At 39.7% G+C, this 72,089-nt stretch overlaps 5 protein-coding genes across 6 annotated transcripts; 4 read left to right on the top strand and 1 right to left on the bottom strand.

Annotated features, from left to right (window-relative positions):
• Nucleotides 1–31,875: 31,875 nt before the first annotated feature.
• On the top strand, nucleotides 31,876–33,968 carry tmsb2 (thymosin beta 2). The gene is made up of 3 exons (XM_068325844.1): nucleotides 31,876–32,005; nucleotides 33,064–33,168; nucleotides 33,394–33,968. Exons 1-3 carry the CDS (start codon nucleotides 31,894–31,896, stop codon nucleotides 33,429–33,431), a joined length of 255 nt encoding a protein of 84 aa, XP_068181945.1. The 5' UTR covers nucleotides 31,876–31,893; the 3' UTR covers nucleotides 33,432–33,968.
• A 3,986-nt stretch (nucleotides 33,969–37,954) lies between these two features.
• LOC137602402 (protein Wnt-8a-like) lies at nucleotides 37,955–39,481 on the top strand. Its single transcript, XM_068325095.1, has 5 exons — nucleotides 37,955–37,969; nucleotides 38,081–38,219; nucleotides 38,481–38,606; nucleotides 38,685–38,827; nucleotides 38,915–39,481. Exons 1-5 carry the CDS (start codon nucleotides 37,955–37,957, stop codon nucleotides 39,479–39,481), a joined length of 990 nt encoding a protein of 329 aa, XP_068181196.1.
• A 485-nt stretch (nucleotides 39,482–39,966) lies between these two features.
• LOC137602808 (protein Wnt-8a-like) lies at nucleotides 39,967–41,746 on the top strand. The gene is made up of 6 exons (XM_068325856.1): nucleotides 39,967–40,093; nucleotides 40,177–40,210; nucleotides 40,299–40,428; nucleotides 40,686–40,811; nucleotides 40,968–41,134; nucleotides 41,189–41,746. Exons 1-6 carry the CDS (start codon nucleotides 40,035–40,037, stop codon nucleotides 41,744–41,746), a joined length of 1,074 nt encoding a protein of 357 aa, XP_068181957.1. The 5' UTR covers nucleotides 39,967–40,034.
• Nucleotides 41,747–53,510: 11,764 nt separating this feature from the next.
• Nucleotides 53,511–54,509, bottom strand: syce3 (synaptonemal complex central element protein 3). Its single transcript, XM_068326247.1, has 3 exons — nucleotides 54,461–54,509; nucleotides 54,042–54,147; nucleotides 53,511–53,904 (listed from the first exon to the last, which is right to left on the bottom strand). Exons 2-3 carry the CDS (start codon nucleotides 54,145–54,147, stop codon nucleotides 53,726–53,728), a joined length of 285 nt encoding a protein of 94 aa, XP_068182348.1. The 5' UTR covers nucleotides 54,461–54,509; the 3' UTR covers nucleotides 53,511–53,725.
• Nucleotides 54,510–55,240: 731 nt separating this feature from the next.
• Nucleotides 55,241–57,500, top strand: foxi3b (forkhead box I3b). 2 transcript variants are annotated; one of them, XM_068325914.1, is made up of 3 exons: nucleotides 55,241–55,414; nucleotides 55,485–56,034; nucleotides 56,253–57,500. In XM_068325914.1, exons 2-3 carry the CDS (start codon nucleotides 55,521–55,523, stop codon nucleotides 56,828–56,830), a joined length of 1,092 nt encoding a protein of 363 aa, XP_068182015.1. In that variant the 5' UTR covers nucleotides 55,241–55,414; nucleotides 55,485–55,520; the 3' UTR covers nucleotides 56,831–57,500. The 2 variants fall into 2 exon arrangements, with proteins under 2 accessions (XP_068182015.1, XP_068182014.1); XM_068325913.1 differs by having other exon boundaries at nucleotides 55,241–56,034.
• The last annotated feature ends 14,589 nt before the right edge of the window (nucleotides 57,501–72,089 follow it).

The raw sequence follows: 72,089 nt of genomic DNA, 5'->3' as shown, positions 1-72,089 counted from the left end.
ACAGTGAATCAACTAAACAAATCTGTATAAGAGACACTAACGTCACATCACACTTCATAATTGAATTGACTTCAAAAGATGATTGACTAGTCTGTGTTTATTGTAAAAGGTGTGGGGTTAGATCAGGTTTAGGTTGTATTGAAATTATTTTTTTTAAAAGCAAAGCACATTAAGCTGTCATGTGTTGTGCTGTCACCACAAGAGGACTCAAATGTGAATAAAAATAATGAATGGGTCATCATTTTCCACTAAAAGGTCTTTGCTAAACCCATGGTGTTGATGACATACCATTAACCTGTCTCACTCATTACAGTGATCTATCACCAATCTCCAGGCTCTGCCCTTCCTGGGATTAATAATGGTATGGATAATAGCCAGAATAAAAGACCAAACGGGTCTTATATGCACTCTATACACAATACCCCAGTGACTGATTTGTTTCATTTCAAAAATGACTATTGTACATGTTTAAAAGAAGTTATTAAGTATTGTACCCAGAATGTGTTTAGCTGTAAGTCATTGTGAATCTGTTAAAGTGTTAAACCCCGTAATGGGCTTTAAAATATTGAATTATGATTGAAACATTGTCTCTCTGGATTATTTCTCCTCATTGTTGTGCATTTTAATAGTTATTCTGAGGCTAATGATTTGGCAATATTCCAAGAGTATCAATGTTGTTGTAATATTTAGACAAATTTACAGCTATTTCATAAAAAAGGACTGTTCTGTAATGGTTTCAGTTTGTAAGTTACTGATTTACCAGTGCATCTGTTTTTCTTTCAACAACATACAGTAGCCAACACGCTTACTGCATTAAGCATTCAAGTTCGTTATTCACCCTGGAAATTTGGCCTTGATACTAGTAATGAGAATTTCTTCCTGTCCCTCACCATGCTTTTCATTCCCTCTGCTTCCACTGCTAAAAGACTCTCCCTCAGTATCTCTCTACTCATCTTACATCTCAAATAGCTTAGCGCTCATAAAAAGGGGGGAAAAGGATTGCATATTAATTTTAGATCATTCATCAACCAGACTAATTACAAACAAAACAACTTGGCAGATTTACTTTTTCCGGGCGACATCTTTTTCATTCACTTCTTTTCTTGAAGACGAGATGATTGTAATCATCTTGTCTTCAGTCGTTTATCCAAAGTATGGGTTGTGATTGTGGCTTGAGTCTACCCCAGCTCAATACAGGCAGGAAGTGGGGTACACCCCGGATGACTGGGACAGACAACCAATCACACTCACACTCACTCACTATGGACAGTGAGCAGTGCCCAATTCACATCAGTTGCAGGTTTTTTGTGGTGAGAGGAAGTCATAGAATTGGGAGAGAGCACTTTGAGAGTGTTACCCTGACAATTGTAACAGCATCTTATCTCATATAGCCTTTCAAACCCATCCCAACAACAGATTTTACAACACTTAAAGTCGGTTCAGATGTTTACCCCCTGGCTGCCTTCAACATGGACCTTTTGGGGTCAATGCATTGCCATTTGCTGTATTAACAACCATCCACCTATAAATACATTTTCAAGCCGCATCAGCACATTGTGTCCCAAAACTTTAATACAAACATGTTCTCACAGCCACACAAAGTCCACTCAGAAAGCCCCACATGGAGTGCAACCCGGGACCACCTTGCTGTGGGGTAACAGCACCACCCAAAGCACCACCATGCTGCCCTCATGATTCCCAATTAACCAAAAATAGAGGTTAATATAACTTTTGTAATGTACACAGTGACGTGGGGTGAGGTTCATGGCTGGCGAGGCACTGACTTCATCATAATCAGATGAAGACTTTTCCAAACATATGAACCTAAAATGTAGCTTATTCACCATTTAATAAGCAACAGTGAGTGGGTTACTTTTAAAGTCTCAGAGCAGAATTATTGTAACACACAAGTAAGCACATTTGATCAAAAACGTATTATGTTGTTATCTACACATTTTTTATATGTTACGTTTACTTATAAATGAAGTCCATGCGCAGCTCCCTCTGAACAAAAGCATAGAAAAATTTTTTGAGTTGAGATATGTACGTAATCCTCCTTTTTTATAGTAAGGCAAGGCGAGCGGAAAACAAAAGATTGGCTGCACTTGACTCGTTGACTATACTGTATATTTTAGTTTGCTTTCACTTCTTCTATGGCCGAGCAAGAACAATCCTCGGCCGAATCCCTGGGACCAGCGCCCTCTACCATGAGGCATGAGAACTGCGTGCCTCACTTTGTGCCTTTTCCCAGCGGTTTCAGAACCGCTCAACTCAAGAAAGATGTTACACACATGCATTTGTTGACAAAAAACATTGAAAATTATATACATTAGCTAAATTATGGGAATTTAGTTTAAAGCGCAAACGTGTTTGAACATTTTAACAGCGACATATCGAGAGATAGCATTACGGTCTCACTGTAGAGCATGCCAGCACAGCTAGCCGAGCGTTGTGTAATCCAGGGTGAGTTCGGCTGGCTGGTGCCTCACCGCAGGTCTCTTCTCAGAATTTCAGTGGTAAATGTGAAAATTCAGCGATTTTGAGAAAAAATAATATAAAATTGGTGCCTTTAAACAGAAAATAATTATATAATACACATCACTGGATAAAAAATAACCATTTATTTCTTCCATTTTCCATTTCTTTCTTTCATGATGGCAGGCGAGGCATGACCTCACCTGCCTCTCCTGACCTCTCCACTGTATTTGCAATAACACTACGTCATTTTATTGACTATTTTCTATTATGAAAACAAAGAACAAATTGGTCCTCTGCAATGAACTGCCGACTTTTCCAGGATCTACCCCGGCTCTCGGCCGTAGTCAGCTGAGATAAGCTCCAGCATAAATTGTGACATATAGTAGAGGCAGATAAGTAGCTGATGACAAGACAATTATAAATCATCCCTTCTTCAAGAAGATGAATGAATGAATGCATGAATCAATCAATCAATCAATCAATCAATGTATAAATGAAGGAAACTTTGTTTCCTGCATTGTGATTTCTCTTTTTCAAACTTCTGTCAATCTTAGGATTCACCAGAATATTATGTTTGAAAAGTGATCACCGTCATAACCAGTGTTTATGTTCACACCATAGCACCATCAGTTGTGCATCAGTTAAGCAGCATCAGTTGAGGTAATTTGTTCAAATAGGTCAAGTTGACACAGGTCACAGAGGTTTTCATAGTCATCCACCTCTGCTTCTATCAAAGGCAGTTTTGTCTCTGCCACTTCCCAGCATTGAGAATAATTATTCAGAAGACATCTCAGTGAGGTAAAGATTCCCTGGTGCTTCATGGAAGGGCAGTCCATCTAGACTGACACCATCCCTGGCCTTGGACTAGTTTTCTGCTTGACCATGGGTGGAAAGGGGAGAACATCTGATGCATATTTCATCAAGATATTGGGAATAATGCTTGCCTCACATTGAGCATGGGGAGCAGGAGAGGTTGACAGTATTGGGAAACAAAGCTTTTCCTCTCAATGTTGCACTGAACATATAGTATCAGCCAGTATATTTCCTCTTTCAGCTGAGGCAGACCAAGTCAACATTACAACATAATAGTCAAGAGTATTGGTGACCAGAGTTCTACTGCATAAATGTTAGAATCTGTGTAAAAATATGTGGATGAAACAGAAATGTCAGATTTCCATCACTTGATATTTGACTCTTGTGGGATACGGTTGTCTTTGAGGCACTTCATGTTTCGAAGGGCATTTATTGGTGTGACCATTATTGAACAGTTAGTGACAAAGTGAAACGCCACAGCAACACAGGAGCTCACATTTGGATTTTAAAAATAGAAAAGCAGAGCCAATATCTTGGGAGCTATTTATCAGATTTGCAGCAAAAAGACTGTAGTCCAAACTGCGGAAAATACAAATCTAAAAAGAACATGGATGGATTCACACCACACTGCATCTCCCAGTTGGAGTAACTTGAGGTTAATCCAGGCAACTATGACTGACGTTATTTAGATTATAAACATGTCAGCACAATAGCTGTTGTTTCTATTAACTAACTTTGATTAGACTTATTGTGTAATAAAATGAACATAAGACAATTATATCACTAAATGCAATTATATCTACGACAATTAATAATCAGGCAAAATTATATGATTATGATAGCCCCAGGCAGACATTATCATCATTATTCCTTTTAGAAAAATCTCTACGAATTATACAGCTGTATAGTCAACAGTAAATGTGTCATGCAGGTGTGTAAAGTATGTGTATCATATGTACTAGAAGCACATAATCAACCAGTCCATCTACTTGATCTTTGTTGAATTTAAAATTGCAATCCATCCATCCACCCATCCATCCATCTAAATAAAATAACTATACATTAATATTTCCAATAATAATACCTTCTTTTGTGGAAACAATAATGTAGTTGATATATTGAGAGAAAGAGTAGTACGTGTACAGCATGCTGCAGGTGAAGGATACTGACGTTAAAAACCTGGACAACTGTTACTTAAAATGGATCATGGGTCTAGTTCTGAAAAGTTAAGGACTCAACCCCTGATGGAAAAGTTGTTTAAAAATCCAACAAACTCTACTGAATATACCGAGGCCCCCAGAGTCACGTCTGGTCACCCTCAGTCAGGTCTCAGATATCGATGCTGCCAGGAGGTAAACACAGCCCTCCAAAGTCCCTTTAATAATGCATATGGTGGTATCAGATGCTCAGTGGAGGCTTTTTCACACTCTATGGTTTGTGGCCACAATTCCGTTTTATTTCTCGCTTAAGTGGCATTTGTATTTATTTCGTAAAGCAGTCTTCCATAAGTGACGTTTCTTTGTGGGGTAAGGGGTGGGGGCGTGGGGGGCTACATCTCTGAGCCACTGAACAGCAGAAAGCTTCTGTTCTGGTTCATATGCTGCATCCTCTGCTCCTCAGTGGGATTATGATCACTCTGAGAGATGTCAACAGGAGTTAATGAATATCCCCTTTCACAAAGCCTGGGTAATCCTGCCAACAAAATGCCCCCCTCATTGATAAGATCTGCCATAATACCAGGAAGGAGACCGTTGGCATTCAGCGCTCAACCGCAGAGGGATTTTTCATGCTTTAATGCCTAAACCGCATTCCTTTATTTCTTTATTTTGCAACACTGAAATTGGGTGCAGTTGTTACTGGGGGATTTGCTGCTGGTGGTGACAAAGAAACAGTCGACCTCCTGCTTCTGATAGAACACTTTTTGTCTCATTTTAATTCCACCACCTCCTATTTCCAAACATTTTTCTGAAAATCTCATCTCATGCAAACTGCGAACAAGTAATTGTCTGATTTCCTCCACACAGTCATTTTTTGTAGTAGGAAAATGAGTTATATATATTTATGTGATGCAAAATCTGAACTAACTGCATTCATTTCATCAACATTTTTAGTGACCAGAATTATACGATAAATCTGCATGTATATACAAGTGTTACGGTCATTTTAGTATTAACAGTGAATGTGGTTTGTGTGTTGTGTTTCACGTTATTTGCATAAAGGAACAGATAACTAAAAAAACAACCAAATAACGCATATGAAATTTATAAAATGTTCAAGGTAATCCAAAGATTCAAAAAAATCAAATGATATAAGCAGTACTGGTGCAATCACCAAAATACATTTTAATTTGAAGTTGGAACAGAGGTTTGGATAAAAGCCTGATATTTCAGAGATGGTGTGACATCTTAGCAAAGATGGAGATGTAAAAAAAAGAGGGGGGATGAACCCTCCATCCCCCGCAACAATATGCATATGAAAAGTTAATATGGCCAAAGTCTAGAAGTCTACCAATTCACAAATCCACAAATTGCCAGTTTAGAGATGAGTGGCTCTGTGAAATGTTGCCTTGTTCCTTTGCACCTTAAATTTTAAATGACTTATAGAAAAGGATAGAATATATTTTCATAAATGCCAGAGAAAGTAGATACAGTAGTCTGTTGGACAGGTGATGGAGCGATTCGTAATTTAGTATTGCATGCGCGTACTCAGTCACTGTTAACATTCTTCCTCCATTTGCACAAAAGCTGTAGCTGCGTCAGTAAAGTGGTCTTTGCCCAATGAGGTGTGGAGCAGCAAATGGCAAATCTTTGTTGGAACTACAATCTGTAACAGACATGAACATGTTTCATCAGCGCTTTCCCTTTGGCGGCATTAGACGTACAAGTACAAGATGATTCAGTCAAGCCATGACAGCCATACATATTACACTTTATATATCCAACACAGGAGATTGAACACACACTAAAAGACCATCCTGTTGGGCTCAGTGTTTACACTAATAGGTCATTAAGCAGAAGGTTCTGACCCACTCTCTGTCCACTTCATCACATGGATGTGAATCTGTTTAACATAAGCAGCAGCAAATGATATTGATCGAATCCGAAATTCGTCCTTTGTGTCAGTGTCACTTTGTCAATTAAATCACCCTCCAAGTAGACACTAATGTTCATGATACAGAATCAATTGTGGTCATTGACATTCTGTAACGATACTCCATAGGTTAACAGGGTGCGTTCATTTGGACTCTGGATGAATACTTTATGGCTCCTTAGACACATACTGGGGAAATGAAAAAGCAATTAATTCTTCTGGACACACTGCCCTAGCCTGGTTAAAACTCCTATCTCCTGTGCCAAAACACAATTACATGTATTTAAGAAGCAAACACCACAACATGCAGGTAGACAATTATATGTCTTCTTATTAAATTACAGATGATGTTGAATCACAGTAGGAATGTGTGAAAAACCCTTTGTTTTTGAGATCTGCAATAGATCTTTTTCTTATCCAATTGGCTTTTAATGGCTTTTCTAATTTTCATCATGTCTAACTTGATTAACGCCCCTGATTCGAGGATGTGTTTCACTGAACATGATTTAAATTCCACTGTTTTGACTGGGAAAGATGCATGGCCATTTAGTGTTTTCAGCACATAATCAGTAATCTGTAGTTAATGTAATCAATATTAGGGAAACAAATACTCCCCATGCGGTGCCTGTGGGTTCCCTGAGCATTAACAAGGTTAGATGAACAACAGAAAGCTTAACTGTTTCTGCACTGGATATATTTATGCAAATTCTCAGTCTGTATTGGTGCTGAGAAGACTTCACTATTATATAATCCTCTTTATTTTTTATCAGATTTGTCCACTATTTCCTCTGTTTGGAGTCCCGTGTGTTTTCTCCTTCTCCTAAATAAGACTGTTATTTAAAAAGTGTTTATCACTGCTCCGTGCTTCGTGTCATCACTGATGCCGCAGTGGGAGTGATCTGAGTTGAACATTGTCTAATCTGGCGTAGGCTGGTTTCCATCTGTCAGTAATAGCAAGAGATCAGAGAGGAATTTAAAGTTTCTCCCTCGCCTCTCACATCATGCGCTAACTCACTGGCAGTTGGGTACTAAACATCCCTGCGCAAATTGTTTACTCAATCGTAGTTTCAACCTCTGCAGCCTTGCTTTTAAGATGCTGCAGTAATTTAGTCTGCTTTGCGAAGAACATGTTTCCTCTCCACCTGTCCCACTTGCCTTGTTAAACTTGTTTGCCTCTGTTACCACAATTGGAGTGTGGTGAGATGAAAATAAGTTATGAGGATTTGTAGATGAATTCCCTGTTGATGAGGACTCATTTGGAATATTTTTTTTATTGATATCTAAGTTTTGTCTGTTAACTAATAACAGATTTATAATTAAAACGAAATCATGAATTGTTAAATGGAGTACAGCAAATGTGAATTGGACTGATAACATAGCTCAGTGGGTTTTACCAAGGTGTGGAAAGTGCTTAGCAAGATACACACCTTCAAAATTTCTCTGTAAATCCAGCCCTGACTGACAAACTCTGTTGTAACTGTCTCCTTCTTGTGTTCCTCATGTAACTAGAAGTGTTGCCTTTCACAGTGCTCAGGCAGCTAAGAGCTGGTGAGGCAATCTGAGGAAAAGGTATGTTATTCCCTTATCTGTCAGCACGGGCCAGAGACATCTTCCTAACACGAGGCCAACTGACTGCAACAACTCTTTATCTCCCTCAGCCCCACAGTCACAGAGATCGAGACAACCGATGCAGCCACAGCCCCAGGCAGAAACCAAACCATGTCTGACAGCAAATGGTCATGCTGTTAGATTTCAATACATCCGGTTTCCATCCTCAGGACAATTCTTCTATTCATTTACTTTACATCTATATGGGAGTTTTGTGCTTTCTTGTAAGATTAAGTGATGACAGTGGGTTATAAAATCTACAGGCATATGGATGCTTGGAGGTTAATTGAAGTCAGTGGACTGTGGAGCAACATAAATCCATTCTACCCACATCAGTGTTTCGGAGATGTTATTTACACCAGTCATTTAATATTACTAATATCCACTAAAATGTGGATTAAATACATGAAGGCTCTCTGAAATACCACAAACACTAAACTATGCTTTAAATTATGTTTAAGAAGCTGATTCAAGTCACGAAGGTGCTTCCCTAAGACTACAGTTTATACAGTGAAATAAAGCCATTGTATGAGCAAAGGGTTGACAGGGAGGATGTGACAACTGGACTTCAGGTAATTCAGATTAATAATTTGGTGATTGCAAACTATTGCAGGAGCCATTAAAAAAAAAAATCAGAAATGGCATGTGCATGGAAAAATAAGGTCTGGAAACAGATTTTCCCCTCTTACGCAGCAAATCCTAGAACAAATTTTTAAAAAACCCCAACATAAACATAAAAATGGTTTGCGATCAGTTGAAGATTATAAAACATTATTGTTTCAAATTTACAAGGGAGACTGCACAGTTTATAAATATGCTTCAGAAATTAAATTAACTCTGAAGACTAGTCATGAGTTGTTGCATTAAAATGCAAAGAAACATTTAGAAAAGGTGTTTGTGAAATTTCCTGGAAATGTATTCATTGATACATCGTAAGCCAGGGAAATCTGTAACATACTCAGAATCAATTTAGCCAGCAGGCTTTTAGGCTTCTAAGAAGCATTACATTACATTTTGGAGAAATATTACATTATTCAAATTACCAATACTGATTACCAGTTCTACATTCTGGGAATTTTGAACAAACATTTAAAACACAAAGATAAAGTTAAAAAGAATAAAGAGAATTTTTTTAACCTTTAATTTAAGCTAAAGATGAAGCCCACAATCAAACAAACTCAGCTTTTCCCAGTCTGACTGTTTCTTATCACCCACAGGCTTTTTTGACAGGGTATTTTGAGGGAAACACTTCATTCCCACACATGGGGCTCCTCACACACCTCACACCTTGTTGATGAAATTTTCACTTCTTTCGGAAAGAAATGTTGTACTGAGCAGGAAGTGTTCCAGGAATTTGTGCATGGATATGTAATTACAAATTGAGCATCTTTCAGTGTGCATTTTGCCTGAACCAAGGCTTCTGTCTATTGGCTTGTGCATTTGTATTTTTCGTCAGCAGGATTACATATACGATAGAATCCTTTACAAGGGCCAATAAAAACCTAGGAAATTTTGTAACAGATCCAGATGTAAAGAATAGGAATCCAACAATTTTTACAGCTTTCTTCAGAATTATAAGATGAGCAATATTCAGCATTCGTAATTCCCAAATTCTATGAGTTGTTGTGAATTGATGGAGAATGGGGGACAAGAGCTAGACAGGGAAGTTTATTACTCTGAGTACTATTCTTGTTTTTAGATGCATATGAATGTGCAACGAACTGCCCCCATACCTTCAGAATAACATGCATCAACCCATACACATCAGACAAATAGTAGAAACAGGAATAAAACCGAATCTGGAAGTATAATAAAGAAAAGCTGCACAAATGTATAATGATTCTGTGTGTGTGTGTGTGTGTGTGTGTGTGTGTGTGTGTGTGTGTGTGTGTGTGTGTGTGTGTGTGTGTGTGTGTGTGTGTGTGTGTGTGTGTGTGTGTGTGTGTAAGTTAGTGTTTTCTCTTATGCACATATGCACATTTTTCTTTCCATTACTTTCATAAGCAAACATTGTGCTTGTATAACTCAAATCTACAAACTACAAGTGGAGGCATCAGCAGCGAACACAAACCACAGATGGAAGAATATGAAGGAAAAAAAGCTTTCAGGATACTACTAACAGAACAGACATAATGTTTTAATACATTAGGCGTACTCCATCACATCTCAGCATGTGTTGTGTTTGTTACTCAGACTTTTGTTGAAGAACAGACGAATGCAAATAAACTTTAAGTGAAGCCAAGGGTCAAGTTATTCAAACAATATACTTTTTTTTTTTCCCCACAAAAATAGATTGAGGCCAGACAGCTTTACCTGGGTTTTGAACTCACAGTTCAAAAAGAGGAAGAAGAAAAAAACAAACCTTGGTTTTGTTGTTAAATGGGGGTATTTCAAGGAGCTCTTTGTTTCAATTTAATTTCTTCTATAAAGGTCAACGTTGTGCTTACTTTTAATGTGTATTTCTGAAGTAGCAATAAGGAGATGAATTGATTTAATCTGCCTGGAAAGCGCAAAAGAAAGTTGATATGGATAAATTGTGAATAAACATAATAGGTATTTACTGTATGTTTTCTTTGTAAACTAGGACTACCAAGATGTACTTTGAAGAGAAGCTCATTCAATGCTCGAAGAAAATCCAGTGTCATAAAAACAAGGAAAAAAGCACTTTTTGTTAAGTTATATACAGTATATAATAACTGATGAGTGACCGCTTCTGATATTGAAGTGAAATCAATAATTAATCAATAATCAATGAAATTATTTTTACTGTTACCGGATATATTCCAAAAGTATAGAGCATATTTCAGGCTATTGTGATTAATGGGCGGTCCAGAGCTATTGGCATTTCTAATAATTTGATACCAAACCCACCAATGAAGACTGCTCTGTGGTCTTTTTCATCTGTGTCAGAAGGATGGCTGCATTTATCTCTATTCTCCTCTGCTTCACACAAGAACTCTGGGTTACTCATCAGCAACAGGAGCTCAAGCTTGTATCCTCTTTTCCTCTGCAAGTCATTTTGCTTCAACACCAATCTGCACTTCCTCTCCACCTTTTCTCTCTTGTTCCGTGTCACTTTTCCATCACTCCATCTCACCTCCTATCCCCCCCGTCTGTGTGAAGCTGTTCCAATGTGTGATCAAAGCACAGAGAGCTTGAGTTCTTTCCTCCCTCTGTCAGGAGCAGAGACATTGAAACAAAGACTACAAAGTACTCTGCTAAAAAAAAAAAAGTAATGTACATATAGACCCAACCTATGGCAGTGGGAGGAAAAATGGGTGCAGCAGATCTTTTAGAGAGCAGTAACAGCATGCTGCCACTTGTTGGATCTTAGTGAATCTCGGCATAAAAGGATGCAGCTTCTAATTATCTCCTATTCTCACCAAATCCAGCTGACACACCAAGAAGGCTTTGACTGACAGAGGAATCAACTGTCTGCTCTGTGGTGGAGAATGCAAATTTAAAATCTGTCACAGCCAAAATAAGAGGCAATACTTGGGTATGAAGATGTGTGACTATGTTTTGGCTAGAATTCATGAAATCTAGGGAGAGAGCAATCATCATCGTCCTTGGATTTGTCCTTGGATTTGCCATCAATGACTGTCTTCTCTGTATTATAGATTTTACAGATGGTCATGAAGTGAAAGAGTGAATTTTATCTTAGTTTCCAGAGGTGGTGATAACACAGTCCGTAGTAAAGGTTCCAGTGGGCTCAGATAACAGACAGGCAACAGCTCTCATTTTGGTATAACTTGTTCCAATTTAGCTCCCAGCAGTGATGGAGGCTGATGAGACCCATCTGTTCTGTGTGGATGCACTCAGATGTAACAACCGATAATACGGCAGGCACTAAAGAAAAATGTGTAACTTCAATTTCAAAAAAGTCATCTGTTATGTTAAGAGATCTATGTCAGGAGCACCGAGACACCACCAAGCAGCAGATTACTAATGATCAAGCAGAATTCACATTGGCATGATTTCTCTTTCTAGTTTTTTTTCTTCCACACTCAGGCATTGTTGCGGATCGAGGGACTGCGACTGTGTGGCTCATTACGCCCCATTAGGGCTTTTGGCTGAATCAGTGTGGAGGCAGCTCTGGGCCGTATAATGAGCACGGTTGAAATCACAGAGGACAGGCTGGAGCTAACAGCCTCATAGAGCAGGTGCCACACAAACACCAACCACATCTCTGCATCTTTATAGAGACTGCAGCACTACATGCAAACGCCTCCTATACAGTTATGCATATACAGCCTCTGGACACACAAAGTCATGCACAGGTGAAAAAACTGTAGTGTGGTGCCAGAGCACAAATTGATACAAATGTGGGTGGAAGTATAAAATCAAAAAGAACACCTTCTAACGGGAATGAATAGAGTCAGACTCAATATGATGATGAGACTGATGCTATCTGGAGCATCCTAGACTGTCTTCTCAAGAACAACTACAGCACTACAGAAATCTCACTTAGCCCACTAAACTCTTGTGTCATATGACCATCACAGTCTGCTATACAGGAGACACCAGTTCATCTGTCCTGATTTCTGTGTGTCTTTGTGATGCACACGCACATTGGTACGAGATTGTTTTTAGGCGTACTCTGATGTTTCTGTCATTTAGGTGATACTGATGCGCCTATCAAGCCTCCAGTTTATTTTTGTGTCACTCAGAAATGGTTTCTTTCTGTCACTCTCACTCTGGTTATCACCCCCTGCTCGCAGCAGTAAACAGCTTTTGTTTTGGGAGCATATAGATTTTAGTAGAGTGACAGCAGCTTATAGTTCTTCGGCACATTTTCACCCATTCAAAACTGAAGATTTAGCTCCATTAACCTTCTGAAAATTTGAATGCTATCAGCAAATTGCTTCCCTGCTGTGGCCTAATCTCCTGTTTTGCTCATAATTGTTTTTTATCTCGGCCATATCTGTTTGAACAGCTAGTTGGAAGCATTTACAGCTGTGGTTTGTACAGTGGTTGTTTGAATGAAACACTGCAGTAACAGTGTTTGAACTACACATATAATTGACTGTGGAACATGGAATTGAGCATTCACAAAACTTCTTCACAAACAGCGATCGTCCAATCACAGTTAAGAGTAGTTATAAAAGCACAGTAGGTCTGTCCGGCTGTAGCTGTGTTGAATGTTGGAATAGTGAACATGTCGGTGTAGGCAGAGGGATAGCGCTTTATTTTTATACCTACAAATAAATAGACCAAAAAAGTATTAAAAAAAACTGTACATTTTTGTGATAACAGTAATTTGGTTCAATTACTTAATTACCAGTAATACTATTAACAATGTGTGAAACACCATGATTGATGTGCTTATTTAAAGAATTTATATAAGATGTGTCATCTATATTTATATGTCACAGGCGAGAAGCAAGAAGCTTTTTTTTGCATAATGTTTTCAATTCTTCACTGCATAATGTGGATATACATGTGTGAAATTATAACGTTTGCTGTGTAGCAACAGTAGTTCAGGGTGAGTGGTGTATGGCCACGCAATCTATTAATTTTATTCCCACACGAAGCAATTTAGATTTAAAAAAATATATTTCTATTTAGTTTAAGTTACATTTTGCATAAATATTTTAGTTTTAGGTCACAAACCGCCACTAGCACACGCCTTCAAGCAGATAAGTATGGTGCACATGGAATCCAAGATATTTCATGACAGTGGACACTACATCCGCCTGGTAGCAGCAGCCTCCACAGCCCATCGCCCTGAAGCACCCTCACTGTGGCAGGAAACTGATCATCCATTGCAATACCTCCCTCTCCTTTTATTGGCTGTAGGCTAACAGACTGGGGCAGAGACTGAGGCCCTTTGTGGAGCAGCTTAGGCTGAGATATGTTCAATAGCTCAGCCTTATAAGAGCTACAGATGACCCACAATATGCTAGAAAAGCTCATAGGGGACAAAAACCGTCCAGATATTAGACTCCATCACCAGAGTGTTCAAGTGAGGGAAATGGAGGGGCAGAGAGCATTTAACAATGCTTTCTCAACTAGACTCCTGCGTCTTCTTAAAAAGTCGATGGCCACTTGTGACAAAAGAATAGGAGACTTGATGACATGAAGGGGATTTGACTAAAGTGGGCGGGGAAATGAGGGACAAGAAGACCTTAGAGCAATTGAGATTTTGAATGGTACTTCTTGAAAGACAAGGACAAGCATATGCTGTGCTAACACATACAGTACGTTACGTGTGCACTACATGAAAGTCGTTGTTAGCATGAGTGGATTACACTCCTTAGAATCACAAAAGTTACATAACACTTTCACTTTGTTGTAATGTCTTCTAATATCAACATTATTCAATAACACTTTCTATCGCCAATAAACAAATTGTTCAGCTGTAGTTCTCAATGTTTACTGGTTGGTCAAATGTATGCATACAATTTGGAATAATTTAAAAGGTTTTTCTCACTCACTATGGCGCCGAGGATCCACAGTAGTAATGTTCAAACCAAAACTTAGTATATTGTATATTAGTATCTTGTCCATTTAATATGCTACGACCCTGTCAGTCTTGACATCAATATGAAGTCTTTCCCTTTAAGTTCCATTTTCATACATCTTATGCAGTCAAATTGTCAGATTAAATACGCCGATGGGGTGGTGAAGGTTGGAACCCCGTTGTGAGAAGGTCATCTCACCGTCCACAGAGCCCTGCAACCTCCCCTGGAACTAGTCATGTCCTCATCAGTATGCTTGAGACTGTGGCTGCTATTTATAACACGATTAACACCGGCAACATGCTGCTCAAACAAATTTAATGTGTTTTTTTTGCTGGAAAAATATGTTTTTTTACAATTAAAATAAAATTGGTGAAAGGAGTATACACTGATTTGTGTATTGTGGTTTAAAAAAAAAAGAGAGAAAAAATTAGACATTAAATTAATACATTCATATGAATTAATAATTAAGAAAACAATGATTCATCATACACACAAGTACATATTCTCACAGGCATTTTATAACATGTAATGATATAATGTAATGTCATGTAATGATATAACTACCCATGTCCTTCTTATCCTCTAGTTTCACCACTCTTCTTGCATCAGGAGGAAAATTGCATCTTCAGCCAAATGCATCTTCAAGCATTTACATTAATTAAAGTGAAATTTCAAGTTTTAGTCTCCGTATGTTCATTAATTTCCATCCAAAACGTAACTAATGAGAACTATTGGTAGCTATATACGCTACATCTTAAAACTCATGTTCAGCTACTGAATTTCGTATAGTAGAGTAAATGGAGTATAACACTTGGTATGGATTTATTGCTATTGTTGGTTGGTTGGTTGGTTGATCTGTAGGATTGTGCAACACTGCAGGATGGATTGAAACTCAGCAGAGGCATGAGTCATTGACCATGATGCGGCTCTTAAAAAAGGAGTGGATGCAAGAATTTTTCTTTATTTTATTTGCTTCTCCTTCTTGAGCTTATAGCACAGAAGAAATTTCCATGAATCTTTGCTGAGGGGTGGGGCAGGGGGTTAACAAACTAAAGTGCATGTGGGATTATTTGGCCTTGTTAAGGTGTGTGCTCTACTTAGCGTCTATTTAATTCCCAGAAGCAAACGTTTTTATTAAATGACTGATTTTGATGCCACTATGTTGAATGTTAGCTCGTACCTCATCTACATTTTATGGTTCAGTGTTTGAGCTACTCGCTCTGACAATCCATCACTGAAAGTAATTATGTCTGCTTTGAATCCACAGAGATGCTTCCACAGTGATGTTGCGTCGCTGGAGGTGTTTGGAGGACACCTCTCTCACACACAGTGAGAGTGGAGACATGCAGACACCTGGTGAATGGAAAGTCTGATTCCATACGTCAGAGGACTGCTTCATTACACCACGTCATTATGCATTTTCAGAGACGATACATCAGGTAGTCCATTAAGAGCTGCTCTGATTTACTTCATCATGCTTCCAGTGTTAAAATTTGATGAATTTATTTTGCCTTCACCGTCTTTATACCAATAAGAAGTTTGCTGTTGCCTCCTTACTCCTGACTGTTACCTTGTGTGTATGTATATGTGTGTGTATTTGTGTGTGTGTGTGTGTGCATGCGTGCGTGCATGCGTGCGTGCGTGCGTGCGTGTGTGTGTTAAATGCACAATTTGGTTTGGCTGTAATTCTATGTCAGTGTAGCACACAGAAAAAAAGACCAGAGAAGATGCGTGCGCTCATCCAAAATGTTTTCACTTCACATGAGCATGATTGTAATTTCAAGCCTCTGTGGGAACCATCGTGTGGTGCATTGACTGAGGAGAGATAACTGGCCGAGGCCAACATACGTATCCCTGTTCTGTTCTATCTGCCCTTCCAGCTCACAGCATCCGCCGCGTTTATGTGTGTGTCTGTGTGTGTGCTATGTTTGCAGTGATCAAAGAAAACAAAACGAAGGCACATATATTTATATATACTGTATAAAGAAGAGCTTATTGCTGGGGATATTTTATGCATTGCGCATTAGGACAGTGTTATATCTTTCCCCTCTTGTGGGTACCTGGTGTCACATCTTCATCGGCTATACATACAGATATGAGCCATCCCCACAGATGAGCCTGTTAAGCCATCTGCCCTCACTCCCACAGATAAACCCCTAAAGCTTGAATGACAGGCTGAAAAAAAGAAAACACACACACACACACACACACACACACACACACACACACACACACAAAAACAACGTCTTTATTATTTCTTTTCTCACTATCTGTTTATCTATGGCTCGTTTTGCTTTGGCTCCATTGGGTTACTTTTAAGTCCTGCATGAGCACAGATGTCACAACATTTTTTCAGCTGTATATTCTAGACTAGTAGCTGCTATTTTCCATCAGACATAAGTTATCTGATGAAATTAAATAATGGGAAAATTTGAGGTCAAGGGGGAAATCTTTTTTTTTTTTTCAGGGTAGAGGATTGTGAAATTCCCCCTTAGTGTCAGAGTGAGCACAGCGGAAAGGGAAGAAGGAGTGCGGGGCTAAAGAGCCCATTTCATGGACTAGTGTGAGAGTAATAGCACAGAGGAGATAGTCAGGGCTTGTATGCGTTATCGGGGGAGAGGTGAAATTGAATTAGAAAAATATGAGCCTCTGGATGGATTTAAATAACACAGTTATGCGCTAGAATTGATCATTCCACGGGATAGATGTTTCCTTACTACTGCTTTACCCTTGGTTGGGTATACAAACTAAACACTATAAAAAGCATCAGGTTTTTGATATAATTGGAGCAGACAATACCTTGTGAAATATCTTCCTTTAAACAGTTGTGACATCATGTGCAATAAGCCATGACGCTTTACCCTACGGTATTAATAGGCAGTGGAATATCTCCATTATTATGTTAAACAAATCCACATTCGAGCAGCAAAATTACGGTTGTCCTTATTATCCTTCACATGTTCATTCAATTTCATTTCTACTTCTCTAGACAGCTGGTGACAGGATCTCCTAATCAGTCGTAAATCATTCATTGAATAATCAGCATTCGCTACCAGAATACTAATAATACTGTCTTCCTTGTAAGATAAATAAAAAGACATGTGCTTGTTTTTACTTCATTTCAGATTAATAGCATTTTATTTTCAAGAACTAAAATAAGATTTGCAAATTATATTATTAATAAGTAAAAACAATTATTTCACTCCATTCAGTTACATTTGTTGTCAAAAAGCATGCTTTAGCCGAGATGTAGCTGATTTGGGAATTTTTTTGTGTGATTTTGGAATGAATATGAATTGAATAGTCTCTCTGTAGAAGGGCTGTGATCTCACACATTGATCTGGACAAGAGGCATATTATATATGATATTATACCCCATATTGCACTTGTGTAGTCTCAAAAACAAATGTTTGTTTTGACACCATTGGTAGATTGAGATATTAAAGAAACATGTGGCTCCCAGCTGCAGGAAACAGAAGCAATAGCTGGTTGGGTATCCAGGCCATTATTCCAGCGATGGGGAATTCATGTGACAAAGCTTTCTGACACGCTTACCCTGGTGGTTTCACGACAATTCAAACAGTCATTCAAGTGAATCTGATGATGCTGTTACATGATTCTCCTGTGACCTCTACCACTGTCATGTTTTGTCAAGTTGCAAATCATCCCCATAGTTAAAATCATCACCAGCTAGTTAATGGAGCACATTAGATTTGATCGAGACAAATTTCATCTGTTCAGTGTCCGGAAGAGTTACAGTCAGATATGATTTTACATCTTCCCCTCTCAGTGTCCTTGCTGAGCTCCCTTTTTGAAGCTTCAGTGGTGAAATAGTGCATATGAGTTTGCCACAGTCCTAATTTTACATAATGTGTCAATACCAATCTCCTCCCCCCATTTATTTATCAACCCAGAATTTGACTCCAGAATATTGGAACATTTTGATATTTTCGAAGAGACATTAACTACTGTGCTTGAAAACACAGTAGTTTATATCAGTATATACGATTTGTGATTTATATAACACAGTGGCTCTAACATTAAAGACCAGCAAAGTGTTTCACAAAACGAGCCTCGCCTCTGAAAGGTAAACTGTCTCTCGTGTTTGTCACCATGGATTATTGCTTCTGCTTTTGTCAGGATGGTTTCCCATGAGAATAATCCAAAAGTATCTTCAGTGATAAACAGACAAAGTTTGCTTCTTACATGTTTCTTGAAAAATAAAAAACACTACCATTGACCATTACGAGGAAGACCATTGTTTTTTATTTTTACATTTAAAAGTACAGCCTAGGGCAGCACAGTGGTAGAACGGGTAACACTGCTGCCTCACAATAAGAAGGTTCCAGGTTCAATTCTTTTCTGTGCATGTTTTTGCATCTTCTCCTCATGACAGCATGGGTTCTCGCTGGGGTCTCTGGCTTCCACCAAAAACCTGCAGCTTAGGTCACACCAATTTGTTCATAGGTGTGTCTTAATGGCTTAACTCTCGGTAGAGGTTTAATAGGTGTGTGCTTTTGTCACAAGTTTAAAGTCTCTATATTAAATTGCATTAATCTCACTGTGGTGTTGGGACTACATGAATGTAAATAGAATTTTATTATGAGGGGGAAATTGCATTTTATATGGATCTGTATCAAAATGGCCGATATCCTAACCACCTAATAATACTGATTTGGCATATAGCACTGGTACATGTCCAATCAAAATAAATGATCATAAAGTAATATATGATGCCATTCATATTGCCAAGTTATGCAGCTTTTTACACATTTGTGTAACCAATGCATCAGCCATGTGTTTCTGGGTAATATGCCACAGCAAAACCTGAGCCAGGTCCACTGACAAATGTTCCATTTTTATTCTTATATCATGTGATTGGATGCTCACAAAACACATTCCCAAAACTTAACTATGATAAATGAAGATCCTGGAAATGATTGAGCATACTAGGGGTAGACAACGGGATGTAGAGGCCTGAAGGGGAGCAAGACATGACCCATTGTGTGGGGTCAAGCATGGACTCACACCCTGTAGCAGTGGCTGGAGAAAACAGCAGTAATCTGATCAGAGTAGGTCAGGTGAAATATGTGCGTACACTCACAGTTCACCACACTCAAACACTTAAGTGCATGCACAGACAAACAAGCCCCTACGCAGCTTACTCATACTTCTGGCTAAGATGCACAGGGCGCTCCCAGCACTGGCAAAATGACATATTCAAAGGCGTGAAAGAGAGGGGGAGCTGCGTGTGCATGTTTGTGTGTGTTTGTGTGAATGATTAAATTCCCCTGCATCTTCGTTTTTCCTCTCTATCCTGTCTCACATCTTTCCAGAAGGCCCACATTCCTCTTCCCTAAAAAAAAAACTAAAAAAAAACAGCAGGTGGATACAAATATACACACACGTGGTTTGATGTAAGGTTGGTTTTGAAAGCCATCGTCATGGTAACGCTCCCTCACTCCTCTGCCTGCACAAAAGAACAGAGTGCACATCCTTGGAATCTGTATGGATTCTTATGTAACTAAACAACCCCACGCATAGAGAAAGAGACAACAGTCTGAAAGACAGATAGATGGGAGTGAGTCAGTGCCGGACCACATAGTGAGAGCATCTGTCATCAACGCTATTTCTTTCAGTGTGACAAGAACAGTATGTACCGCGCTGTGTAACTTCAGCCTCATTATGAGACACACTCCAGCGCCACATGCACACCCACACATGCACATCACAGCCTTCGTCAGTGCTTCACTACATAGCGAGATGTTGAAATAGCTGTTTGGCTAGTTACGGCAACACCAGTGGCTCATGTACCAGCATACTAATTACTCGTTTCCCTCCCTGAGGGTGTTGTATATGCAAATGGTGTTGGTTAAGCGGGAAACGGCGGACTAGAGAAATGAGAGTGGGATCAGTAGAGGCATCGCTATGGATATAATGAAGTGACTGGTAATTTCTCAGGGAAGAGCAACATGTGAGGAGAAACATGGAGGAAACAAAAAGGGGAGATAATGACTTCTCCTGGCCTATTTATACCCAGTGTTTGGGGTTTAAGTGCAAAGGAATAAGCAAAGTGCAAGTGTGAAAGCACATAAGCATGCGGAATCCTTTTTGAGAGCAAGTGAGGAGGTGGAATGACTGCACCTCCTCTTCCATTTGTTTACCTTACGTGTGGAGTATTATATCAGTTATTTTTCACTGGCCTTTGCACTGTGAATATATATTTGTATTTGTGTTTGTGTGATGCATTGCTCTCGCCGGTGCTCAGTATATTAGATGCCTGGTGTGTGATTTATAAAAAGTATGCCAAATAGAGGAATTCGTTTATAAAAGTCTGATTCATAGGTCGATTCAAAGGGTCATGAAGTTAATTCTAAGACTTTTTCAGCTTACTCACTGTAGACATAAAAGTCTTTTTGCATCATTTTTACTTTGAATGGACCTGGATTGTTTCTCACTTACACATTTAGCAGCCTTCAGGTTTTCCACAGTGGGAGCTGGTTAGTCACTGTCAGACTAGTTTGACTCATACGAGGCTGCAGGAAAGGAAAAGCAAGAAAAGGCAGCAGGTTGGTTCTGCAGCTATAAGGTTGATTTATAGCTGTTGGTGACGGGGTCCGCTGGAATTAGAGCCACCCTCCCACACTTCCATGGCTTCACAATGTGAACTGCAACATGCAAACACATTTTCTGTGGTAATTACAATTAAAGCATTATACGGCCAGATTGCTGTAGTGATATCAGTGAGAGAAAGACTATATAAAGTATAAATCAGAACCTCTGCTGTAGAGTTCTACGGGGCTTGAAAGCTTTGTGCCAAATAGATGTTGCAGCATACAGTAAAGGAATGTTAGAGTCACCACCTACAGGCATGCAGCAATACAGCATCTGTTTTTCTTCACTTTGTGCCTATGTTGCATGCTGTATGTTATCTGAGACGCATACAACATAAAGAGCAACATAAATCCTAAAGCATAAGCGAATACAACGAAACATGCAAACAAACACAGGAACAGGATCTGAAGGGCAACACTGTCTCTGCAGCTTTGTTTCAAGTATCTAGAGGAGGTGAGGTGAGAAGATATAGTAATCAGCAGTCGGTGGTTCACTCACAACTGGCTCCTTGAAATTGTCATGTTCGTGAAAGCTTCCTGAAAGAGCCGGGAAGCCAATCCCAGGCAGAGTTGCGTCTGTTTGCGGCAGAGCCTTTGGTGCATGAAATATCACGGTTAGGGTCTGCTGACACACCTGCCTGTAGACACGCGCTGATGCGTTCACAAACAAATGCAGAGACATAGACAAACACCAACCAGTGCTCGTAATTGGGCTTGTGAAGCCAAGGGACAATAACAACAAAATTTCACCTTGTTGTCATCGTGTGGTGTGCGGTATTTAAATGTGTGAGTGTGTAAGTGCTTTTCTGAGTTGTAGTTCAAATGCCCTAGCATGCCCTCACCCCCTTAAAACCAGGCAATTTCCTGTGAGGACACTGGAGTGTGACGGCAGCAGGTGCCTAATGGGCAAAGCTTAGGAAACAGGGCATTACCAAAATCCTGCAAACTCAATTGTATTAATCTTCAGGATTAGTAGCTTTAATTCTCGGCTGTTTAAAAAGTCTTATTTCCAGGCTGAAAATGGGAGCAGCACACAAGGTGAATATTCAACTAATTCAAGTGTGGCTGAAGAGTTTTCCTTCTCATATTTGTTGGAAAAAAGTTGCTTAAACTTTGGTCTATGACATAAGGACACTTTTTGTGTACACCCCAAAAAAAGCGTTGAGAATTATGTCAATATGTTTTACTCAACCAGCTTTAAAATCTACATTTTACCTGTCGGTTTCATGATGAACACAGTCCTTGCAAATTAACCCAGTGATCAATCCCTTGCTGATACTAAAGACCCTTTATCGTAACCTCACTCTGCCGTTGCCCCCCGAGACACCGAAAACTGTCCGTTTTAATCTCCCTCAACTGCAGCACACACAGCTTTCCAATGAGGGATTTAGATTACAGTGGTGCGAGCTTCATGATGATGAAGTGTTTGTACTCTGAGGGTGAGCCTTATTGGAATTCATGTGATGTTTGTCGAATCCCTTTTTATAAACAGGTGGGTGTGTGGAGATAACGTGCAGCATATTGCGCTGAGAGTCCTGGATGTTTATGTGTGTGTGTGTGTGTGTGTGTGTGTGTGTGTGTGTGTGTGTGTGTGTGTGTGTGTGTGTGTGTGTGTGTGTGTGTGTGTGTGTGTGCGTGTGCGTGTGTGTGTGTGTGCTTTTAATCCTAAACCAGTCGGAGGCACATTTATTAATCTTTCTATTTCAGACGAGCAGCTCTAATGACGTTCGGGTGTGTGACCAGGGATTCTTGAACACATGTCACCTCGTATCTGCCGGTTATGGAACCACAATGACAAAACGGAACCAACTTTGCTTTTGTTGCCTTTGCTTCAGAACACTGCATAATAAAAGGCTCATTTTTCTGCTACCCATCTGCTCCTATTCTCCCAAATATACCCCTCGTTTATTTATTATGGCTCAATTTCAGCACATTAGATGCCTCCCAAGGTCAAAGATATTTTGGAGATGCCTGACAGGAACAATGCAGACTGTTTGTAAGGAGTGGAAAAGAAGCAGTGGAACTGAACATCCACAGTACACACACACACACACACACACACACACACACACACACACACACACACACACACACACACAGTGTGAAATACAGACAAACCTTTATTCCCCTCCTCCTTGTCAATGTAACAACCTATCTGCCACCTTCGTCATGAAATAAAGGATAAAAAGAAAAAAAGATCGTGTGTGTCTGTCGCTTGTGAGGGTAGCCTTGTGTGTTGTTGCGTGAGTGCTCCATTTTTTGATCCTAATAAACGGTGAGTTTTTTCAGTCCCCTCTGCCAATGTCTTGGCTCACTTGCTAATGTTGTGTCAACATGCTGAACTTGCCACTCCGTGTCTGATAGAGAGCCAACTTCTGCATTGATCTCTCCTTTCAGGAGCTTAGAAACACAAGTTGACAGAACAATTATAATTCATCATGGCAGAGTCAAACAGTGCTGGAAGGATTTAGGGCACTTGTTAAAGGTTTTTAAATGACCATTTTTCTGCCCCATGACAAAGTAGTTTACTGTATGTCTGCAAATTTGAATTTGATGCCTGAGTATTGTCTGAACTGAACTAACAAGCAAACGTGTAAATATTTATTTATATATGATGTGAGTTTTTGGGTCATCATTTAGTCTACCACTATATTTTTTTCTTTTCATAGGGGCCACCATATACAGTTTGTTGGTCTCCATTAAGCATTTGGACAGTAAAACTTGCTGTTCGAGCGATGATGACTCAATCAGCCCACACAGTTTTTATTTGAAAGCTCCAGTGAGCCACGACTAGCCCTCTCTCTCTATGAGGTCACAAAGACAACAATACCGTCCTTTATCAGCAGGGGAATAAAATACTTTCTATTTGATTTAGGAGAAATTGAAATGAAAAACTCCATAACAAAAAGATGAAAAGATTTTCTTCTGAAATGACACAGGTATCTTTAAAAACCAATAAAATGTATTGTGTGATTCTTCAGATATCATGGGAATAGCTTTTCTCTGTAAACAACAGTTTGGCTTAGGGAGTGTGTTGTTATTGATAAGATGATCTGCAAATTAAGATCATGATTATGATTCAGTTGGTGCAAATAAAACCCTAATTATATGCTATAAATTTTTAACGGTCAAAGTTTAAAATTGCAAATGCAAAATTGCAGACTTAAAATTTATGTTGTCTGGGTGGGTTTTAAATTAATATTATCTTTTATACCTTAGCAAAAGTGGCATAGATGCATTCAGGATTTCTCATATGCATTGTTGGGACTCTACAATGTGTTCCACATTCATGTCCCAACATGTAACCTTATTTAAACTTTGGAGATCTGAAATTTTCCAAGCAGATTTGGGGTGGTTATGCCAGCAAGATTGTGAAGTGGGTTCCTCACTTCCTGTCTTCTCTCTTTTCCGTTAACATGTTTGTTGTTATTCATTTGTCCAGAGCTCACGTGTCAGAGCGTTCTGTGTTCTTAACTGGTGCTGAAGCTTTGTCATTTCAGTTCATGTACATGCGCCTGTACTTCTCTGTACGTATATTATATATGTGTTATGCATTATATAAGACAGACATAATAAATACAGACCACATAATCTGCCAACATGGCCAGATGGGACAGGCACCCCATTTATGTGAGAACATTTTTGAAAAATAAACCAAGATTTCAACGTGACTGACTTTTGAAGGGTGAAAGAAGAACTAATACTTATGGAGTCTGGAGCCAGACTACACTTAAGAGAATTACTCAACAAACAATAATCTTCTCTGAAACGCTAGACAAGTGTTTATTTAGTGTGAGCATTATTCTCCAGATTCAGACTCACTTTATCGTCATTCTGAACATTATGCATGATGCGAATGAAATGTGGTTTCTGAGGTCTCGGTGTGCATTTAAATAGCAATAATAAATTATGAAAATCAAATGTGAAAAGAGCAGTTAAAATTTATAATAGAACAGATTGAGGTGCAACAGAATAAACTAAGATAAATTTAAGGTTTAGCAGACAGAGAAAATGGAAAAGAAAAGCTGTGGAATGTGGAATACAAACTGGAAAGATGTAGTTTTACTGTTGAGATCAAAAGCAGAGATCAATGTTTAAAAAATGCACTCATCACTCAAAATCTGGCCATTAGGACACAAAACCCAAAGGCAGGAGGTAACACTGACTGTGTAATGGAGAAAATGAAACAGACATTCAGAAAAAGAAAAATCAATTCGGGTGTAGAAAATGGTGCAGTTAAGGTTTGTTGTCGAATCAGTTAGTTCATCTTCAGAAAGCATTTGATACCGATAAATGTTTTGAATCAATTTTCAAGCAGAAGTCCCAAAATGTTCCTTTAGTAACTGTGATGCTTTCGATGCTTGTCTCTGAAAATCTTTAGGTTCTGGATCATTGGGTAGAAATAGAAAAAGCAGTTGAAACCTGTCATTAAAACTCGATCAGAATCAGCAGACAAACAAAAATATCTCCTGAGGGTGGCTACTGATAAAGGAGTAGTGTTGATTTACCAGTATCCATATGTAGCCAGTGACATTGTGATTTTAATTTGGTGTTAACCATGTTACATTTCTTTAATTCCACCAAAATCCATTTTGAACAAGTGTGTCCTTTCTTTTATTTTTGAGAAAATACTGAATCATTAACAAGGGCTCAAGAATTTAACTTAATTATGATGATGCCAATTTATCATCATTTGCTTCCTTATGCCAGGGCTCAAGCTGCCTCGAGCTGGAAAGAGCTAGAGACATTCAAAGACCCAAATCTGTAAATAATATGCAAATGATTTCCATGAAATATAAATCAAATCTGCCAAACTGTGGCTCAGTAAGGACCAGAAATGTAAATTTGGAAGGACTAGGACATAAATGGGTATTCACTCATATCCAAATAGGACTGGGGGGAAAGATTTACATGAAGTGTTGTTAAATTAAATCTTATTTTATTTTTATTTTTATTTTTGGGGGCAGCCCCTGCTGCCAACATATTGACATGTCCTTGAGTTCGATACTAATCTGGGAGTTACTTTGCTCCCAGTTTCTGTTCCATTGATGAGAGAGTGTTCATGTGTTATCGCTCTCGATGAGAATCAGCACCTTGCACCTCTGCCCACCACTGCATGAACTTCTGTGTGAATGGGTTTATGCTTGCTTGTGTTATAAATCACTTTGAACGGACCGTAAGGCCAGAAAAATTCTCAGAAGTTTTTATTTTTATTCTATTAAATACAGAGAGTCGTTTAATTCTTTCTCTTTTCATCATTTCCCTCATGCACTGTAATAGCTTTTTTTTCTTTTTAGTGCATAGTATTTATACTCATCCTAAGACTATAAGACACATATACGCAAAGCTTCGGTTACTTTTCATTTTTACATCCTTCCAGGCACTTTTATCAGTGTTATTGCTCCTTGTTCAAAGGGAAATTAGGTGTTAGAACAAAATGGAGTGTATTTCTAGAGAGTTGTGATTTGAATAGGGTGGATCAGGACAGTTCAGGATCAGTAAGGCCAGATAAACACTCTGCCTCAGCACTATCTCCACAACTAATGATGCAGCTTTTGATTGGTGGCCTGTGTTCCATCACCCTGCCAATGAGCTGAGAGTAGCTTGGTGTGGAGGAGTTATCTCACCTAGCCAGCTGGAGGACAGTGACAGAGATGAAAAGAGAAAAGGGAACACAGCAGAGAGGGAGGGGACTAGATGGAGACCGAGATGAGGACTGAAAAACCAAGAAGGAAGAGGAAGAGGCAGATGGAAGATTGGAGCATTGCTATAAACATGATTGTCAGGAACGTTATCAAGTAGCAATGGCAAACTGTGGATTGATTGGCTGACAGAGTCGTGTGTGGTCAGGATGGTGTTTCTGCTCATTGATCATAACAATATAACATTCATCCATCTATTTCTACGTAAACGACAGACCCGTAATCATCTCGTCTACAGTTGAATTACTCTAATGTTAAATCACACTTGAAAATTTCGTTTCTGGTTATATCTCCAGGAAAACAACTGTCTCACTGTTACCTTCAGTTGGAAAAAAATGGAAGTCAAATGTCTTTGGTTGTGCACATTCTCGAATAAAAGTTTAAAGTTGTTGATTGCCTCAATGCAAAAAAAAAGATGCACTTCAGTCAAGTTGTATATTAGTTACACGTCATCATCAGTATCCTATAGTCACAATGACAACAGTAACAGTGAAGTGTGAGGAGCTTCCTTCAGTTTTAATTTTATTTTATATATATTAGTAACAAATGGTATATGAGAGACTTGTCTATAGGCTCTGCTAGGGGAGGAGTGCCCCCTGGTGGTCCCTCAGAGAAAGTTCATCTTTGTGAGTATGAAAAATTTGAGGAAGTCCTGTGCTGCCATCCTGTGTTCACAAGAATCTGTCTGTCTGTCTGTCTGTCTGTCTGTCTGTCTGTCTGTCTGTCTGTCTGTCTGTCTGTCTGTCTGTCTGTCTGTCTGTCTGTCTGTCTGTCTGTCTGTCTGTCTGTCTGTCTGTCTATCCATCCATCCATCCATCCATCCATCCATCCATCCGTCTGCCATCCAACCATCCAAACTGGCTGGTGCTGCCATCTTGTGGTTGTTTTTATACATAACCTGACTGACCATTTGCACAGGCAGACTTGACCACAGGAACGTTTTCTGGTCTAATCCCACCAGCAGCAGCAGTCAGTCTGATTGTTTTGACGGGACGTTTGGCTGTGAGGTCTGACCTTTGTCAGTGAGCATCTTGTCTCCAGGACTCAACTCAAATATGGTAACATTTGAAGCAAAAGGTTAATAGGAGAACGTGGGTAAATTTATAGAAGGTCAAAGACAACCCCACCCCTCCATACCCCCCACCCACCCACACACACACACAAGCACACACACACACACACACAAACACACGCACATAAACATACAAGCAAACACACACATTCACGCGAACACACGCACACACACACGCGCACATTCAAGGAAATAACAAGAAATAAGATAATAGGGCGGCACAATGGTGCAGTGGGTAGCGCTGTTGCCACACAGGCAACTCCCGGTTCGAGTCCCGCTCTGTGCAGTTTTTGCATGTTCTCCCTGTGTCTGTGTGGGTTCTCTCCAGGTTATCCAGCTTCCTCCCATCTCCAAAAATATGCACTTCAGGATTGAGCTTTCCAGATTGTCTATAAGTGTGCGTGTGTGCATGTTTGTCCATGTCTACATGTGGGTGTGCGCTGGTGTCGCCCTCGGAGTGTACCTTGCCTTACGCTCCCAGTCGGCTGGGATAGGCTCCAGTACATCCAAACCAACAGAAAAAGCAGGTTTGACGATGAATCAATGAATGGAAGTCATTTGAAATGCATTTGTATTATGAAATGTTCATATTAAGTGCATGTTCGAATGTTTATCAATCACATTGATTTAATAAATGCTTCTTCTTTTCCTTTCGGCTTTTCCCTTCAGGTGTCGCCACAGCAAATCAGTTGCCTCCATCTAACCCTGTCTCCTGCATCCTCTTCTCTCACGCCAACTACCCTCATATCCTCTTTCACTGCATCCATAAACCTCCTCTTTGGTCTTCCTCTAGGCCTCCTGCCTGGCAGTTCAAAACTCAGCATCCTTCTACCAATATATTCACTATCTCCAGTGACGTGTTGTCAGGGGAGGCAGGTGAGGCACGGTCTCACTTGCAATGATGAAAGAAAAAAATGAAAAATGGAAGAAATAAATGAAATGGTGATATTTATCCAGTGATGTGTATTATAAAGTTATTTTCCATTTAACGTCACAAATTTTAGGTTATTTTTACTTAAAATGGCTACATTTTCACATTTACCACTGAAATACTGAGCAGAGACCTGCGGTGAGGCACCAGCCAGCCGAGCCTCACCATGGGTTGTGCAATGACCCGACTAGCTCTTCTGGTATGCTATACAGTGAGACTGTAATGCTATCTCTCTATATGTCGCTATTAAAATGTTCAAAAACGTTTGCTCTACGAACTAAATTCCCATAATTTCGCTAATGTAAATAATGTACAGTGGGTTTTTTTTGTCAACAACTGTATGTGTGTAACGTCTTTCATTAGTTGAGTGGTCCTGAAACCTCATGGAAAAGGCATGAAGTGAGGCACATAGTTCTCCTGCCTCATGGTAGGGGGCGCTGCTGATCCCAGAGATTAAGCCGAGGAAATGCTGATTTGTTTTCCGCCTGCCTTACCTTACATATCTCAACTCCAAATTTTTTCGATGCTTTTGTTCAGAAGGAGCAGCGCATGGACTTCCTTTATGGACTTCAAACGTAACGTATAAGCAAACATGTAGGAAACAAGGTTTTTTTTTTAATCAAACGTGCTAATTGTGTTTTAGTTTGTATGTGTAAATAATTCTACTTTAAAATGTTGTTAATTAAATGATGAATAAGCTAAATTGTAGGTTCATATTTTTGTTAATCTAATTATGATGAAATCAGTGCCTCACAAGCCATGAACGTCACCGCACGTCACTGACTATCTCTCCTCTGGACATGTCCAAACCATCTCAGTCTGGCCTCTCTGACTTTATCTCCAAAACCTCTAACATGCGCTGTCACTCTGATGTACTCATTCCTGATCCTATCCTTCCTGATCACTCCCAAAGAGAACCAGGATGGATAAATCTATAAATGGATAATTTAATAAATGCATAAATTTCCCAAATACAACGGCCATTAAATGGCCACTACAATGACCAACTTCCGCCACTAGGTGGTGGTGCAGCCTCTTTACAGAGGAAGTCATGACCTCATTTTAAACCAGGAAGCTGGTTTTATGACTGCGGTGTTTACCAGAACCCAACATACCCTTGCTTACATCAGTGTTTTATTTGAAGGGTTGACGTCATCTTGGCTCATCACTATGCAACAATGAGATGAGCTTCCTCTCTGGGATAGACATTCTGAGCAGCTGCCTCAGCAGGCTCTAAATGTACCTCAGGGGAGATTTGAGAGGAATCATCAGCAGGGCAGTTTAAGTCAGCATTATGAAATCTGTTGGTCGTGAGTGCAACACATAATTGTTTTATTGAAACTGATGTAATCGAGAGCTGCTGGATGAGTCGCAAAATTAAGGCTATGACAAATGTTCAAAAGATGCTAAAGAGATTTTCAAATAAGAACAGATGCACACCATTATCAGAAAAATGTTGGAAAATAAGTGGGAGAATGTGCCAGTACGAAATATGCTGTATGATTATGTGTAGGGCTAATATTTATTATAGTCATTCTTTGAATATTCTGGGGTTTGTTTTTTTTAAAATAAATTCATTATTTAGTCAACAGAATGTCAAATAAAAGTGCAAATGAACCTACCCAAAGTATTTTTAGTTTGTTTCATTTGTTTAATTTGGTATTTACTTTAAGTCCTCTAATCTCATATGAGTTTGAGACACAGCTATACATAACATACAGTAACAGTTCCTCTAATGTGAAGTTAGTAAGAAGTCAATAATTAACTACAAACAGTATGCTGCATTTCATTTCATAATTATTTTCTAAATAAAAAGGTTAAAATAAACTGTACAGCAAAATAAATATTTTCCTATTAATCAATCTACAGTTCATCAACAGTTATGTCCCATGAAGAGCCAGCTCAATAAAAGCAAATATTTATTTTTTACCCACTTTATTAAGATTAAGCACGTATTTCACAAAATAATTTTCCATATATGTTAAGGAGCACATTGAACAAATCTTCATTGATAAAATTCTTTCTTAGGTAGTAACCCCCAAAATGTACAAAATGAGCTCCACAACAGAACAAGAAGGGACCCTCTGCCTCTGATTTCCCTCCGCTCCAGGGGAGAGGGAGGGACTGTTCAACCGAGAGCCAAAGGGAGAAATGTTACTGCCAAAGTGAACCCTGTCCTCAGAGACTGCCTCACCATCTATGGTAGCCATCATACCCCTGCAGGGTCGCACACATATGCTGCTGCTCTCATACAGTACATGGAGCCTGTGCTCTCTGATAAGGCTGCACTACCACCATGTGTGGTAGAGCTATTAGCACAAACACAGTCTTGTCAGAGGCAAAGTACAGACCCAAAGTTCCAGGGAAAAGGCTAAAGCAGAACCTCATTGAGATTGCCACAGCACATAAAGGGGCCGGGTGCTTCCACAGTACCCCACATATGGGCAGCGGGAGGTTCAAGAGTCAGGCCATGTGAAGCTTTCTCTGGGTTCACAGAACCAGCAGCACCTCTCTAAAATGTCTGAAGGAGGAATGGAAGAAGGTTTAAGGGAAGCCTGCCTATATTCAATTTTTTAACGAGATCCAAACATGTAATAATGATAGAAGTAAAGACGGGCCATCACAGTGCATATAGACTGCAGCAGGCTGTTATGACTGGACGTATGAGTCCTTCACATTACTGTGCTGTGTGCCGCTTAAATATGTAAGTCAAAACAAAGATTATCAGGTCATTACATGATTTGCATTTTTGAAATTTTAATAAGTCTGATTGATTCTAAGTATGTCGTGATTATTACAGCAGGATAGAAGCACCTCTGAGGTACATATCCAACCTCAAAGAGACCTTTAACATCAGCTATGGAAGTAGATGATACCCTCTTCCTGCTCTCCTTTGTGTATCTGCCTAGTCATCAAAAACACACAATAACACAATCTATAAGACACACAGTGTATTGACTGAATAATTTAGTTTCTTATCAGAGATTGGTTTTTTCTAGTCTTTCCCCTTGAGAACATTAATGCTGGTGATGATGACGAAGGCTGACCAGCCTCTCAGTCATCCTCTCTCTACCCTCTCCCTCTCTCTCTCCCCTCCCTCCCTCTTATACCCACACCCTGGATGCAGGCAGGCGTGCTCACACCGGCAGATTCTCTCAGCTTCCGCATCACTCTCCTTTCTCCTTCTTTACTCTCTTCGCTGGTAGATTTAAGCCTACTGCTGTGCAACCCCGGTAAGAATGAACCATCTCTCGTTTGGTGTGGTCTTTATCTCTCTGTGTTGGTGTTTCTCCTTCTCTGGTTCTGTTTTGCTCAAATCAAACAAAGGATTGGGGTGTGGCTGAATGAGGAGAAGCTAGTTGCTGATGGCAGCTGTGAAACGATGCAAAAGAGCAATGCTGACAATGAAGATGGTGATGGTAATGATGATGGGACAAAAGAGCAAATGTTTAAATGAAAAAAAGAGAGATGATGTTGGGTGTTAATAGCAACACCTTGCACGCTTGGTTATAGAAACCCTCTGCAGCTGAGGGTAAGGGAGATGTGACTCACCATGACTCTTTTCAAGAAACCGAAATAACTATCATCCTGATCATGTTCCCAGCATGTCTATTTCTATAGCAAACCGTTTCTGCTAGGCCTTGCTTAAATTCAGATCAGCAAAAATAATTTTACAGTAGCATGGTTTGCAAATGACTGGCTGCAGGCTAGTGGGCTTGTCACATTTCCACAGCAGTCTCCGACAGAGCAGTGGTTCAAATAGCCGTGACTGGGCCAGACTGTGTGAGGAAGATTTGTCAGACCTGAGGCTAGTTCAGTCAGATATAACTGCAGTGGATCCCACATCCACCAGCTGCAGGGGTGGGAGAGAGAGAGAGAAAAGAGGCAGAGGAAGAGAACAAAGACCTCAGCCTCTAGGAGGGAAACCAAGAGACAAAGGGAAGAACGGACAGCTGGGTAAAAATAAAATAGGCACATGCTCACTCCATAGGCATGTCGGAGAGCAGAATATCAAGACAAGTATGCGTGGGAGGCAGCCACCACTCACTGGTGTGCAAGTGTCTGAGCCACGCATGTAGCCACTCCCTTTAAATGCAGTCATTTATTTCAAATGCAGACGAAGCCTTTTAAGACTTCAGCTGCCTCACTTCATTACACATCAAGCTTTGCTCTTTGGTAATAGCGTAATACAGCATAACTATACAATCTATTATGTCATGATGCATTATCTGCATGGTCGACAGGAAAGGTCAAACTTGTGTGCTGAGGCGTTTTCTCTCATTTTTCACAGCCAAAATGTCCGACAAGCCTGACATGACTGAGATCGCCCGTTTCGACAAGACAAAGCTGAAAAAGACAGAGACGAAAGAGAAAAACCCTCTGCCCACCAAAGAGAGTGAGTATCCCTCGTGTCACTGTGATTCTGCTGAAGCTTTCTTCCCCTGGCAACAATTTTTCCTGTCTGTCCCTACTCATTGCTTCCAGCGCTGTCAAAAGGCTACAAGCTCAGCAGGCAGAGTGACAAACAAATGCTGCTAAATCAGCACATCACTGACACTCAGCATCTCTCGTTTTCACTAATACAAGCCTGCTGACCTGAACATTATGTTTCCTTCCCCAGCAATCGAGCAAGAGAGGAAAGGCGATGCCACACCTTGATTCTGAGCACAAGAAGGACATAAGCAGAGATGCCACAGCAAAAAGCACTTTCTTTTAATTATCACAGTATTTTGGTCTTGTTGTCTTCAGATAAGGGTTATTTGGGCCTCCCTGGGGTGCCGTAAGAGTACATCCCCTAATATGGGGATTTTTTTCATTGCTTGGGGGACAAATCCTTTAGCATGGGTGCCTATCTTAGACTGGTAGTCTATGACTAACATGTCTCTAATATTGCCAAACTGGAGATGATGTGAAGATGTCAATCAGAGAGATAGGTAGGCATCCAGGCTATAGGAGAAGGAGATGTGCGTGGGGGTGGGAGGGTTCTATTGAAGCAGTGGATGTCCAATCATTTGGGATGATTTCTTAATAAACTTTTTACTTTTCTTTATGAAATAAATATGAATGAACCAGTCAGACCTGAGGACATTGGGCTGCTTTCTGTCTCTGTGGACATTTCTTTAACACATGAGGAATGGACTGATGGTGTATGGTCATGGAGTAAATGCACAGATAATTATGAGCATGGACTGCTTGCAAATGTAAATAAAGTATTGTGCTACCCAGTTACATAATTCAAACCTCATCTATATTTTTATACTCCAACCCATACCTTCAGTATGTATAAAATTTAAACTTCAAACATGACTCGTTGGTGTCATCACAGACTTATGTACGAAATTCATGCCACACGAAAGTCATATGTAGGTACAATTCACTGAAAGCATCAGTTAAGAATCAGGGTTGGTGACACATGTTGTAACTTTATAGCCTCTAAGTGGCTGCTAATAAACACATTACCACGTACTACAGAAAACTAAATGCAATAAGAAACTAGATGCAGAACTAAATAATATATTTTCAAACTAGATCCTTTTTGATGTATTTCATTCTTCCCTGTTAACAGCCTCAACATGTTTCAAACTAGTCTGGTATAACTAATAAGAGGCCAAAGCCTCTCTGTCCTCTAATGCTGGGCTGTGCCAGCCTCTGTCCCTCGTGGGCAGCACATGGTTACCCAGACACTCAACTCAGCCATGCAGTGGAGGTGGTTTTGTGTCTCTCTTGCTCTCTGTTACTGCATAATGCCTGGACTATTTTATTTCAATCTCCCACGTCCAGATTAAGTTTCAGAATTTTTTATCTTAAATCTGGAACCATTTGCACATAATAAATAACTTGTCATTACCAGAGTATTTTTCTTTTAACTCGCTGATTGTGTATAACTTCATTTTTCCATAATATTCAAAAGAGGCTGTTCTTTTTTGCACAAGATCCATCCCTGTGGAAATTGTTTGAAATATGAAAACAGACACACAAATATGGACCCATGACCTCCTGAAACTCAGCTTGGAGAGTTAACAATCATTAATGAAATAAAAGTTTTGTCATAAATTAATTCCAGACATTCAGATCTGTGATAATATCTAAACACATGAAAATGCTAAAAGTGCAGAGGAGTAATTGCAGTATGGGTAAAGTATGCAGTGAAGTATGATGACGCATCATATTAACTTGAGTATGATTGTGACCTGACTATGAGTACAATATTGACTATGAATCAAGGTGTTGTGTACTGCTTCCATGCGTACTGTATGTCAGAATAAAGATTGCCACGTCATTGCATGACTTGCAATTTTATAAATATTCATAACTGACTTTTTTCAGTATATAATTAATGCTACAGAAGGGTAAGAGAAGCTCAGTACCTCTTATAATGGATCTCAGACCTTTAATCTATACATGAATAGTATATACTGTATTACCCTGTTTTTAACAGTCAAAATATAACAGAAAGCTTTGAGTGTTTCATGATAGCTTGGTATTAGACTGTAACCATTTGCGTTTCATTAATGGACAGGAAAGTATCTGGAAAACATCATTGATCCATTATAGAGAAGTGAGTGAATGAATACTCTTGTAAAACGGTCCTCTAACTCCAGCCTGTTCGATTAATATAGTTTTACCTTTGGCTTTAGAATGCTTTAAAGATGTTGATGACTTTGCTCTTGGAATCTTGGAAATTACCTGTTTCTTTTAATTGTTTATTATTAAAATAATGGTATAAGAAATACTGATAGAGCGCAAAATAATGAGTTAATAAAGCCTGGCACTGAACCGGGACCTATTTTTAATTATTTGATGAAATTGAAAAGCGCTGTCAATAATTGAACACAGGAGGACATAACGCGTGTTGCGGATTTCTGTTTGGTGCCACAAGAGCTCTACCTGATCAGTTTCCTCCACGCATCCAGCATGGCAGCTGCTGAGTCAGCTCGACACTGAGGAATTTGATTGGATGACGGAGAAAGGGGGCGGGATAAAGTATTAAACAAAAATTGGTCCGAAAAAAGATTGTGCTTCGACAGAATTAAAAAAAAAATTACAAATGTATTAAATATATTTATAATAATCATTGAGGATTGAATAACGAAATCATATAACAACGATGTCAACTTTAAATTTAGATTGTTGCATTACTTTTTCTGAAATGTTGTAATAATGACAGCTTCCTTTTGGCCTAATAGCTATTTATTACGTATTATTCTTTAATTTCACAACAGCATGTTACTGAAGTAATGATCTGCAATGAGCCCGTCTCCGTCTGACTGGTATCTGTTTGGCGTCACCGGTCCTGCCATCCGTCCTCCGCCTGTTAAACCCGGCACCTCCAGAGCCGTCACTGGTCCAGTTCTCTCACCTTGGCACCGCCGTAAATCAAGTCACTGATTGGACTAATGTGTCTGAAATGTGTGTTCCAACTATTTAATTAACGCGCCTCTTTACTTAATGTTATTCTAAACCCAGCGCCATTCAAAGGTGCTGAACCTGCTGTTCCTCATTTGCAAATTGTGTCGCTGGGCTCGAATAAACATGATGCGGTTTTATAGAAGAAACAAAGTTGTTGACGCAAAACCATTATTATTATTATTATTATTATTATTATTAGTAGTAGTAGTAGTAGTAGTAGTAGTAGTAGTAGTAGTAGTAGTAGTAGTAGTAGTAGTAGTAATAGTAGTAGTAGTATCATCGTCATCATCTCAAATCATAATTATTGATATTCGTACGAGTAGTATTATTATATTTTAAAATATATTACACGTACACGTTATTTGTGGCGTTCTTTTTTTGTAAAAAAAAAACGCGTGGTTTAACGGGGATTTGACAAGTGCAAAGCGATTTAATTATGCAACTATATTGTTATGCAGCAATTTAGTAACGTATCCGTCATTCAACCATCGCTGTCTATATAATGACAGAAGGTGGAAAGAAGCCTGTGGACTATTTCGGACTCTGAAAGGTCATCGATAGAAGACCTCTGGATCATCCCAGGTTTCTAGAAGGTGTAATCAATGTGATTTAAATCTATTTCAGGATTTGCAAAAAAAAGTCAAATCCACCACCTGTCGAACAGTAACGTGCGATATTCACACTGACAATTTATGGATAAAACAGAATTTTTTTTTAAAAAAACGTGTATTTGTTTGACCGTACTCTTGTAAATTCCAGACTGTTTTCACACCAAGTTGTTTCCCAGAGAAACATCTATTATCCTATTATCACGACCATGCCAATGTCGCCGATGTGTGAGGAAGTATTTACATGACTATACCATCAGCTCCTGAAAGACTTTATGACTCTGTATTCGCTGTCTTTCCCACTGGGACGCTGGTGCCATTTCCCAAATGTTTCCAACTGCACTCCGGAGGAATTACGGGTATTTAATGAAGTATTTCTGTATTTCAGTGTTGTGATTTAAGAATTTATAGAGTTCCTAACTTCAGTGCACTTCAAGTGTTTCGGTTTAAATAGTTAACTAAAAATCACTGAAATATTCACAATATCAACAGTAAATTGAGGCTTTTTGAGATTACTGTCATTTTACCTTGGTTTAAAATTTAAAAAAGTTACTAATAGTTCTTATTAACATTACTTTATTTGTCGTAACCGTCCTGCTTATGATATATATATAGATTAAAGTCGTTAGTTATCCATCGGTCCAGGGGAAAGAGTTTCAGGATTACAGCCTGGGAACAACAGGTGAATGAATGACGGGTTGTTTATCCGTCTGTCTTTGAAGTGCAGCGATGCTCCGACGGCTCCTCGCCTACAAGACGCGGTATGAATGTCGAGGTTGAAGCAGTTTCACAGTGAACCGTGAAACTGCTTCAACTGTACCCCTTGATTGACAAATCTGTCAATCAAGGGGTACACGAACATATAAGTATCCCCACAATTGCGTCCGGGATCAGTTGTTCCGCTGTCTGCTGGCACTCACCGCTTGGGATATATGTGAAAAGGCTTCCATTCAGAACACAGCTGCCATGGGATGCTTGTATCTCCTTAGACTCATGGCTATATCCATGTGCTGTTATGTCCACCGTGCATCAACTTGGTATGTCGCATATTTTCGGAGACCTTGTTTTAAAAATGACTAGTTTTGCGTAAATGCTAGTGGCACTGATTTTTGGATTAACGTGGCTTTTTCATTGGCTTTGCATAGGTCGGTGAACAATTTCCTTATGACTGGACCTAAGGTAAAAGCTTTTTGACTGATCTATGATCATACTAAATTAAATGTAATATCGTGCTGTTTATTAAAATGGAATTATGGCAGTTAAATTCAACTAAAACCCTTCCCTGCCAAGGCGTTTCTGACCTATGCCAGCAGTGTGCAGATGGGTGCACGGGGTGGAATACAAGAGTGCAAACACCAGTTTGCGTGGGAGAAGTGGAACTGTCCAGAAAACACGCTTCAATTATCTACGCACAATGGCCTTCGAAGAGGTTAGACGATGGCATGCGGCAAAGAATAATGACGGGCTACACTTAATTTAAAAGAACAATGCTTGGGCTAGTTGTGCGCCAGTCTACATGGACATTGTACACAAACCTGAAGTGAAAGATGTTGATAAAGTTTCCGGCGTACCCGTTATCCTTTTACGCACAAGGTGTGATATTACGCACGGTTTACGCACTGAATTTGAGCGATGCTATTGCACATTTTGTTCCCAAATTGCATTTAAAAGTATTTGTTTCTTATCTTAGCTACAAAGGAGACATCTTTTGTCCATGCCATCAGCGCGGCTGGAGTGATGTATACGCTAACCAAGAACTGTAGTATGGGAGACTTCGACAACTGTGGGTGTGATGACTCCAGGATTGGACAGACAGGTGTGTTTCCACTCTATAGATTCACAAATTGATTAGACACGACCTGAATTTTAATAAGTTGCAAGTTTGACTCCATAGGTGGTAGAGGATGGATTTGGGGAGGCTGTAGCGATAATGTGGCGTTTGGAGAGAAGATCTCAAAACAGTTTGTGGATGCGCTGGAAGGTGGCCATGACTCACGCGCTGCAGTGAACCTGCATAACAACGAGGCGGGTCGACTGGTAAGATATAGTTTTATTATTAATGCAGTCAAGGTTTGTTTTTTCTACATTTACGCATATAGAACTTAACCCTCACTCTTTTGACAGGCAATCAAAGCTACTATGAGGAGAGCCTGTAAGTGTCACGGAGTGTCCGGGAGCTGCACCATCCAAACCTGCTGGATGCAGCTGGCCGACTTCAGAGAAGTGGGCAACTACCTGAAAATGAAGTACAATCAAGCAAAGAAATTGGAGCTGGATAAGAAGCCTGCGAGGGTTGGAAACAGCGCGGACAACAGAGGAGCCATTGCGAACACTTTCAGAAGCATCTCTCGGACGGAGCTGGTTTACCTGGAGGACTCCCCGGATTATTGCGTCAAGAACCAGAGCCTCGAATTCCAGGGCACGGAGGGGCGAGAGTGTCTGAAGGGTAACAAAAACATGTCCCAGTCGGAGAGGAAGAGCTGCCGTCGGCTGTGCGCTGAATGTGGACTCAAAGTGGTGGCAAAGCGCATTGAGGTTGTTAGTAGCTGCAACTGCAAATTCCACTGGTGCTGCACAGTAAAGTGTGACAAGTGTAAGCAAATTGTAACAAAATATTACTGTGCACGTAAAAAAAGTGGAAGAAACCTGAATAATAACGTGAGGCACAGAGCGCGGGCACACCGGCCCTGAAGGCATTTGTTGCATTGAGTCAACATCCTCTCTTTGAACGAAATGAAACAATGGGGACATCGATGAGCATTGTTGTGCATAACAGTACTATTTTCATTCTGAGCTATAACATATTAAGTTTTTGATGCACTTTATCTTTTTGACTTGATTCTGTTCCTACATCAAATTTTGTGGCGAAGGACCGAATTCTCGTTTTCAAGTTTGTCTTATGTCGTGAAATCTGTCTCGGATATTTTTTCTGTATTTTGAAACTAAAACGGTAACCTAATAAATATTTTTCTACAATAAGTGCAACTCAGTCCGATTTTTCCGATTATAATTACCGGCATGTGTTGTTTGTGTATAAGCGTCGAGTGTCATACGTTCTTGGGAAATAAATAAACTTTCGGCGAATAGAATTCTTTAAAGTTCGCAATGAGGCGTTTCCTCAATTCGCCAACCAATCAGCATTCTCGGACCCCAGGGACAATGACACAGGAGTTCCATTTGTTCTGCATCCAGATGACGGAGAAAGTTGCGGCACGCAGGACCAAAACAACCAGCTGTTAGGGCGATGACCATGATCAATGTAACATATATGTTTTTGCATCTGTTAAGTTTAGGACACGCTTGGTAAGGCATTGCTTCCCGCATTCTTTTCTACAGGTATACCTCAGGTAAATGATCTCATTTCTTATTCTTTATCTTATTCTCAGGGTTGCCAGCAACTTCCTTATGACGGGACCCAAGGTAAATACACAGATCGGTGGGATTATCTTTGCAGTGTTCATTTTTGAAATGTGACTTCGGCCAACAAATAACACTGCGTGTCCTGCAGGCCTTTCTAACATATGCAACAAGCGTTCAAATGGGCACGCAGAGAGGGGTCGAGGAGTGCAAACACCAGTTTGCGTGGGATAGATGGAACTGTCCCGACAGCGCAACCCAGCTCAAAGGATTGAAACGCGGTAGGTTGCGATTGAGGATTCGATTAATAGGAGTTCTACATGCAGGTGTATTTCAAAACACGCAGCGAAATATAAATCCGTATAATCCACTGTCCAAGGCGTGTCAGATATAAGAGTAATAGTCACGTTTATTTAGGCGTTTTCTTGCCGACTCGTTAAGGTCCCGTTGCACTTTGAAAAAATAACAATAATCACATAAATTTTGAAGTTTTTAGTTTGAATGATTTAACAAACATGACCAATCCTGTCGCTGACAGCTACCAGAGAGACTTCTTTTGTACATGCAATCAGTTCAGCGGGGGTCATGTACACTCTGACCAGGAACTGTAGTCTGGGAGACCTTGACAACTGCGGCTGTGATGTCTCCAAGAATGGAAAAGTTGGTGAGGTTCACTTTTACGTGTGTACATCGGATTATTATTTTAAACCCATGTCGTGTGTGCCGTTTTACTCATTAGATGTAACATGTGATCGCTCAGTATTTAATTATATGGTTTATTCATTATAAGTGTGATCAGATTTGTATATTGCATATCCAGGAGGTCGAGGCTGGTTGTGGGGTGGTTGCAGTGATAATGTGAATTTCGGCGAGAGGATTTCCAAACAGTACGTGGATGCACAGGAGACAGGCCAGGACTCCAGGGCGGCTGTCAACTTGCACAACAACGCAGCTGGACGCCTGTTAAGTTATGCTTTAATAGAACGTGTTTGTCGGTTTTAAAATCCTTTTCATTGACACACTTCCAATGATTTCCAACAGGCGGTGAAAGCAACAATGCGACGCAGCTGTAGATGCCACGGTATGTCTGAGAGTTGCAGTGTCCAAACGTGCTGGACGCAGCTGTCGGATTTCAGAGAAATTGGTAACTACCTGAAGATCAAGTACAATCAAGCCAAAAAACTGGATGTCGATCAAAAGAGAATGAGGGCTGGAAACAGCGCTGACAACAGAGGTGTCATCTTGGACGCGTTCGGCAGCATTGCGCAGACAGAACTCATCTATTTGGAGGACTCCCCCGACTTTTGTGCGAAGAACCTCAGTTCTGGGCTATACGGCACCGAGGGTCGGGAGTGTGTGCAGCACAGGGAGGATTCGAGCCAGCGGGAGCAGCGCAGTTGTCGCAGGTTGTGTCAGGAATGCGGTTTGCGCGTGAAGGAGATGCGCTCAGAGATTGTGAGCAGCTGCAACTGCAAATTCCACTGGTGCTGCGCTGTGAACTGTGATGACTGTTCTGAGGTTATGGTAAAGCATGTGTGCGCCAGGAGGGAAGATGATGATGGGCACAGCTTCAAACGAAAACACCACGGACCCAAATGAAAAAGGATCTTATATGAATCTGTTAACTGTCAAAGTAGCAGCGGAGTCAGTTGAAGATGCGTTTAAACGACTGTTTGCACTTTTTTTATTCCTCTATGCTTTGTAGCTTATAATGTCTTATTTATGAGTCTTGTGATTTGTTTAATAAAATCAACTTTAAATATTAAAATATTACTGAATGGTTCTTCACTAAATAACTACTATTATTACATAAAGTTACCTCGTAAATGTAATGCTAGTTTATTGTTTTTATAACAGGACACACAAGACTGAATTAGAATAAGAATTACCTGAATACACTTAATAGAGGATTACATGGATAACATGGAGCAGTTTGCACCTTAACAAGGTGTTGATCCATCCTTGATCCACTTTGAAGTCAACACTTATTGATTTCATTCAAAGAGCAGTGAGACTTTGACAGAAAAATTAAGGAAGCACTTTCACCGAGTTGGGTATTTGGCCTGTTAACTGAAACCAATACAACCTATCTGAGTCTTAGTCACATCCTACAGGCAAATGCAAACGTGTGACCATGCGAACTCGAGAAGGGAAAATCATTGATAGACATTACATAACTTTGAGGTACTGTTTCTCAGCTAAGTGGATCTGTGTATTTGAGTGTTATTTCCGTAAAAATTTTACGGTAAAGAATTTCCAATCATTTATAAATGTAACTTAATGTCTTATCTTAAAATTTTAAAGTGATTAGTTCAAGGGTGGAGCATGGTCTCCACCCACTGGCCTCTCTGTCTGTGGAGCCATTAATCAGCCTCCCTCTTCACTCTACCCCCTGTATCTCCAAATATCTCCCTCTCAGTTGGGCATGTCATATATCCGCCACTGTCTCAGCTAAATGAGTGACGGCAGGGATATTACCTTCATAAGGGGGTCTGTGCCCAGGGGATATGGGGTAAGGGCCTAAAAAAGAGGGGGGCTTATCAAAAGACTGCTTCAGTCTTTAAGTCATTATGGAGGTATTAAATAAGATTCAGTGACAAATGAGGCATTAATTCTCACATCATCCAGTGGATCTACTGGTGTCCCTTGTGATCTATGAGAACTCTATTAGTGGAGTCTTCTTTTAACTTATGAGCCAACACTATCAAATCAGAGTTCATGGGTAAGACATCCAGAATGTATAACGAAAGACTATGTCAGTGTGTTCTATCTGGACAAAATTAATTTTGTGCATGGTGAATGGAAAATCACATTGAATTATCTTGCCCTCAGACTAAATCACACCCTCCCATTCTTCCCATCTGTCTGTTTGCTTCTGGGGATATCCTGTATTTCCCATGCTGTCCTGCTGTGTGTTAATGAAGGTTTGCCCTACTGGAAGCCCTTAGTGATCCGCCTCTAATCTCTGCCCTCCACTGGGTACATTATTGGCTCCATATTGGTCTCATATGAGATCACTATTTGTCTGTTATATACAAGTGACATCCTGTTTGCTGATAACCCGACTGGCCCCATTATGAAGGGTAACATCTTGCTAGGCGGACACAGAAAGTGTTTTTAATCCTGTAGCAGTATTTTTAAAGCCTCGTCCACATCAGCATTATCATGTCTCACACAGGGGTGAGGGGTGGCGGGGGTTCCACTCGGGGCAGAGGAATGGGGACTGATCTCCCACAAGGACCCCCTAGGAGGACTCATGTATTCACCCAGACATGCTTGGGGGTCTGTGAGTGTGATTGATCACATCTTCTCTCTGCTGCCCTCCTCTCTCACTTGGGTGTGAGATACCAAGAGACGCGACTGGCTGCAGCCTCCAACAAAAGAAGGGCTGTTGTCTCATGGTAAATTTGTTTAAAATATGTCATGTAACATAGCAAAGCTGTTTATGCAATTTCCTCCGGGATTAATAAAGTATCTATCTATCTATCTATCTATCTATCTATTTGACAAGATTTTTCCCTTTGCAGTAAGTCTTTGGTTGTATTTCATTTCATGTGTGTGTGTGTGTGTGTGTGTGTGTGTGTGTGTGTGTGTGTGTGTGTGTGTGTGTGTATAAGCATAAAATGTATTTTGCAATCAACTGAAAATAGCAAAATTGACAGATTTTCTCATTTTATTATTTGAAAAGAACATGAAAAAAGCATTCCCCAATCTGCATATCTTCTGACTTTAAATAAAAATTAATGTATTTCTGACGCCAAGGAGTTTTTCCAACCAAATAAGCAGTGAACAATCTATCAGGCAATATCTGGTCAAAGATCTTTATCTTTATATCAGACTTAGTTGAATATAATTTACGCCACAATTACAGAGTATACATGACTATTCAGAATGAGACTGGAACACTGAACATGTTGGTAATTAATAGAATAGAATAATTAATAACATATAAAATAAAATCAACACGGGGGAGCAGTCACCAAATTTGGGCTGTGACAAGGACAGTGACTATGAGGGCCTCCACCAGGAACAACCTGCTGTCACACAGGTGGGATGGGACCGATGATGTTGAAATGAAGCTGCCTTCCTTTGCAGACACAATGAGGCCATCTCAACACCAGCATGGCAAAACTTCAGGAACAAGCTGCAATAATTAACAGAGAGAAATGGATAGGACAGAATTGTACAGAAATAAATGTACTCATATGTCACACCATACCTGCTTCTTCATTTTACATTGAAAGTAGAATTTGGGTTTATGCACCAACAACGCACCAATGAGAACAGAGAGACAAAGTGTTTGGAGCTAGCTAGAGAACATCATCTGTTTGTCTATTCACTCACTGAACACAGAGACAGATGAGAGGTCAACTTTCACTAATGGCTTTAAAGGACAGAGATCTGTTTCATCAGCCATGTACAGCTACTCAATTTAATTGTCCTTAAATATAGAAAACATTATACTGGGACAAGAGTGCATGTATTAGAAATATTAGACAAGTGAAAAAAGGCAGTCATAGAAATGTGTTTCATGTGGGTGCTAAAGGGCATGATGGAACATGTAATGTTATAAATTCACTCAGTTTCAAGTTGCCACTTGTCATGGAAAATACCGTATTGGTTTGAATATAAGACGACCCTGATTATAAGACGACCCCCTCTTTTTCAAGACACAAGTTTGAAAAAAGACTTTTTGAACACCAAATTTAATTTTTATACAGAAATTACAGTACATCTGAAACAAATGATTATGTCAATATATTCGAGAGAAAAAGCATGCTATTTTGCCTCATTCAAATCATGCAAAAACTGTCTACCACATCTTAATATCTGAACATATAAATATGTAAACTAAAGTGTAATCACGTTTGTAAATGAATGGTGAGTGGCACCAACCTTGCTACCATTCGAGAACCGACCCACTTTTCTCCAGATTGTTGCTACGTTTCTCCATTTTCCGTTATCACACCTCTTATTTTCTTCTCTTTTCTTTTGTACCGCTATTTTTTATTTTTCATCTTCGTGCTACCGCTATTTTTATTTTCTTCTTCGTGACAGGGGTTGGCTTTGGCCTAGGGAATTAAGTTCAGCATTCGCTTTAAAGACATCTGGCGCCATCTAGCGTTGTGAATGGGTATAATGTCTAGACCCAGAATGTAAGACGACTCCCACTTTTTCAGTCTTATTTAAATGCAAAAAACACCGTCTTATATTTGGGCCAATACGGTAGTTTTTGCTGTCTAGTTTGTGTTCTTATTTCATCCAACCCGCCGTCGCCCCCCAACTTCTCAAAACTGGATTTCAAGGTTAGAGCGCATAGTGTGATCACAACAAAAAAAAAATATGCAAAATGTGCAGCCAATTGTGTTTTACCCTCGCATTTCTTACGTGGTGTGTATTAGCAGATTGTTGTTTATTACACGAAGCGCACCTGTTTATGGATAAAAAATGCTCACTCAGTAAACTGTACTTCAGTAAAACTTAGAATCCAAGCCTGTGATGACTTGTATTTTCACTCACCTTTCACCAAGAGAGTGAAAAAAAGAGACTCAAAAACAGTTCCTTGCGATTTCCTTCATTACAGAAATTTCCATGACAGAAGTTGGTGTCGGAAGTGGGATCCCAGACTGACAGACTGAATGCCAAACGTGTTCTGCCTTTTACCCAATTCTTCTGATGAGAGGACCGACCATGTCGTGCACCGATTGTCTGGGACACTAGGAAAATGCATTCAGGTTTCAGGTACACCTGAATGCGGTTCAGGGAACCTTGAGAAATCGTGACACAGGTCCAGTAAGCCCCTGAGACATCTAGGGTCTAGAACCCAAACAAAAAGTCATTAGTACATAGGTAATTGTGCTTTGTTGTGCAAAAAGGTGTCATGATTTAATGCATGTACATCAATGTACATTATATTTTATAATTGCAACACATTTATAACTAAACACATATTTTGCTTTTTTGAAGTTGGTAGAATCTTTTTGACTTGGTCATTTTATGAGCAGCTCGCATGCTGAAAAAGTGTGAGCACCCCTGTGTCAGGAAGATGCGTTGTGTTGCAATTGTGCATTACCCTACAGTCAACACCAGATGGCCGCATCATCACACGAAACACTGATCAGGACACGTTCTCTTCTCATGTGAAATATGATGTCTCGCCTCCACTATATGTGTCTCACTGGCGGATGAACACAACCATGGGAGCAGATTTGTTGTCAGCTGCCTCCATGTTTCCTTTGTCATCATCAATTAGTATGAAACCAGATGAATTACATTGTACCGCACATGAACATATAGGACCTAACAACAACTTTGAGAAAATTTGTTTCAGAAATGTTAATGACACTGACGATACTGATTTGAATCACACTAACAGTTTTCGTGCAGCTCCTGTGACATTGAGTCCTGATCAGAGACCATTTTTCATATTTCCATCACCAAACCACAGCATGCGCAATGGAAAGATGTGGGTCCCTTTATAACACATTGTCGCTCTGACACCAACATGTCTCAGATCCCTGAGACATGATGGTGTATTCTGTGATTCTCTGTAATCCTGTTATCTTTGTTCCAGTTCATCCCAAATCAGTTTTAGTTTGCATTGTGTTTCAATGGGCAGAAATACACCTGGATGTGGCTGTGTCAAGGTTTTTCTTGCAGCTCCACCTAGTACTGTGAGGTTCAGGTATGCAGTTTAAGATGTCTTGTTCATTAAGGCTCTGCCCAGCTTCAGTGCGTGGATGATTTGCTGATTGCTGCCCCTACAATAGAACAGTGTGAACGTGACACCATTACTATACTGTGCTTTGTCATCTTGCAGCTGAAGGACGTGGAATTGTTTAACCGGACTGAAGCTTGCTATTTAGCCAAAGAGAAACAGGTTACCATCTACAGTCTCCTGATGCCTTTGGTGTTGTCCATGATTTTGGTGTCCTCTGGCGCCATCGTATGGTCCTGAAATCTAGTGACAACCCTATACTGAATTATAAATTTGTTACCTCATTTCTAGATGCGATTCGTCTCCCCTCTGTCGTCTCTGTAAACGTGCTACACACACTTCCTCAACAGTCCCAGTGTCCCGGGAGAATGCTCTGCCGGATGCTGTGGCCAAGAAGGCTGCTCTTCTTCCTCCCCCTTTCTCCCTTTCATCACTTCTCTCTCCTTCCCCTACCTCCCCTGCTTTCCTGTCTGATTTGTCTTCCCTCTCCTCATCAAACAATCATTGCCTTTGGCAGGTTTTGGGCACCTCCCTTGTTGATGGCATCTGGATAGGTACCAATGGGAAACCCTGTGTCCCTTTTTCTCTTTTTCCTGCCTATGGCAAATTGTCACGTGGCCTTGACCATGTGACAAAAGGGGGGGATGTGCACAGCAATCATAACTCATTGGTTCAAGAAAGGCTTTTCCCCCTATGCTGCAGAATACTGAAAATCACATGTGCTCAGAACAGCCCAGGAAAGACACCAAAACTAAGACAAAACCAACAGCAGATGGGAAAGAGAAAATGGTTAAAACCCAAACTGGTAAAATGTTGTGAAGAAATGTATTTATCATGGATCAAAAGTCTGCCTATTGTACTAGAGTATATGATGATCCATGTGTGCTTGTGATGCAACATGTCCCCTTTGAAGTTATCTTTGAAATACCACCACATGTTGGCATGGGATTGCCCAGACCCCCTATGGACACCAACATCTGTGAAGACGACCTGGTGAATTATTACATTGTATTAACCACCAAACTCTCCAACATCAGACCTTCCACATGCAGCAACCGCACCTCTCCACTCTATCAAACCCGGTGACTTTGTACTAATAAAGAACATCCACCAAAAGTCCTTGCAACATTTGCTTTGAACAAGACTGTTTCAAGTTCTTCTCATCAGCCACGCCACAGTGAAGTGGGTGAACATGCACTGTGGATCCACACATTACATTGTAAAGTGGTGCTCCTCCAGCTGATGTCCAACCAGCACCTGCTGCCTGCGGAGAGCAACAAGTGACACTTGTAGAAAACATTGTTAGATGCTTCAGCCGTGAGTGCTGACAACTGCTAGCTGTAGGTCATACACGAATCCTTCACTAGTCAGACAGACAATCCTGCTAAGAATTACACACACTTAACAGAAGAAGCTGTGCCATAAGACCAAGAGTGACTGTGAATCAAAAAACATCACTCCATCAATACTTTATTCTGTCCAGTTCTGTCAGTCCTGGGCAGTTCCTGTTACAGAGTATGGCTGAAAACCTCATCTCACACTACGCCTAACAGTTCCTTTAGTGGTACACCCTTTCTGGTGGGTGAGATCCCCGTGTCTTATTGTGCTTAAGTCCTTGTACTTCATATTCACCTAATTCCTCCTTTAACACCTCGGAAGCAATCCCGTTTCCCACTGCATTCCTTATTTTTTTCATTTCCTGCGTACCCTCCCTAATCAAGATGTTTACTGGTTGTGTAGTCATTATGTTTATGTTAAAATCGATCCAGATTGGGTAGGTCATTGTGCTCCTGTCATCATGTCTGATCATTCCTGCATTGTAAAGTATAATCAAAAGTGGAGAAATGCAATGGAAAATACAGATCCTTTGTGTTTTCATTTCACATACACACCCCCAAACTGCTCAGAACTGGTTTTCAAAATTAGACCGCATAGCGTGACGAGAACAGATAACCATAAAAAGCAAAAAGTGCAGACACCTGTTTCACCTTTGCTTTTCCTTTATAGTGTCTAATAGCAGAATGTTGTTTGTTACACAAAGTGCACCTGTTCATAGGTAGAAATTCTCATTTGCTGAACTGTGGTTCAGAGAGACTTAGAACCCAACCATGTGTTGACTTGCATTTTTCAACCGCTTTACTTTGCAACAAAGACAGTGAAATAAAGACAGACTTGTATGTAATGGTAATATTATAGAAACCCCCATGACACACTGCACTGCTGCTCCACTATGTTGTCATGACAGATAGATAGATATACAAAGACGTTCCTCAACTTCCGTTTTAGTTACGTTCCGAACGGCCGAAAGTAATGTGAAAATGAACGTAAGTTGTTACTGTACGTTCCAGTAATGTGTGACCGTTCAAACTGTATGTACATCCATAAATTCTATTACTGTATCTTATAAAACACCGCTTCTTTTGACTACCACTATCACTTGTAGAGTTACACTTTTGACCAACCATATTTGCTTAGGGTTACAAATACGCAAAACAATGTATCTGTAAAGTCAGAGATCACAGACACGACGTCTTAACACAAGGGTAACACGCGATGAACTGGGAAGAGGCAAAGCACATTCAGTCTGTCGTTTGCACCATGTAAAAAATGGGTGCAGTGTCAAACGTAAGATCGTTTGAATGTCTCGTACTATGGAGAGCTAAAGTCAAAAATTCATTCACAAAGATTTTTTTTTAACAAAATTATTTTACAGTCAGTTCAAACGTAAAATCGAAAAAATGTAAAACGAATGAACATAAGTAGAGGAGCGTCTGTAGTTTATTAATCCCGGAGGAAATTGCACATATCCACTGCTCAGGCATACATAATGAATAAATACTGGATAAACACCAGGAGAAAAGGAAACACTGACAGGAGATACCGCAAGACATACACTACATTAACAGACACATATAGCACTAACAGGATGTGTGAGGTGCCTTGTTAACTGAGCTTCTCCCAGATTTAACGTAAATGTTAATCTAATCCTGTAGGAAAATGTTAGTCCACTCTAGCACACACTGGTGGTTAGTCAAATGCATATATAGTGGGTACAGGCCTGTAACACACACACACACACACACACACACACACACACACACACACACACACACACACACACACACACACACACACACACACACACACACACACACACACACACACACACACACACACACACACACACACACACACACACACACACACACACACACACAGGCCTATAGGCATGCAAGTGATCGAGAAATACAGGGCAGACAGCTCCTCTGTTGTGCGCCCTAAATGAGCAGCTTTTAAAGGGGACAGTGCCTTGCTCAAGGGCACCTCCCACTGCCAGTTCACACTGAAATGTTTGTCTGATACGGGTTTTGAGCAGGCAACTCTACAGTACCCAGGCCAAGACTTAGTGGACTGAGCTATTATCGCCCCAGAAACACTCATGGATCAGAATACATCTCCTTCTATGTTAGTCTATTACATACAACATTGATGTCGTAGCTCAATTTGACCCAGTGCATGTGAAATGGCCCATTTTCATAATATATGCTGATTACAACAATTAAACCAAGCAGAAGAAATTTCATATTTAAAAATATATTTTAACTATTTTTCCCAGATTTTCAAACTTCAAACAAATGGGTCAATTTGAACCGTAACATAGCAGGAGGGTTAAATTAACATCTGAACAGAACCCAAAACAAAGCACAAATCGATCCAAATAAAATTCAAATAAAGTTTAAGTCTCTCCCTTTCCATGTAGGAATCGTGTGGGGAGAGAAGGATTAAGGAGAAGGAAAATCTGCAGAGAAGTAGAAATAGAGGGGAAGTTGTCTCTTCCTCTGATTCCTTGTCAAGTTGTCATAAAGTTGCCTGTTCAAAACTAAAATTACAGCTGATAAATATTCCTTTCACGCTGACTAAGTTTAGAATCTTTGTTTTCATGGCAACCATGTTTCCATCTAACCCATGCCATAGACTGCCATAGAATGTGTTTGCTGTGGCTTTACTAGCTGGATCCTTCAACCAAGAACACCCACACCAGATTGGACTGAACGACATAATATTCTAAACCCTCCGCTCACTCTGAGTAACACAATAATTACATTTTTTTCAGTGATGCTTCTATAGCCCCTCACAGATAACATACTCATCCCTGCTCCTTCACTGTCAACAAAACCTCAGTTAATAACCCAATGTCAGAACCAAGATGGATGAGGACCAAATTCGAATTGCAAATAATTTATTACATTCTAAAAGTAATATGAACCTTACTGATACTGTACAAATGATAAATATGATTATTTTCTGTGCTATTTCACACTTTTCAGTACTTTCAGAAAAGAAACAGCAGATGGCAATGTTGTAAAAGAAAATTAATAATGCAGTTCATTGCAGGGGAGACTTTGGGACAAAGACTTGTTCATAAGTCCTCCCTATTAAAGTTTTATTTTGGTGGATCCGGCATTTGCATGTTTCCTGATTTGGAGGAAAGGCGATCAAACATGAATTTGAAGGCAATAAAAGAAACGACGGTCAGACACTGCCTATCAGTATCATCTCTCCTCTTACTAAAGTGAGGACACATAGAAAAATAAACAATTTAGCAAACATTTTTTGCAAAGTGATGATAAATTAGAATGGTACAATGCTGGATGAGCACCCCTTCACAGCGATGCTGTGGTTAGAAGCCAAGGTTGACAACGTAGAAACCCTCCATGAAAACTTTCATTTTGTCAGCACTGGCCTCAACAACAAACGGTGGATGAACAGTAACAATGTCATTATATGCAATGTTAAAACTGCAGGAAGAAGTCAGCATACTCATTCAAACAACCTGACATGTTCACATCTTATAGCGCGACTCAAGGAGTGTTTGACGCTGACTTGTGCTGCTCTGTATCATTCGGTCCGTCTTATCTTTTCTCAAAGACTGTTATGCTTTAGATTTCCCCGAGGTGAAGGAGTACCCATCACACACACACCCCGTTGCTGCACAGCAACGCCACTGACCAGAATTCTGTAGTGCGGAGCCAAGCGTGTCCTGCTGCACCATTTAGGCCTTTGAGCAGCACCAGGCTTAATGTGGGAGTTTACAACTCTGTCTGAGTTTCTGGATGCTGATTCACACAAATCGGTCAATATCATGAAATTCTTCATATTGGAAATTTCTACGTTGGACAGACACAAAAAAATCACATATTGTTGACCTATGCTCACCACACATGTCATTACCTCTGTGCTTCACAACTCATTGTTGGGTCATGCTGGAAACCTGCTGCTGCTCTAGTGCTTCTTTGATTTTCAGCAAAGCCAGCTTCTCAGGATGACCAACGCAAATGATCAGATCGCATTGCCTCAGATGGGTGCGCACTGTCGGCAGAAAGGAAATATGAATGCCTGAAGTCAGAATACTTTCATGGTATCAAAAAATCACAATCCAGAATATTTGAAGTTTCACACTAGTGTGGAATGGAACATTAATGATTAAAAAACTATAATTAAGATGCATCTGAGTTGTTATACTGCAGTAAAAAGACTCATTACTATTAATATTACATGATACATTATACAGAGGCATATAGTCTACACGTTGCCTGTAACCAGGTTTTCAATACTGTATAGTTTCCTAACTTGGTGAAATTAACAATGTAAGTGTATTACAAAAAACCATTGTACAAACTTTTAAATGGATTTGGAGGTATGGTGTCCGCAAAAGAAGTTGAGCATCAGATCTTTCATTTTCTGTTGCTGTTTTATGTAGTTCTTCTAACATTATAGCTTCATATCTGTTCAAACATGTATCATTCCTTGTTTTTTTTTATATACATGTGAAAACATTTTACAAGAAAAAGGTGGCACCAAATAAAGTGTCGTATATTTTTTGAGAGTAACACATTTTTAATATATATTTAAGTAGATAATCACAATCAAACAAAACATTGTAATCTCTCAGCTATCTCCATGCCAAAACACATATCCTGGTTAAAATTACGGTGAATCATGGACAACCATGACTGTGAAATCCATCAGTTACTCTTATCTACCCATCAGAAAATTAAAATATAACATCGCACAGCATCATGTAACTCTGTACCACTGACCTCAAAAAGAAAGACAATATTGCACAGCAGTTGGTGTAATCTTCTTAAAGCTATCATTTTTCAGATCTTCTACAGCTGACACTTTACGTGTTTTGCATTTGTGCAAATCAGCCACCTCGGTCATCTTACCTCCATTTGGAAGCTGCTTTCTGACATTTTGGAGGTGAAAACAGAGTGGATGGCAATATGCAGTCATACATACATGCCAGCTGATCCATGCAGTTAGACAAGGAATCCAGCTCTTTCAATACGTTTTCCAGATCACTGTAGTCGGATGGATGAGGGTGTCCTGTCCTCTCCATGTTTTCCGTCTTGAAAATAATTAGATCAAAATAAGGCAAAATCTCAGCCTACCCTATTTTTAATGACATCCCATAAAAAAAATCATGAAATAAAATCCAAATCCACGTGACATTTCTATGAATAAGTTAATAACTTTTGAATAACAAAATAATAATCATGCAAGAGCCATCAAAGTCTACAGCTATCAATAAATAACATGAGGCATTCTTTTTTTTTAATTTTTTATTTTTTTTAAGTCAACAATACAATTTAGTTCCGAGATTAATACAATTTTTAAGTGCGTGCAAACAACAACCATTAACCAATGTAACCAATCTAATGCAAACTGTGGAACCATGAAAAAATACACATGCTGTTCCTTGAAAAAATAAATATGCAGTTTTACAACTTACTCAACAAACTGTTTCAATAACCCTTCAGTGTCAAATTTTTGCAGTGAACAACGAGTGAAGTGAATTATGTCTGAGGGGGAGCTGCTGACGGGGAGCCTGGGCTCTGATCCGTCTCTGACTGCTGGTCTCCACAGACCGCAGCTCGACATCTCCGGTAAGCCGCCTCCAGCTTCAGCATGGCGGCCGCCAGCTCGGGACTGGTCCGCAGAACCACCGTGTCGTAAATCATACAGGTTAGCTGCACTACACGTGGAGACACACATGGATGAAACAACAGCTGGCCATCACAACACAAGGGCATCCAACTACTGTAAAAAAAATAAAAAAATAAAAAAAAAAGTCTGACACCTTAGCAGACACCACAACATGAATTTAAATACCTGAAATATTTTCAACATCTTCGCTCATTCTTTCCAAATCCTTGTTGAGCCCCATCAAGTCTTCGCTGTCGTTCTGAGGAAGTTCGGGCGGCTTAAAGTCGGCCATCTAACAATTACAGCCACGGATAATGTTTCCCTCAGGTGTCGGTGTGTGTCGGGTTAAAACAGATGCTATCGCCGCTCCGCTGGTCACGATAAGAACCAGCAGGTTACCGGCGCTAGCTTAGGTTAACGCTTAGCTTACGACACTGCGGCTAACTTTAGCAAGGTGAGTCCGGAAAAGTTAGCATGTCTGTTTTTCCCCCCCAAAATGGTTATTTTGACTCATTAACTTTTGTGAACACACTACTAAAATAGTAGTTATAATTTAGGGTTTAGGGTTCAAGATCATTAAGTAGTAGAAAAGGTGAAGAACTTACAGCGGTGCTCCTCCTGAGACTTCAAACCGCTCCTTACCTTAAATAATAACGTAATCTGATTAATGGGGGACGTAAAGATGACGTCACACGTCGTGTTCACACATTGGTTCATTGATATGATTTAATAGCCTGTCAATGTGTGGAAGTTAAAATATGAAATTAAATTATTTATATTCCACAGCAGTAGAAATATGAACTTGTTTTTAGTACTTAAATTATTTCTATTACATGTCTACTACTACATTTGAAGTGGATGGGATGTAAATATATTTTTGTCATTATTACGACAAACTGTGCAAACTGTGTAGCTCAAGCTTTACCAAATATAGTCAAAACGCTATCATTATACTGTATATATGAATATTAGGTTCTGTACGTGCTTCCAAAATATTACATACTAAATCATAGCCATAAATCATTTGTTGTTAATATTGACAATGTTATTTTCATTTACAAAACAAATTTGTCTCACATGGCATGTACTATGGGGAAAAAATAATTTATTTAAATCGGTCATACAGTAGTATGTTTGGTTTGTTTAAAATGTGTTTAATAATCCTGATACAAATTCAGACTCAAGTAAATGGTTGAGTGGAAAATTATTTAACTGTGGGTGAACAAATACCCTGGAGGAACTAAACTAGCTGACAGCTGAGGAAAAAAAACCTGAAAGCAATGGACTCACCTGAGAAAACAACCAATCACAGGAGAAGGTGGGCGTTTTCTTTGGAATAGATAAAGCAGATATGAAAGGTGACATCTGACATAAAGCAAGGGCAAACAGACAAGGTAGTTGTGGTGAAGCGCAGACTGCAACTTGGAAGCATTATTTGATTTAATACTTGGAAACACCTGCAGAGATCTAAACAACAAAAAGGACTTATAGAGCGTGGACAGAATCACTGCAAGAAAGGTGTTTAGACGAAAAACACCTAGTCAAAGGAGTGACAAAAGGTGAGAAGAAATTTAAATAATGTCTTCATTTGAGACGCAGGACCAATCTCCTCCTCGATGTGGCCCACAGTTTCCCAGCCTCGCCCAGGAACCACCTGAACTCAGCATGTACAGCGACTGCTACTATCCTCCTCCCTCGCTGCCGAGTCCTCAGCGCACCACACCAACATCCTACGACCTGGGCGACTACACCACCTCCTCACCAAACCCTTACCTCTGGTTCAATGGCTCCGGTATCAACACACCATCATACCTGACTACTACTGGCCCACCGGGCAACCCTGGTCCCCCTTTTGTTCCTCAGCACTACGGCATGCAGAGACCTTACCTGGGCCCTGCTGGAGCTGGGGGACCAGGAGGGGAGCTGGGCTGGTTCTCTCTTCCCTCACAAGAAGACCTGATGAAGCTGGTCAGGCCACCATATTCCTATTCTGCCCTCATCGCCATGGCTATACATGGGGCACCAGACAGAAGGCTGACCCTGAGTCAGATTTACCAGTATGTTGCTGACAACTTCCCTTTCTACAACAAGAGTAAGGCAGGCTGGCAGAATTCCATCAGACACAACTTGTCGCTTAATGACTGCTTCAAAAAAGTGCCAAGAGATGAGGATGACCCAGGTAATTCTTTACAATCAAGTTTTTTCTCATTTGAATATCTGTAAAAAAAAAAAAGGATGACTTTTTTTTATATCATTCACTTTTTCAGTGGCATTTTTTGTTTGTTTTTTCCTTTTCTTCTTATTTGCTGTGTTCCATGTGATGCGTACTGTAAACACTACTTTTCCATATTTGACTTTTGACCTGAAATTTAGTAATCCGCCATTTTTTCATCACAGGCAAAGGCAACTACTGGACGCTTGACCCAAACTGTGAAAAGATGTTTGACAATGGAAACTTCCGCCGCAAAAGGAAGAGGAAGTCTGACTCCCTCCCTGGTGGTGAGGGTGTTTCAGGGGCTATAGACTCAGGTGACAGCGAGAGGAGTAGTCCCAAACTCTCTGGCAACACTACCCTCGATATCTCTCCGACAGCGGACAGAATCCCCTCACCTTCATCGTCAGGTCCTGCACCTTGTCTTAGCAGCTTCTTGTCTGAGATGTCTGGAGTGACAGCTGAGGCAGCCAGTGAGGTGGGAGGCGATGGGTTGAACAGGCCACTGCAGATCAACCTTCCTTTAGATGGGCCCCATAGATCCACACAACCTGGAAGCTTTGGTAACTACTCCCCCAGTTCAGGTGGTCCAGAATGGTTACAACAAGTGCCAGGTCCCCCTGGTCTCTCCTCTTCACCCATCCACTCTTCCCTCGGCTACTCGAGCCCCATCCTCAGCCAGTACAGTTCATCAAGTGGGCATTTCTACCCCACACTGGGCTCAGCAGGAATCGTCTATCATCGTGAGGGGACAGAAGTTTAATAAGACATTACAGGAGGGAAAAATTCATGTTGAAGACTCATGGCAGAAATTTTTTTTACCTGTCTGGTCACTTTTGTTATGGGGAGGTTCTTTTGTAAAGGCAGTACATGTACACAAACACACGCAGGGTATGGTTGCGCTGACTGAGACAGTTGAGATCAGTATAGCGTGTGACAGCAGAGTAAAAAGGCTTAGATTCCCACAGGAATAGCTGAGTCTACCACAATGGATGGCAAGTGTCACTCCCTAAATCTGCTGTCAGCCTCACTATCAGGTCCTCAGTCAGCTTTTATTTTACCTAGAACTTGTCTCTATCAGATCTGACTCATTAACAGACCCAAGATCTGATCTGCTGACATCAAGCTATTCCACACCACACTATCTGGCATTCTTTGATGGTATCATGGCAGTCACACAACACATTTAGCAGAGTGTTGTTCAGTTACACCATTGTTAATGTAATGTGTGTAAACAATGCTGTAAAAGAGGAAAACACCTGATGAACTTCCAGGCCTGGAATCTGTTACATAGTTATAAATGTAAAAATACATTTAGTATGTTGTATGTGTTGTGTAATGTTATATGTTTAAATTGTGGGTTTGGTAGAAATGATCATTAAAATGATTAATAAGGTATGAATATGCTATGTGTGTTGTTTTTGATAAAAATAAAAAGTTTTAGAGATTTTATCATTGCATTTTTCCTTTTATTATTTAAGAAGAACGCAGGAACAACTGGATATATGGTCTCACCCCACTCTAACCACTAAAAAAGAAATAGAAATTCTTAAGAAGTACTTCCTAAGTGAAAACAGTCCTGTCAGAAAAGTGATGACCAAAGTGTGGAACCTACATGTTGGCGTAACCTGATCTCTGTGTGATGGATAGTTAACTGCTTCTCCTACACAGTGAGAAATCCAAATTCCCATGCAGTCTCCATGCTACACTGAAGTCTGAATTCCCTCCATTCTTACACAGATACTGCTGACTAGATGCAAGCACCTTTATTACAGTCAGGAGACCAACTGTAAAAAAGCCAGAGATGCTGAAGTATGAATTAACTTTTAGATAAACATTCACCACAGCTGATGATATACTGAGTCATGATTAATCTTCAGAGATAACGATTTTTCGACTATCAGAGGATAGATACCATTAGACACACTAAAGGAGTCTGCGACAGCCAGAAAAAAAAAAATCTACACAAATGTAAATCACGTATGAAGTACTTTTATTTCTGTGTACAAAATGGATCCAATTCACACCATACAAAGAAAACCACAGTTGGCTTTTCTCTGTGATTGAAATTCATCAAATGGTGCTGACGGTGAAAAAAATGGTTCAATTATTTTTTATTTTATTCATGACAGCAAGTGCAATGAGAACAGACAGCGCAGACGCAAGCATGAAACTCCCATGTTGCTGCTTGTTTTATGTCCTGAAACAGAGCTTGTATTAAAAATTAACACAATTCCTGGTTTTAATCTGTTGTCATGCCCTTGTGTTATTTCAGTAAACTCTTCCACTGATGTCACCTTTAGGCCTTTATTTACCCTAAAACACAGGCATCATGACCATCATTTACAATAAACAAAGAAAGAAAGGCAGAAAGAAAGGCAGAAGAAAGAACGAAAGAAAGAAAGACAAAAAGAAAGGCAGAAAGGGAGAAAGAAAGAATGAAAGAAAGAAAGATAATTGACAGCATGTACTAATGCTTGGAGGTTAGAGGGTCAACCTGTCAAATTTGCATAACTGAATTCAAGAGAAGTGGTGAGGTTGAATTTGGATGGCTCATAAAGTCCTGTTTTATTAGTTGTGTCATATCTGATTTAACTGTGTCAAATGTTCTACTTTGTAAAAAAAACAAAAACCTCAGACAGCACTCATGATTTATGCTGTGCCAAATAATAATGTTTTAATGTGGATATTACAGAGTGGATCAAGTGGTTTAGAGACAAAAAGAAGTGTTGAATAAGCATTGCAGAGGAGGGAAAACACACTGAGTGAAATGTGGTGAATGTCAGAAACACCACTGTCCCAACATGTTACACATCAGTCCCAAATTATCTTGGCACTTAGAATCATCCATGCAGTAAATTCGGTTTTTCTTCTTTTTTCTGCATCTTACCCAGGCTGAAAGCTGATAGGTAAAAGATGTGACATCAAGAGTATGAGTGGTCTCTTACATCGTCAATCCAGCAAGCTGTTTGAGCCACGTGCCAAAAGAAACATACGTGGCTTTTTGTCTTGGAGATTTCAGTGACAGTAGGCATCGCCTTCTGTTGTCTTATTTATACAGTTTCAAATAGATGCAAATTTGCGGCTGTTAATCAACCCAATGAATGGAAATGACAGGGTCAAAGTGAGAGTGAGTTGCTCCAGATGGAGCTTCCAGATAAGAAACGGTAAATCCAGAGGGATTTACTTTAAGACTATCTGCTCTTATTGCAACTTCAAACACGGTACACATTAACTATTTTGGAACTTCCCATGTCTGTTTCTTGTATTTTCTCCTGAGCATATTCTACATTTGGATGGGTATCTCATCCACAGTTTACCCCCTCATCCAACATTAGTCTACAATTCCCTTCTGGCACTTTCTTCTCATCTGCTATTGGGATTTTCCCTGAAACCAATTAGTTTCAGGCTGTCTTCACCTTACAGTGTATATGTTCAGTCTGTGATAATGGATCCTAAGCAATTACGGACAACATTGTGTGTTTTCACACACCAGTTGATTGAGGGATACCCAGCACAGCATCCATCAACAACAAGTTACTGTAGCTTCGGATCGTCTTTGCCGTAGGCAGTAGAATTATTGCTCAACAGAGAGCCACGATTAAAATCTATAAATCCTCATCTCCACCTGCTGCCTGGCTCGTGGCAGTCTTCCACACACCTGTCGAACTAACGGAACCCACCCACACACACACACACATTGTTTATCTGCATGTGTGTATGTACGTGTTCATGCAGTGCAGGGCAAACAAGTGCAGTGTTTATAATGTAAACTCAGACAGAGAACGATTATGCCAGAGCTGCTGTGCATGAGTGATTTGTGTTTGTAAGAATGGTCTGCATTCTAGCAGTGTTAAAACTATTTGACACATCGCTCTGTAATTTAGGGTTGTGGATGAGGAACAAGCACAGCTCACAGCTTATAAATCTGTTTTATTCCCTCTGAAAAGAGAAGATGCAATCGCTTTGGATAACTGCTACCTGAACAGAAAGCTAACTGTCCTGGTACCAAATCAACCCAAAACACACACACTCACACACACACCGCATATCGTCTGTATTTACTAAAACAGTCAAGTGCTATCAAGGCTGTTTAGTAAACGGCAGCAGAGAACGTCAAGCCTGGAGACATGTCGTCATGGCCAGTGCTCCAACTCTGTTCTACCAGCTTCGTGTTATGTGTAAACATCCACACACACTCCAGATACATGCATACAGGTGATGAAAGGAATTAAATGTCTAGCCCTTATCCTAAAAGTTATAGAACGACTTCTTCTCTTTTTTTGTACCGGATAGAGGTCAAAGGAAAATGCTAGATTTGCACAATTTCTTAGATCAAAGCTTGCATTGAAGTGTAGCTGACACAAGTTTAACACGAGTGAAATGCTTAAACTTTGAAATTAATGAAACTTAAATTTAATTCTGTAAGAACCTTGTAATAATGTAAAACTAAAAAAAACTTCACAAATTTAAGACAATCAAGATCAAGACAATGCTGATATACTCAGATGCGCGTTATGTTCCCAATGTCCAGCATGTTACTCCAAAGCGGATTCAAGTTCTCTATGATAAAAATACAAATAAAAAATTAGAAGCTCCATTCTTGTAAAATAGTTAATTCCGGTGTTTAATACTCCAGAGAAAAGGACAGTAAATGATCTCCTCTTCCTAAACATGGCTTATATACACGATTTGGGGAAAACTGAAGTTTAAAGACAAACACAGAGTGGAGTGAGCGTGTGTGTATATATGAATCATTGCTATTTCACCCTAAAATATTTTCCATGTCAACATGCAGTAAACATGGCGATATGAAGAGGGCTCTGCTGTAAGGGAGGGAGAAGAAAGAAGAAGGGGGAATAAAGAGTATACTGAAAAAATGAAACAATTGCATGAGGTTACCTCATAGACATGCAGCACAAGTATTGGATGTACTACCATGTCATTTTTTACAGACATTTATGATAGGCAGAGTTTAATTCAAAAGCAAGAATTGTGAATGAGATTCCCTGAAATGTTTTTGGACATTGCTATTACCATAAGATGAATCATATTTCTTGTTGAGATCACCTGACCTTTCCCTTTGCACCACAATGAGGTCAACGGAGAATGATTCCTCCTCTGAATCCACAACCTCTGATCACACCAAATTAGCCGCAGCACTGTTGTGACAAATGACAGCATGCTAACGTACTAACCAGAGATTGTGTCACATATGTGAGAACGTTAACTCACAGAATTAAGGTCGACACACAGACTAAATAAAAAGGCTAGATATATTATCTGAAACAAAGATATGAGCTCACATTATAGCTACAGATTTCTATATTTTTAATTATTTTTTTTATCAAATAATGTGATACACTGTGACAAAAATCATCAGTTTGTCATTGTTTTTTTATAGCAATTATCCAAAGCTATTTAAATCAGTCCACTGGACTTTAATAATGTTAACTTTCTTAAAGTCCAGTGGACTGATTTAAACAGCTTTGGATAACCATGACCTAGATAACTGAGAACCTACACAGGCATCTTCATAGCAAATACATGCAGCATTAAGTGGAGAGCCACATCAAGTCCAGTTCAGCTCCACTGCAGCACCTCGGAATGGACATAACATAAGGTGTTACATTATTCCCATGTAGCTATATATATTATTTCTTCTCCGATAAAATTGTATTTCACTATAAAGTCCATCCAGTCAAATCCTCTGTATCCAGGAAGGTGTTCAGCAAGCAGTCTTCACAGAAATTGAATCATTTGTTTCCATTTGCCAGTTCTGAAAGTGGACTAGACAGAACGAATTAGATCCAGACCAAGTCCATTTAGAAGATAAATTGCTCAACAGAAAACCAAACCATAAAAGGACAAAAAACAGGAACAAGAATGCCTCCTTTACAAACATGAGGTACCTCTCCTTCATAGATTTTACTTCAGGCAGGTGCACCATGAGAATGGCCGACCTGCAGACCAGAAAGAACATTTTTACTTCTCTAGGAATGTTAAACTGCTGTGATGTGATAAGGTAAGCTGAGGTGGCGGTGCTGTGACCTTGTTGTTTTTAATATTCTAAGGGAGGGAGGCAGTGGGTTCTTTTATATTGCTTTGTTTGTTTGAAGTTTTGTAATTTGACTGCAAGACCATAAAAATGTCCGAGTAAAGTCTAACTGCTTTCTCCTGCTCGAATATTACAAGCATTCAGACACAGTAGACATTACTCAGAAATGAATGTGATAAAATTTACGAAGATGTAGTGACACTTTGTCTAATTCTGTGTATTTTTGAGTCAGCATATGGTTTATCTAGTGATTTGCAGAAACTCTTAACAGATTTATTGCAGGTTTTTGACTTCCTGAAAAACTGGAAACCTGCAGCACATTCACCATATAATAATTCTTTATGTAATAAAGAAATACTAAAGCACAGGGACACGAGAAAATAATTTCATTTTGTGGCTGCACATCATGGACACCAAAAGATCCAACTTGTTTTTGTATGAGAAATATACCTGATGTGGATAATATGGTACTCGATTCAAAACTACTGTCACATTTTCAAACTTACAGACAACATGCACAAATGAAAGGTGAAAGCGGTGTCAGGGAAAATACATCTCAGCACAGAGAGCATCACATTGGATCATAACAATTCAGCCTGAAGTCAAGCCTGTTACTGTCAGTGGCTGAAGATTACAGTACGTAACTCTAAATACCCTAACAATATGTTAGTCTTGCATCCTTGAAAACAGACAGGCGTGTCTTCCAAACACTCATAATGTGTGTGTTGTGACACACCTCTCTGACATTCAAGGCAAAAAGAGAAGTCCTTGACTCCAGGTCGGGGGGGGGGGTTGTTGGGGATATCCCTGCAGCTCTTTGGTGTTGTATACGAACTTACATTAACTGAATCTGTCTTTGAACCTTTAAGATTGGAGAGCTTGATACTTATAGCTGAGAAACCAAAAATGGATCTAAATATTGTTTGACATGCATGAGACCTTTATTTAAGCCACATGTCAGCCCACAGTTTGTCGCTGTTGGAACAGATTGACATCATTTTAACAGCCTGACAGTCAGCAAGGTGATATATTCTTTGTGCTCATGCCAAGAAAGTGTTAAATGCACAAGATGAGTCAGTCGTCAGAGTCGATATGTTTCAACATAAAATTGGCGAGTGTTGACATGATTTCATATCTGCTTTGTGTTCATGTTATGTCTGTTCATTTACATGGCTGCAAGATAAATTCAAGTAAGAATAAAGTTATTGGCAAACTTACTGTGTTAAAAATAACAGTAACGAATCTCAAGTAAGGTTTCCAGTTACTTCCATGCTTCAGTCTTAAGTTTCGGAGCACTATATGGATTATTTTGGTTTATTCAGAATTAGAATACTTTATTGATCACCAAGGGTGGAAATTGCTTTTTGTTCCAGCTGCTCTGTTCCAGAGCATAGCACAGACAAAGTCTGAATAAGAAGAGAGAATTTATAATCAAGAATAAAGAGCTAAAAGAATTACGAATAAATAAGAGAATAATTAAAGCAGATATAAACAGATATTCACATTTTAGTGTACGCTTCATTCCTTCTCCTCAATGCATGAATGTTAAAGTGAGGCATTGCACAATTTGATGGAAACAGGAAAGATTTCCTATGGTGTTCAGTAGTATATTTAGGAAGGGTTACTTACCACTGAGTGAATTCCTGTCCCCCATCAATGTCCTGTACAGTGGGTGGTCCTCATTGTCCAAGATGGCCCTGCATATTGCATATTGTCCACTTCTCCAACACCACCGCAAGCGAGTCTAACGTTGCCCCGCATAATGTCACCAGCCATGCGGATCAGTCTGTCAGACACTCAGACCACTGCCATAACACCGCAGAATAGAGGAAAGCACTGGCCACCACAGACGAACAGATATTTGGAAATATTTACAGAAGCTATTATTCTACACCCATTCATGAAATGAGTTCAATAATGAATAACTCTATTTTACCAACACAGGGTTGTTCAGAAGGTAAGGATGTGCAGTAGGTCCAAAAATCTCTCCTGGGAAAGGGCATTTATGTAATTTCAATCTAGAAAACTGGACCACACATTTTGAGCAAGTGAATTCCAGAAACCTTAATCTAAAAAGTCTTTTCATGTGCCTGCTTCAACCTCTCAATATAGTAACATAAATCCAAACTGGTTTTGCTGTACGATGCACTTAGACCCTGACAATCAATCATTACTTAGCACCTTCCTTCTGGTGCTGTGTGTTGATGTGAACAAAACAGAGACAGTTAATGCAACTTGAATGTCTTTCAGAGCGCATGGGTCACAGCATGACCAGGCGTGATAGAAGGGACCAACAGTCTCAAAGTAGAGAGTCCCATCAGTGGTCACTGAGAGAGCTGTTGAAGGTTGCGCATAGAATTTGAAGTAGTTTAGTCTTGTGCATATACATGCAGCAGTGCATTTAGATGTTGGTTTAAATGTATGGCCATGTATTATCAATGTGATTAAATATTGCACCACCTCCAAAAAAATACATCCTATAATGCTACTGGTCTGTAAATGATTTTAAAAGAAGAAAAGCCACCGACTGTTTTACAAAGTCCATTTGCTTATTCATTACTTTGCAGCTCTCCTGGGATCTGAGTGAGGATCAATGACAAATTAATTGTGTGCTTTGTCCTGGTAAGGTGTCAGTTTCACACGACTGGTCTCGAAAGATAGTCAATCCCCTGGAAGACTGAACTCCTTCTGTCGTGGTAACTAAATGGGTCACATCAAAAGAGAAATCAAACATGCTAGCAGTTTGTAGATCGTGCAATGAAGGTAATGAAGAATTTATGACACATGTGGGCAAATTCATATTGACAGTTTTTGACTTGTGTATTTATTCTGTCGTATTCTGTAACTTGCAAATCCGCATTGCGTAATTGAAGAATTGATTGCATCGTTTCCAAATGAAGAAGTAGGATTTGACTTTGTGGTTGAACGGACTGTTAATTGGGGTGATGTACGAAGGACTTAACACTGCGGAGAATTTATATTGAAAAAAGCCACAGAAGTGTGACCAATCACAAAACACCGGGGAGTGAAAACAGCTTCCAGAGTAGGAATACATGAATTCACTTTCCACTTGACAATCATTAAGAAAGAATACATTAACCAAGATGTCTGTCTACTTTTTACTCCAGTGCATATCCAAGTACAACGTTGGTCAATAAACTGTTCGAACAGCACTGGCATCCAATAGTTGTATTACCACTGCAACCACAAGCAATTTTAGAATATGCTGCACAGAGAGAGTCTGCAACACATTCACTGAAAACCTCTCTCTAATTTGGACTGGAAGTACAAAAAACATATGTTATTTATTTTCAGTGTGAAAATTGTGTTTCTTAATGGAAATGATATGATAATGATATTGCAACAATAAAGTCAGGTTGTAAACAGACGGCCATTTGCTGAACAGATACACAGATCTTTGGAAAAGCAATCCAATCACATAAACTAAATCGAATGCTGTTTAGGTTCATTTCTGTAAAGCTTGTATTTTACCACACAGCAGGGTAAATGCATCATCTGCAGGATTATGCATATTAGGATGCATATTATGAGTACTAGGAAATAAAACTTCATATCAGTATCACTTTAAATGTGACCATTAAAAGGGAGAGAACCGAGAGAGATAAAAAAAGTTTTAATGCCCATTACCCAGTAATTGGCTTTTTAGTTCTCAATTAAGTGATCACACATCCAACAGTCATCTGTGCGTCTAATTATTTTTACTGCACTGCAGCTCTACTGTTTGGTCAGAATAGACAACAGCATTGGCCCTGTGAACCGCCATCTTCCCTTTAGGCTGAACTCCATTTCCTGAGTAAATCAACTGGTGCGTTCTAATTGGTGTGACTTCATCCCTGTGGCAAAACGAGGACCAGAACATGTGTGCATGCAGGCATGTGTACAGAGCCCTGTGCTTAAGTTTAGTTGGATCAAACACAGACACACACACAAGGACACACACACAAGGACACACACACACGCACACACACGCACACACGCGCAGACGCGCGCACACACACACACACACACACACACACACGCACACACACACCAAGGAGGGGTCACTCAATTTCAAATGATCAAAAAACTAGACAGCACTTAGAAACCTCCATCAAGACAGCTCAGTTACCCCATTATGTAATTGCCCCTAGGAGCAACAGTCTAATGACAGTTTGCCCCACATAATATGATTCCTGGATCATGAGAGCCTGCACCTTGGAATTGGAATGGTATTGGTATCAGAGTTCTCCTAGAAGTTCAAGCAATATCACTTTTCTCTACCTGGATCTGGGAACTGGAATAGTTCTTGGATCCAAACGTGGTAATCTTATGATATGTTATTCTGTAATTTTTGTTTATTTATGAATTAAGAAGTAAAGTCTTGTAATTGTATCTATTTCAAAAAAGTTATGTGTTTTGTTTTGTTCTGGCTTTTCTTGTTTTACAAAATTCTGTATTCATATAATGATCTGGATCACCACCACATGGCCAAAGACATTTTCTTTGTACATGTAGTACCCCTAGAAAATTTAGTCATAGTCCTTTAGTAACTTTCAGAGTAATCCTGAACAGAGACATGTTACCTTCTTGCTGGAGGCAAAAAATGCTTCTAGTGTGCACAGACTTGGTAAACAGGCAAGCATGCAAGGTTACAATAAATGATGTGCAGCAAGAAGCACTTATTTGTACAACCATTACGTACACCGTATCTGTGATTCAGAGTCTAAATAATTAATACGTTTTGAAACCAACAACACAGAGCATAGAGGGGGGGGGGGGCTCTTCAGTGTATCCATTCTTGTGGTGTAAAGGATGAGAGGAATTTTGTTTTGGACTGCACACAGAGCTGCAATCAGATTGTGTCCCTTGTGTAAAACAGTGCCATTAGTCCAACAGAGCTGGTGGGGTGAGGCGACACGAAAAAGTATCCCCACCCCCCACCCCTGTGGAACTACATGAGATGCCACCAAAGTCCAGACGATAACCACTCCTGACACTCCACTCATCTGAATTTCAAGGACAAGACTTGCCCCAGGGAAAGAGGGTAATTTTGGAAGGAGACTATGGGTCAGTTGACTCATTTGATTAAGGTAAGAAGTGCCAGAATAGACAGAAATCAGGCAACAAAATCAGGCAACAAAAGCAGAGTGATCGGTCTGAAGAGAAGTAATGAAAGTCATTAACTTAAGTGAGTAATCATTAGGTAATTAACCAAAGATACCCAAACAGTATTATATGTAAAAATAAACACCATCATTAGAGTCTGGTGTAGTATAAAGTGGTTTAGCTTACACCCCTGACCTGCCCTTTACACCGCTTGTTGCCAGGGTTATGCATGATTAGATGACCTGAACCAGCATCCCGTGGGATCCAGGCTGCCAGACTGGTTGATGGTTTCACACTTCAGTTACTCAATAAAAAGGACGGGAGCACTCTGGATGAGATGGATTGAGGAGGAAAGGTTTATAAAAAGATTTGCAGCAAACCTGGAGAGTTACTCTAATCTTGTTTATACAGTCAGCATTTTAGAGATTGACATGGGAATGTCAGTACAGCACCTTCAATGCTCACAAATTAGCATTATCTTATACCCTGTTCATTTAATCCCATATTTGATGTACGTTAAGTAAAATAAATACAAAATGTAGACTATAAAGATTAGTGCAAAGTCGGGGTTTATTTGTTTTAAATTCATAAGAACATATGTTGAGTCACTTTTAACTCTGAGCAAGAAATGGGTAACCGTACTGTATTTCCCAAAATGTCACCATTCAAACTCTTAACCTTCAAACAGTGTCTGAGCACAGAACAGCAAAGTTTAGAGAATACGCAATGGACCAAAAGAAACAGGAAATCTAAATGCAGATGGAGATACTTTCTCTGAAGCACCGATCTCGATTCAGCAGGCTCCCCCCAACCCTTGTTCTCCGGTCTCTGAAGCTTATCTTCGCTCTGTCTTAGCTTCTCCAATTTTCGCCCCGCTGCATCTATCCACAGATAACTGGACCCACTGGGGTATTATGGGTAATGTTAAGGTTTACATTTATGTGTCTGTTTGTCTGTTTGTCTGTCTGTCTGTCTGTCTGTCTGTCTGTCTGTCTGTCTGTCTGTCTGTCTGTCTGTCTATCTATTTATCTATGGTTGTCCCGTTCTAACTGCAGTAAGCAATGTTTACTCTTGATCCTTCATGTTAAACCAGTCCAATGATTTTGATTGGTTGATTACAGTGCGAAGTTGATTACTATAACACACAATTGATTTGCCAGACTCAATCCTAGATGTGCCTTTTTATGAATAAATGTGTCTGACACATACTTATAACTGAATGGATCATATTACATGTGCGGACTCAAACAATTAAAATATGATTTAATGCAATTCAGTTCCTTTCAGTTACTTTATATAATGCCAAGTAACATTTTTTAGGTCTTCTCCTCACTATCCAAGACAAAAATATGTAGGTAAACTCTTGTGATTTTTTTTTCTAAATAAAGGAATCAATGAAAGCAATTAATTGAGAAGTACTTATATCAGGGAAAAACACAGTGAACACTGTCACATCTGCAGAGAGTATGTTGAGCTTGAAGCTTATAAAGACTTTTTGCCTGAGGCTTCAGAGTTGAGGATCACCACTGCTGCCAAAGAGAGCAGGAGGCAGTTGTGTGATCACCCCTGTTTGTTTGTCTGCAGGATATCTGGAATGGCTTTAAATAGATTTGGATGATATTCTCTATATGAATGAATTTGGAGCCAAGGAGATGATTATATTTTGAGGCAGATCTCAGAATACATGAAGGTTTTTACACGTTTTCTCTTTTTGGCCATCGTTGTAGAATGTCATTAATTTTACCAAAGTCATGAACAATAACAACAACAAAAACAACAACAACAACAACAACAACAACAATAATAATAATAATAATAATAATAATAATAATAATAATAATAATAATAATAATAATAATAATAATAATAATAATAATTACTAACTAGCTGGGGCGGCATGGTGGCGCAGTGGTTAGCGCTGTCGCTTCACAATATGGCGGACCCGGGTTCGAGTCCCGCTCTGTGTGAGTTCTCTCCGGGTTCTCCGGCTTCCTCCCACCTCCAAAAGCATGTGCTTCAGGTTGATTGGCCGTTCCAAATTGCCCGTAGGAATGAGTGTGTGTGTGCATGGTTGTTTGTCTTTGTGTGTGGCTCCGCGGTGCACTGGCGTCGTGCCCAGAGTGTCCCCCGCCTCACGCCCTATGCCGCCGAGATAGGCTCCGGCTCCCCGTGACCCGCTGCGGCGGATATAGCAGCAGTGGTGATCTGAAAATGACTGACTGACTGACTGACTAACTAGCTGGAACCCATGGAAATTCCACAATAAAACAATAATATCAGACTTCATACCAAACATATAAAAACAAATATATTGGTAATATAAACCAAGCGCACTCAATGTAGTCAAAAATCAACGTGGTGACGTTACAAACTTTGTGTTGGCCAGTCATGGATTGTTCTGGGTGGGCATTGCGAAGCCATAGATGAATGTTAGTAGGTTATCTGGAGAAAGAAAGCTAACTAATGATGAGATTGGGAAAGGAGCTAACGTTAAAGGAAAAGCCACCTGTCAAAAGAACAAGTGGAAAATAGATTTTAGAGAAGTGATAGTTCTGTTAGTTGACTACATGAACAGAACTGTATGTAGTTACTTAAAGACCATATTTGTCAGATGCCTGACGAGCATTTTGGATCGATTGTCCCATTCCAAATAGAAACCATAGTCGTTGCTGCTGTTTTGACTCTGCTCAAAAACATGAAAATTGTTGTAACAGTTATGTGACTCTAAAATTATGTTAACTGGGAAGTCCATGTATAGTTAGTGATGGGCAGATGAAGCCCCATGAAGCATTGAAGCTTTTCATCCCAATCGGTTCACTGTGGTTCAAAGCTTCATGAGGCTTCATTTGCTCTAGTGCGACATCTACTGGATACTAAAATATTAGTTGGCATGAGTTTGAAGTGTGTGGCATTTTGCAGAAAGCCTGTGAATAAAACTTTCAGCAATATAAGGAAGTATGCCAAGCATGTAGTATATTTTAGTGATGGCAGTACACACAGACATGAACGGTGTAAAAAAAGACACCAGTTTAGCATTACAAGAAGTCTTATTAAATAGATAGAAATCCTGTGTGTGTGTGTGTGTGTGTGTGTGTGTGTGTGTGTGTGTGTGTGTGTGTGTGTGTGTGTGTGTGTGTGTGTGTGTGTGTGTGTGTGTGTGTGTGTGTGTGTGTGTGTGTGTAAAAAATAAAATAAATAAATCTATCAATAACTAGCGGGAATTTGTGGAAATTCCATGATAAAACAATAATATCAGACTTCATACCAAACATATGAAATGATAAATAGCTACCTTGTTCTATGGAGCTAACGCTACACTGCTAACGTGGAGAGCTCCAGCTAAACAACGTGAGACAGACTGATGTCTTGTATGGTCGCGCATATTCCTTCTAAATTACTTCACTACCTTGAACAGGGATTTTTACATTTTACGTGAACGAAATGAATGATGAATGAATGAATGAATAAATAAATATATAAACTTTATGACTCATAAAGAAAGAAACAGGAAAAACAAATATCAAACTGTCAAGCATGTTTATCAACGCGTCTTTGAAGGGGAGCTGTTATATGTCAGAAAATAGCCAGTTTTAAGTGCGTCCAGTCTGTGTGTACATGTAGACATGGGTCACACACACTAACGTCACAGCAGTTTTCTTTGCAGGGAGACACCCCACGGATAGAAAAAGTTTTGCTTACAGCATCCGCACGACAACGCAGACCCAGCGTTTTCAAAAAACTTTACTTTGGCCACCGTTTTCGTCCTGGATATCTGCGTTCTCGTGTGGACAAAAGGCGTAACCGCAACAAAAATAGACACATTTACTTTATTTAATACTGAATGAACCCTGAGGGAAACCACTGAACTCAAAAGGTTCTGGACCATTATCCCTTAATCACGGACAAATGTTGAGGATTGAAACAGGTGATTACAATAAAGGAAGAATCTGTCCAGCAGGACAGGAAATGAGGGAACAGCTGTTTTCCTTCTGCCAAGGGTTAAGAACGGATCTAAGTTCTTGGCAAGGAGGAGGGAATGCTCAGCCTTGGCAGAGGTTTGTGATCCCCGAACTGTCTTGTTTTTAAATTTGCCTATTACAGAATGGTTTTATCCCTGAGGATAAAGGGATCACTACTAGTATTATTTAAAAAAAATTGGATTGGAGGCAGATGTGTAATTGGATGTTATTATCTGGGGACTACGATTAACAGTCTGTTAAAATCATGCAAATTCTCTCCACCTTACTGTATTTCAGATCAAAGAACCATTGACTTACTTACTGACTCAGCTGGATGCCAAACTTTATGGAGAGTCTTAATGTCAGTTTGTCTTTACTGAAGATAATTATCTCACATATCCAGCCCCCTGAAAAAAATATAACCGTAGTTGTATTCCAGCCATGATGTTTTGCATTCTGTGTCATGAGTCACTTAAGGCAAGATATGAAACCAACAAATTCAAAATAATTTTGACATACCTCTGATGGCTAAAAGAGTTTTCTAGAACAGAACAGTTTCATTTATCTACTTAAATTCAGCTTTATTTAACAGATTAAGTCACTTTCCAAAATATTTACATGTACAGCAGAGTTCATTTTACCTCAAGAAAGAAGTGCATCCCTGGGATGCACTTCAAGAAAAATGTGTGCATCCCAACAAAACGTTTATGCATCCCAAAAGTAATAACAGAATATATGGTAGAAACGTACACAAGGATTGAGTTTTGAATTTTCATGTTTTTATTAATAACATAATTGTTTAAGTGAAAAGAAAAAAAACCCAGTAAGATTATATATTAATTTTATAAAAATGTTAAAGCCTGGTAGTCATTCAAAAAAACCAGTTTCATAAATTAAGA

The sequence above is a fragment of the Antennarius striatus genome, chromosome 10 (assembly GCF_040054535.1).
Source record: "Antennarius striatus isolate MH-2024 chromosome 10, ASM4005453v1, whole genome shotgun sequence".
Taxonomy (NCBI): domain Eukaryota; kingdom Metazoa; phylum Chordata; class Actinopteri; order Lophiiformes; family Antennariidae; genus Antennarius; species Antennarius striatus.
The sequence above is the reverse complement of the archived record's forward strand: the minus strand, read 5'-3'. Positions and strand labels throughout refer to the sequence as shown.

Excerpts from the sequence above, each read along its gene's own strand:
- LOC137602808 (XM_068325856.1), top strand. The coding sequence starts at position 40,035 with ATGACCATGATCAATGTAACATATATGTTTTTGCATCTGTTAAGTTTA. Across the intron at positions 40,094-40,176 it reads TTAAGTTTAGGACACGCTTG|GGTTGCCAGCAACTTCCTTA; the intron begins GTAAGGCATTGC and ends TCTTATTCTCAG. Across the intron at positions 40,429-40,685 it reads GCTCAAAGGATTGAAACGCG|CTACCAGAGAGACTTCTTTT; the intron begins GTAGGTTGCGAT and ends TGTCGCTGACAG.
- foxi3b (XM_068325913.1), top strand. The coding sequence starts at position 55,434 with ATGTCTTCATTTGAGACGCAGGACCAATCTCCTCCTCGATGTGGCCCA. Across the intron at positions 56,035-56,252 it reads AAGAGATGAGGATGACCCAG|GCAAAGGCAACTACTGGACG; the intron begins GTAATTCTTTAC and ends TTTTCATCACAG.
- tmsb2 (XM_068325844.1), top strand. The coding sequence starts at position 31,894 with ATGCAGGCAGGCGTGCTCACACCGGCAGATTCTCTCAGCTTCCGCATC. Across the intron at positions 32,006-33,063 it reads CCTACTGCTGTGCAACCCCG|CCAAAATGTCCGACAAGCCT; the intron begins GTAAGAATGAAC and ends CATTTTTCACAG. Across the intron at positions 33,169-33,393 it reads CCCTCTGCCCACCAAAGAGA|CAATCGAGCAAGAGAGGAAA; the intron begins GTGAGTATCCCT and ends TTCCTTCCCCAG.
- LOC137602402 (XM_068325095.1), top strand. Across the intron at positions 38,607-38,684 it reads CTCCAGGATTGGACAGACAG|GTGGTAGAGGATGGATTTGG; the intron begins GTGTGTTTCCAC and ends TTGACTCCATAG. Across the intron at positions 38,828-38,914 it reads ACAACGAGGCGGGTCGACTG|GCAATCAAAGCTACTATGAG; the intron begins GTAAGATATAGT and ends CTCTTTTGACAG.
- syce3 (XM_068326247.1), bottom strand. The coding sequence starts at position 54,147 with ATGGCCGACTTTAAGCCGCCCGAACTTCCTCAGAACGACAGCGAAGAC. Across the intron at positions 53,905-54,041 it reads AGATGTTGAAAATATTTCAG|TGCAGCTAACCTGTATGATT; the intron begins GTATTTAAATTC and ends CTCCACGTGTAG.